Source organism: Henckelia pumila, chromosome 4, assembly GCF_033568475.1.
Source record: "Henckelia pumila isolate YLH828 chromosome 4, ASM3356847v2, whole genome shotgun sequence".
Classification (NCBI taxonomy): domain Eukaryota; kingdom Viridiplantae; phylum Streptophyta; class Magnoliopsida; order Lamiales; family Gesneriaceae; genus Henckelia; species Henckelia pumila.
In genome coordinates, this window is record NC_133123.1 from 124,787,907 (window position 1) to 124,859,995 (window position 72,089).

General features: G+C 34.4%; 4 protein-coding genes and 1 long non-coding RNA gene across 6 annotated transcripts; 2 read left to right on the plus strand and 3 right to left on the minus strand.

Annotated features, from left to right (window-relative positions):
- The first annotated feature begins 6,529 nt into the window (after positions 1-6,529).
- LOC140861686 (uncharacterized) lies at positions 6,530-7,273 on the plus strand. Its single transcript, XM_073264704.1, has one exon. It carries the CDS (start codon positions 6,530-6,532, stop codon positions 7,271-7,273), a length of 744 nt encoding a protein of 247 aa, XP_073120805.1.
- Positions 7,274-7,622: 349 nt separating this feature from the next.
- LOC140860277 (uncharacterized) lies at positions 7,623-11,255 on the plus strand. 2 transcript variants are annotated; one of them, XR_012143663.1, is made up of 3 exons: positions 7,623-8,166; positions 8,644-8,823; positions 11,116-11,255. XR_012143663.1 is itself a non-coding variant. In XM_073263216.1 (2 exons), the coding sequence occupies exons 1-2, from the start codon at positions 7,784-7,786 to the stop codon at positions 8,747-8,749; spliced, it is 489 nt and encodes a 162-aa protein (XP_073119317.1). In that variant the 5' UTR covers positions 7,624-7,783; the 3' UTR covers positions 8,750-8,928. The 2 variants fall into 2 exon arrangements, 1 of the variants encoding a protein (XP_073119317.1); XM_073263216.1 differs by lacking the exon at positions 11,116-11,255 and having other exon boundaries at positions 7,624-8,166; positions 8,644-8,928.
- LOC140860276 (ABC transporter C family member 10-like) lies at positions 8,697-16,257 on the minus strand. Its single transcript, XM_073263215.1, has 11 exons — positions 14,215-16,257; positions 13,647-13,967; positions 13,424-13,510; positions 12,099-12,692; positions 11,837-12,001; positions 11,399-11,693; positions 11,110-11,324; positions 10,736-11,041; positions 10,501-10,564; positions 9,933-10,172; positions 8,697-9,852 (listed from the first exon to the last, which is right to left on the minus strand). The coding sequence occupies exons 1-11, from the start codon at positions 16,207-16,209 to the stop codon at positions 9,746-9,748; spliced, it is 4,389 nt and encodes a 1,462-aa protein (XP_073119316.1). The 5' UTR covers positions 16,210-16,257; the 3' UTR covers positions 8,697-9,745.
- Positions 16,258-25,403: 9,146 nt separating this feature from the next.
- On the minus strand, positions 25,404-26,429 carry LOC140861687 (ABC transporter C family member 10-like). Its single transcript, XM_073264705.1, has one exon. It carries the CDS (start codon positions 26,427-26,429, stop codon positions 25,404-25,406), a length of 1,026 nt encoding a protein of 341 aa, XP_073120806.1.
- Positions 26,430-34,629: 8,200 nt separating this feature from the next.
- LOC140864444 (uncharacterized) lies at positions 34,630-36,334 on the minus strand. The gene is made up of 3 exons (XR_012144223.1): positions 36,216-36,334; positions 35,545-35,633; positions 34,630-35,364 (listed from the first exon to the last, which is right to left on the minus strand). It is a non-coding gene; the product is annotated as an uncharacterized lncRNA (long non-coding RNA).
- Positions 36,335-72,089: the final 35,755 nt, after the last annotated feature.

Sequence of the window (72,089 nt, forward strand, 5' to 3'; positions counted from 1 at the left end):
TTAGGGATCCAAAGTTATACATGCATCCGTCGTCAGCCTGCTAATGGCGATAGCCCCAAAACTTGGGCACAACTCCGTTACTATCCCCGTAGCGCTCCGCCACTCCCGGCCCTCCAGTAGGATGCCTATAAACCCCTATACTGAATAGAAGAAGCTAGGAACGAGAGAGAGAAGAGGAAAGTGAGCGAGTGAAAATGAGCCTTGGCACCCCTATTTATAGACAGCGGTCCCTTGCTTCCGAACTCTCTCCGCCAACCACGTGTATTCTTCTAAAAGCTGGCTACCGACAGTAGATCAGAGTTTTCGATCCCACTTTGGAGTTTTCGATCTCATTGACATCACTACTTACATAATATTTCGGACAACTGGCATTGGGACGTTCGGAGCTTTCGATCCCACTTTGGACCTTCTGAACTCGCCAGAGCTTCTGAACTGGAACTATGGCTCTGATCTGTTCGGACCTTGCGAACCCTGTTTGGAGCTTCCGATCTACTCAAAGCTCAAAGCTCTAACCGGACCATTTTGATTGTTCTGGGACCATTTTTTAACTCCTTAAAATTATTTGGAGCTTCCCTAATCGTGTTTTTAGCCAATTAATCATTATTAAGCACTTGATTAACTTAATTTGGATACGAGCTATTACAGATTCACACAACTCGTGCTCTCGAAATTCAAAACTTTAAAGATCATCAAGCCTTCATAAGCAAACTTCAAGATTATAAAGACTGAAAAGAATCAGATCAAAGATAAAACTCAGAATTCAAGCTTATTGTGTTAAGATCAATTGATTGAGATCATTATTTGATAATTAAACGAGTTTGTTGAAGCATATCCCTTACCGAAGTCAAGTTGTAACTCAATCAGAATTTGATCTCATTTGAAAAGTTGATACTAGGAGTTTCTTTCAAAGGCTGATTGGATTGAATTTGTACAAGCTGTTATGTAAATCAAATTGTTCTAGTGAAATCCTTATGAAAACAGAAGAAGGGGAGATATAGAAGTTTTAGCTTCAAACTTCCATAAAAAAAAAATTATCTTGTTCTCTTATATTTACTTACTGCACTTACTCACTTGATCTGTCTTATCTATCTAGTTCAATTTTGCATAGAAAAAATATTCCGCTTGACCAGATCAGTTTTTTCAAGCAAAATCTAAGCAAAATACTTTTGATTCGAGCTAATAAACCAGCTCAGGTTTTCAGAATTATTTTTAAACTTCATACTTACATACTAAACATAGCTTTCATGAGGTAAAGTATAGCATATAAGGCAATACTAGCTAAACCGATCCACGTGAGTCGTTTCGTACGTCCCGAACATCCGAATTTAAAACTTCTTCCGATAGAACATCTTAAAAACACTTAAAATATCTTAAAAGTTCATAAACATGAATTTTGAACTTCAAATGTAAGTTTTAAAAAAAATTGACAGAACGCTGGGCGCTCGAGCGAAAGAAATTCCCGCTCGAGCGCGGGCAGCCCATAGCACAGGGCGCGGGTGCGCCTGACTGCTGTCTGCACATGCAGGCAACGGAACAGGTGCAAAAATAGACTTTTCTAGCTCTTTTCTGATATTTTTCGACATCAAATCAACATACACACTCACCCGTTGAAACCTATGCTTAAACACGCGAATAACATCAAATGTTACATACCAAAAGACCCAACTTTCAAAGATTTGAATCAAAACTTCACATCCAACATATACCCACACCAAAATTCTGACTTTTGCCCATCTAAATCCATAAACCTCAATACATCTACATCAAGGACATCCAAAATGCATCACGCTTCACAATCATACATCATACTTAACAATCTCTTCATGAATTATGCATAAAAACGACATAAACATCTAGGGTTTAGACTAAAATACCTATACTCTTGAATGACGGTTTCAAAACGTTAAAAAAAACTTGTCTGGACTCTGACGTTTGTATTAACATGAACTGGAGAACGATTTAGCCTCGAAAATCTGAATAACTCTTACGCTAGCTTGATGCAGTTTTGAACGTGTAACAAGGGGAAGAGAAGAAAAGAGATAGGCGGCGTTCCAAAAAGTGAGAAAATAATGAAAGTTTTTTGAACGCTTACTCAGTTTGTGACTAATGGGCTTAGTGGTCGGCCCATTAGTTGCAAACAAAACTTTTAAAAATTACTCTACTCAACTTATAAAATACACTGCATCAACTTATAACTTTAAATTAAACATATAACATTTTTTTTAAATCATTCGAGAGCTAGTCTCGTTCCTTCGGTCCAGACTAAATTCCAAACCTGAAAATTTCAAAATAACTTGCAACACATTAAGTACCAGGCCTGAACATAACACCATAATATCACATAGCTAGCATTTAAACTCATAACTTAAAATGCATAAAAAAATCATATAATAATTAAACATAACAATTAAATATCATGAAAAACATGTATATAATCATATAACTCATTTAGAATTATCGTGATCGAGTTAGTGGACTTTTGGACTTTACATTTATCTTTTCATATACATAAAAAATCTGCCCCTTAGACACCATTTTTTAATTGCCCTTATGTGGATATAGATATTACACTTTTTTTTTATTTTTTTTATTTATATTTTTATATTTTAAATTACAGTTTAGTCTCTCGATAATTTTTACAATTATGATATTACTCTTATTTGAATATAAATTAAATTAATTACAAAAATATTATACAAACACGCATTGCGTGCATCAATACACTAGTTATTATAATAGATAAACCATTAGAGAAACTAGAATTGGTAATTTTAATAGATTTTCAAATTTATCCGTATTATTTTTTCAACATATTTAATAATTAAGAGACAAAAACGTAACTTATCATTAATTAATTTCTCGAATTATTTGCACCAAACACCCCTGTAAAATATTGAAAATGCACACTTCCCTTGTGAAATTTTAATAGGCATCTTTAACCCCGACCTTTTAAAAAATTAGCATACTCGTCCCTTCAGATGAGTTATTATTGCGCACGCGCCCCTCATGCGACTGTGCAAAGATTTTGATATTTTTTTTTGCACCAAATACCCTTGTAAAATATTAAAAATGCATATTTGTCCCCTGCTAAAATAATTTTTAAATCTATTCAACCCATAATACACAATTTTTATTAAAATCTAATTATAAAATATTTAGAAAACACTTTTCATTTTATTAATTTTATTTTTAATTTTTAATTTATTATGATTATATAATTGTTTTTTAAAAAATATTATTACTTTATCTTGTTATCATTATCGTATTAAAATTTCTTCTTTTTTCCAACTTCTCCATTAAAAATGAATTTATAAATGAGATTTAAATACCTAAAAGTACCAAAATATTAAATCAAAATAATAAGTTCATGCATATTACATTTCAATTTAGGATTATAGATTTTAACCACAATCTAAATTTTTTAAAATGCATTACAGAATTTGCATTAAATAATAATACACAATATTTATTAAGATCTAATTATAAAATATTTTTCAAACATTTTTAATTTATTAATTTTTAATTTTTAATTTTTTATTTTAAATTTATAATTTATAATTAATTTATTTCTAAAAAAATTTATTACTTTATCTCGTTATCATTATTTTATCAAATCACTTCGTGTTTTCAACTTCTCAATTAAACATTATTCATAAATAAAGATTTAAATATCTAAAAATACCAAAATATTGAACCAAATGATAAGTTCATGAATGTTACTTTTTCTATTTAGAATTATATAAGCATTTTATTTTTTATTATTTATTACAAATTGTGCAATGCATATTCTCCGAAAAATTTAAATTTTGGTTCAATAATATATAGTCATAAATCAAAAAAGCAATATGCTTGAACTTATCAGTTTAGTTCAATATTTTGGTACTTGAAATTATTTAAATACTTGTTTATGAATGCATGTTTAATGAAAAAGTTGGAAATACGAATTGAATTTAATAAAATAATGATAACAAGATAAAGTAATAATATTTTTTAGAAAATAATTAATTAATGATAATACATTTAAAATAAAAAATAAAAAATAATAATACCAAAAATGTTTGTTAAATATTTATAATTGAATTTTATTAAAAATTGTGTATTATGGCTTGAATAGATTTAAAAATTATTTTCACAGGGGTTAAATATGCATTTTTAATATTTCACAGAGGTATTTGGGGCAAAAAAATATCAAAATCTTTGCCCAGTGGCATGAGGGGCGCGTGCACAACAAACACTCATCTGAGGGGGCGAGTGTGCTAATTTTTTAAAAGGCCAGGGTTGAAGATGCCTATTAAAATTTCACAGAAAATAAGTGTGCATTTTCAATATTTCACAGGGGTGTTTGGTGCAAATAACTCTTAATTTCTCACATCCTTTTACGACCATCCCATTATCCCAATTTTTAATTATCACTATTTCATTATCCTAAAAAGAAAAAAATATAAATAAATTCAAATTTATAAAAATATATTTTATGCAAATACATGTACTAGTATCAATCAAAGAATGAGTAATCCAGACAAAGCTCCTGGCCCAGATGGTATGTCTGCTTTTTTTTTTTCAAAAATACTGGAATGTGGTTGGTCGTGATATTTCTGGAGTTGTGCTAAAAATTTTAAATGAAGGAGCTTCTTCTGAAGATTGGAATGAGACTATTGTTACTTTGATTCCAAAGATCAAAGTACCTCAAACCATTAAAGATTACAGGCCTATTAGTTTATGCAATGTATGTCATAAGATTGTTGCAAGAACTCTGACTAATCTATTAAGGCCTGTCCTCAAGAAAACCATGAATGAATTCCAGAGTGCTTTTATCCCAGGAAGATTGATATTTGATAATATTATCTTGGGCTTTGAAACTCTTCATTGGATTCGAAGCAGAAAAACGGGGAGAAAAAGCTTTGCAGCTTTGAAACTAGATATGAGTAAGGCATATGACAGAGTGGAATGGAATTTCCTTGAGATAATAATGCTTAAAATGGGTTTCTCTAATATCTGGGTTGAAAAAATTATGCAATGCGTGAGATCAGTAAAGTATGTGTTTTCTCTAAATGGTGATTTAGTTGGTAATTTGATTCCAAGTAGAGGTTTGAGACAGGGAGATCCATTATCCCCGTACTTGTTTGTTCTCTGCGCTCATGGGCTTTCCAATCTTTTTATCAAACACGAAGCTAGAAATCTATTCTCTGGTGTGCGCATTGCTCGAACCTGCCCGTCAATTTCTCACCTATTTTTTGCAGATGACAACCTTGTTTTCTTTAATGCCACGGTTGAAGGATGTTTGGGCATTCAAAATTGTCTTTCATTGTATGAACGAGCTTCTGGTCAGTTGATTAATTTCGCTAAATCCTCTCTATCTTTCAGTCCTAACGTGAATGCAGATCTTGCGAATCAGATCAAATCAATTCTTTCAATCCCGATTGTGCAAGGTCATGATGTATATTTGGGTCTACCAACATTCTTGGTTAGAGGTAAGAAACTTCAATTTCGATATCTTGTGGAGAGGGTTATCAAAAAGTTGCAAGGGTGGGGTACAAAAGCTTATTCTTTGGGTGGAAAGGAAATTCTTATCAAGTCTGTGTTGCAATCAATCCCAAACTATGCTATGTCGTGTTTCCGTATTCCGACTTCGGTCTGCAAGGAGATTGAACGTGAGTGTGCTAATTTTTGGTGGGGCACTAACGATGGAAAAAAGAAAATTCACTGGCAGTCTTGGAAAAAATTAAGCACACCAAAATGTTTGGGTGGAATGGGGTTTCGTAGAATGGTGCCTTTTAATAAAGCTCTTTTAGCCAAGCAGATATGGAGGATTATTGAAGAGCCACAATCGCTGGTAAGTCAAGTCTTGAAAGGAAGATATTTTAGACACCAAGATATAATGGATGCACAACTCGGTAGTAATCCTTCCTTTATTTGGCGCTCTATGATATGGAGTTGATCCCTACTTGAGAAAGGAATTAGATGGCGTGTTGGAAAAGGCGAGAGTATTAGAATCTACCAGGATCGTTGGGTTCCTGGATTGAGAGATCGAATTCCAGAACCAAGTGGTCAAGATCGTCTTGCCACTGTTAATCAACTCATGTTAGATGGAAATTGGAATAGATCGCTGATAACATCTTTATTTGATACTAATACTGCTCAGGAAATTATCAATATCCCACTGATTTATTCTTTACAGGTGGATTTGCGGTATTGGAACTCGGATATCAAAGGTAAATTCTCGGTTCGTGAAGGTTACAAAGTTGAGATTGAAGCTTCTGAACCCCCACGAAATTGCTCTGATTATTTCTTGAGAAAGTGGTGGAATTTCATTTGGAGTTTGTCTATACCTCCTAAAGCTAGAATTTTCTGGTGGAGAACAATGCAAAATATTATTCCAACTTCTAAGAATTTAATATCACATCATGTGCCTATGGTTGAATTTTGTCCTCTTTGTAAATCTGGGAATGATTCTACTGAACACGCATTGCTATGGTGTTAAAAAATTAAGAGTTGTTGGAAAGAGACTCCATTCTGGCCTGTTTTGAAGATGATAAGGCATTTAGGGATTATAGACATTTTTATGTGCTTGAAAGAATCAGTGGACAGAGCAGATTTGGAGGTATTTATTATGAGAGCTTGGGCTATTTGGCTTGATAGAAACAGGATCGCTCATGACAAGGAGAGATCGAATGATATTGTTTCGGCTTATAAGGGAGGGATCTTACTTGAAGAACATCGTAAAGCATCTGCGGCAATGCTCAATTTCCGCAACGATAGTGTTCTGGGAAATAATTCTCGCTGGACTACGCCACCTCCCCTATGGCTAAGACTCGATGTGGATGCGGTTTATAATATTGATTCAAATAACTTTGCAATTGGTGGGCTGTTTCGTGATACTGAGGGTAAGATTGTTGTTGCTTTTGGAAAGAAAATTAAAAAACCCCAATCAGTGGTGTATGCTGAATTGATTGCAATAAGGGAGGGGTTGCTTCTGGCTAAGGATCGAAGATTTGGGCTTCTTCAAGTTTATTCTGATTCTCTTCTGGCGGTGCGAGCAGTCACTTGTCCGGAGGATGATCGTAGCTATATTGGAGCTATCGCTACAGATATTTCTTCTTTGCTCGGGTGTTTTCAAGATGCGAGAGTTTTTCATGTTCGTCGATCATTGAACATGGTTGCTCATTCTATTGCGCATTTTTCTTTTCCTTCCCAAAATCTTACGATTTGGGAGTATGGAACTTTTCCGGTTTGGTTGGTAGATCTTGTAATTAAACAACTTCATCGTGATTAATAATATTACAAGTTTTTACCCGTAAAAAAAAAAAAGAATGAGTAAAATTATTACTGAAAAAAAGAGAGAATAAAATGCTCTGCACTCCCTAGCCATTTTTTTTTACTACATTTTTTGTTAATTTGTACTACATCTTGTATGGTTTTGTACAACATCTTGTATTGTTTTGTATTACATTTTATGACTAGGGATCCCAAAACAAAACATGTTTGCATTTGAGGATTTTTGAGCAAATTGCCCATAAAAAATCGAGTCGAAGCAAAATAACCAAAAGAAATCTATAAAAAATTGTTAGGTCTATGATCTATCAGCTGCCCGCCCCACATGCGTACTTGAAATCTATAAAAAATTGTTAGGCCTTCATCTTCTCCAGTTTTCTATTCCGGACTTGAATACTATCCGTAAATATCCCTCTCACCTTCACTCTCAATTTCCCCGAATCCGAAGAAAAATTGTATTTAAAATTTCACAAACCTGAAAAATAATCAACCAAAGGTGAAAATTCAAGAAATGCCTGTGTCTATCTTCAACTTTTCAGTTCTTTCAACACCACCATACTCCTTTCCAAGTGTAGTTTCCCACAATAGCCTTTCAATTTCAACGCGATTTCCGAATCCCCCTCGTAATTTCTACTCCTTTTCAGCATCAAGAAAGACCCTTTTTCGTACCAAGTCATCTGAAGAAGGGGCAGAAGTTTCAGGAGAAGAAGATGAGTGGTTGCAGAAATTACCTGATAGGAAGAAACCCTTCTACTCCCATAGCTTGCCGTGTGTTGAAGCATGGTTGAAAAGTCTAGGATTTTATCAGAGTAGAGATGATAGAGCTGTTTGGTTTGTGGAGAATCCTGATTGGCATGCACAGCTCAATCTTGATGTCACTGATTTGTACATAAGGTCTGGAATTGTTTAAGTTTTGCTCTTTTCTTGAGAATTGAGATATCTACATGTATAGTTTCTTTGGTTCAATGAGCTTGTGCTCTCTTAAAGATATATATATTTTTTCAACTTCGGTCAAATTTTTTTAAAAATTTTAAAATGACCTCCTCAATGTATTGCCCCTCTGATATGAAGAATCAATGTTAGGATTTTGTTGCTCAAGATTTTTTTTTTAGTTTTCGATTATTGAATTTGGTGATTCACGTGTTGTATTGTCACGTTTCTTTTGTTTATTATTAGAATTAACCAGCTTTCGTTGCCTGTAGTACACAAGTATTATGTAGTTCACCTTGTCTAAGTTCACTCGTTGAAGTTCTTAGCTTCATATTCTTATATTAAAATTGTTGTGTGTTCTTGCCTTCTGTCACATGTGCTGTAAGTTCAAGTTTTGGTTGAAGTCTTGAAGTTTTTAACGTAAATGGGACTGGAATGCAGGTATCTGAAGAATGGACCTGGAAATCTTGAGAAAGATATCGAAAGAAGATTCAGTTACGCGCTGAGTAGAGAAGATATCGAGAATGCGGTCCTTGGAGGGCCATGATCCTTAGAGTCTATCATCATCCACAATTTTTCCTAGATAATCAACCAAAAAAACGACCATTGCTCGGTGACATTGTAAGCATGACTTATCTAAGAGAAATACTCACGTTGAAATCTTCCTTTTCTATGTTGTGTCTTTGTTAGTGGGTAACCACAATCTTATAATTGAAAATTACATTAGTTTCGTGCTCAGAATTAATTATAATACACTTGATTTTACAAGTGTTTTGAAAATTGGGATCCCACATTTTCTACTCTCCCAGAGCATGATTATCGTTCATACTCGTGTTTAAATGGATATAAGGAATAACCGAATAAGTATGCGGATGAAAAGTATCTTAGTTGGAAGTGGCATTTACAGAACAAAAGCAGAGACCTGAATAGCTATTTTAAAACTATCGCGAGTATATTATGCCTCTCTGCAGCGACTTATGTAGAATGGAATTGACTTAAGTTGACTTGCTGCTACAGGCCCAAAACATGCATCAGACTGTTAGGCTTAAATCGTCTTTAGGAACTAATTAACTTACGGAAACTGATTCTGCAGATATGGTGCATGTGTATGTCACTGAGAGATTGAGAGTTATTGTCGAAGATGGTGCACGTAGTTCTTTTTGTTTGTCCTTACTATTTCTTGTCTATACCGAAAGCATTCTTCCGTTGGCTGGAAGTCTACGTGCTAGATCGCATATAGTGATTTAGTTATCCTCATATCCTGCCTCTTACATTCTCTCCAGATCATCACGTTACTGTCGGCTTACTGCTTCTTCTGCTTAACTCATCTCCCGTGTTTATCTTAATACTTTAGATTGACATGGTGTGCTTAAAATTTTTTTTTCATGGTTTTGAAACATTTCCTACAAGCCCTTTAGTTTTCATTCACGAAGTCGAGTTAGCTGTTACAGGTTACATGTAAAGAACATTATGAACACATGTAGAATAAACACGAACTTACTACCACACAAACATACACCTTCTTGCAGTAGATGTTTCGCTCCTATTCTGCAGAGTCATGGTGAGACCAATATTCCTGAACAAGCTTCCCAAACAAGGAATCCTCTCTTTTCATTAGATTCATTGGTTCATCATATTCAACCAGTTTTCCTGTATTACACGGATATGAGTTAAATTTATTTCTAAAATGTTGTGTGGTAAGTAGGAAAGGATGAATTACAAATACTCACCTTCGCTGATGGCAAGAATCATATTACAGTCCATCACAGTTGGTATTCTATGTGCTACTGTGATAACAGTGCAGTCTGTAAATTCTGTCCTAATAATCTTCTGCAAGATCATGTCGGTAGCATTATCAATAGATGCAGTTGCTTCGTCGAGTACCAAGATCTTGCTTCTTCTTAGTAAAGCACGCCCCAAACAGAACAATTGGCGTTGCCCCATACTCCAATTTGATCCATCTTCTACCACTGTAGTGTCACATTTTTTGGTTTGTTTTGTAACGTCACATAAACATGATGGTTTCTTTTTTACTATTAGGAATAACTTTAATTTAGCAGTAGTTACTCGATATCATAAATGGTATCAAGACATTGTCACACATTTGATTCCTATAAGTTGCAGGAACAATTGTCCGGAGGACGATTTTCCTGTTTTTCTTATGTACCAAATGATCAAGACACAGCACCTTGACTCTGTACAGTTCAAATGATTTGAATTGTATTGCTATAATCACTTATTGGTTTTGTTATAATCATAGATTTGTTATAATCATAGATGTTTGGTAACATAACATACCTAGAGAGTCTAATCCATTTTTCTTCTCCTGAATGGCTTCCTTGAGCTGACACTTCCCAAGAACCTTTAGTTTCAACCAACCAAAGGCATAAAAAGAGGAGAAAAAGAAAAAAGAAAAAAAAAGGAGGCGTTATTATCTAATTTATCACAAGAACATACTCAGAAACAAACATCTTTTTTAAATCTGTTGAAAATTTAGGGAATTAAACTATAAAAAAATCAACAATTATTTTACCTCCAAGAGTTCTTGTTCTGTATGTTCACCCAAGGGATCCAGATTGTACCTAACAGTTCCATTAAAAAGTGTAGGGTCTTGAGGTATAATCCCCAGACGAGATCTCAGATCATGAAGCCCGATTCCTAATATATCAACTCCATCCACCAAAATCTTTCCTCCTGCAGGCTCTACTAGTCGAAACAAGGCACTAATAAGAGTAGTCTTCCCACTGCCGGTTCGGCCAACGATGCCAACTTTGTGTCCCCCTTCAAATATGCAATTAATGCCGCGTAAAACAAGTGGCGAATTGGGTCTATATCTGATCTGTTTTCCAATGAAAATAACTATGAGCATTTGATATTGGAAATCAGAACTGATTAATGAATTGTTACCTTTAGGTCTTGAATCTCTACTCTTCCCTCAGTTGGCCAGTTGATAGGGGCGCGATTCTCTTCTATCACTTCGAGTGCCTCACTCGGTATATGCATATATTGATCAAGCCTTTCTATAGAAACAATATAGTTTGATAACGAGCACTGAGTGTTAATGGAATAAGTGAGGATCGAGTTTAACGCGAGACCGTAGGACAAAGACATCCCAACAAATCCTGCAACAGAAAATGGAAATGAGGAAAGCTTAATCCAAGATTTGAGTATCCGAAACGAGATAGATACTGCATACCAGAGCTCACAGTTCCGGGTGGAAGTAAAACCATGCACAATGCTGCAAATGAAAGAACAGTTGCACAAAGTATATCCAGGCGCTGGATCAACCACTCGTTTGCTGAAAAATAGTGGAAATATGGGCTTCCATTGGTGTCTATAAACTGAAGATTCATGGCAAAAAAACGTTCTTCCTCTTCAAAAGCTCGTATTGTGGTGACTCCAGCCATAGATTCAGCAAGATGATTTGCTACCAAAGATTTTGTAGTTCCATTAATCCGCATCAACTCTCTGGCTGAGGAAAAGTAGTACCTCTACACAGGAAAAATTCAAATCAGATGTCTTTTTGAAAGGGATAGAGAATAAGACAAGGGACACATCTGAATAAGGTATTAAAGACATCTCCATCCCTTAAAATCTCTATAGTTCATATTCTTCTGACCTCGATGACAATTACCTGCAAGCGCATGACGAAAAAGATCATCGGTAAGGCGATCAACACCACTTGCCACGTGATGACAGCCAACACCACCATGTAGGAATAACAGTTTGAGGTCATCGCAGCCGCGGACAACAAGTTGAAAGGAACATCGAGATCAACTACACTCAAATCAGAAGAGACCTGCATGAACGACAATACACAAGAAGAGCGTAGATTTCATAGGTACATTCGCGCAACAAAAGGAGAGGGAATGAGTCAAAATCTACTAAATCTGTACCCGGCTCAGTATTCTTCCCAAAGGCGTAGAGTCATAAAAAGAAACCGGAGCACGAAATAGAGCCATCAACAGCTGCGAAAATATCCCTCTAGACATCTTCATGTTCAAAACAACTGTTGATATGCTTCTACAAATTATGAATAGCGATGAAACGAGTCCGATCAGCAAGTACACGACGATCAATCTAAATGTGGTGACGTTTCGGTCATCAACATTTGCAGCCATCCAGGCATTCTGCATAATCTGGCCTGCAAGAGATATAAGATGACTGAGAGCAGCCACAGAGAAGAAGAAAACTCCTTTGTCCTGGTTCAAGTATAGAATATATGGCTTCAGTCCAGAGTCCCCCACTTCTCTTTCTTCTTTTTTTATCAGTTGATACTCATTTTCAGATGTTTTAGCTTCCATTTCTGCATGATGTTTTCGAATTTCTCCGGAAGAAGATCCACAATTCTGGGAAGAAGTAAACTCTGAAAGCACCTCGGAAGAACCAGGAGTTTCTTTGTGTGCATTGACAAGGTCCCAAAATCCTTGGCTTGTGGCTAGCAGCTGAGAATAAGGAGCAGCATGCAAGATTTTCCCATCTGACATGAACTGGTCAAACAACACAAAATATATTTTTAGCATCAATTATTTCGAATTATTATTAAATTTGAGATGGATTTCACTTAGTTGTGCAACTAAGGATGTATGATGAAAGATATAAGGTTGTAATTTGGTTCGAAATAGATATATTTGAGATCGAGTTCGATTTGAAGTTTGATATTTTTTCATTTTTTTTAAAAATCGAATTCAGTTTACATTAAGGCTGGGGTTCGAGTTCTGTTTTATTCTTGGAAAATAATAATAATAATAATAATAATAAAGCTACGGCCTATGGGGCTTTTGTTCATGTGATGTGACATAGAGTTCTTGTTGACATCGAGGTGCAAGCTGAACCTCCTCGTTCATCACTTAAAAAAGAAAAACAAAACAAAGCGAAAGCAAAAAAAATATAGAACTCGTGGACTAACAAGATTCATATTTCATCCGTATTTACTCATTTAGGCTTGTGTGTGTTTTCACACATATTCTCAAACACTATCTATGATAGTGTTGGAAAAGTAATTTTATAAAACAATTTCTCATTTTGCTGTCATTTGATGAATATTTAGTAAGATATTAATTTAAATTTTTTTGAAACAATGGTAAAAGTGAGATAACACTAAATACGGAAATTGTACCATATACTTGAAACATATGAAATGAAATGCAACCTAAATAAGTAGGATGGGAGTACAAGCCAATAACTAAAAAAAAAAAAAAATCATATAAGACAAACTCACCAAAACAGAATCAAATGTACGAAGAAAATCAACTTGATGAGTCACCAACACGACTGTCTTCGTTGAGAGAGCTCCCAAAACATAATCCTGTCAAAACTAAAATGACTTGTACCATGCCAAAGCTAATATTAAATAGTGTAATTAAAAAATTTTAGATGTCACGTTTTGATTACTATATCGTACACAAGAAGAAAAGATTACTTGGCAACGAGAATATACTAACGTTAAACAGGCTCGAGGCCGTGTGCGCATCGACAGCACTAAAAGGATCATCCAAGAGATATATATCGGCATCCTTGTACATAGCACGAGCGAGTTGAATCCGTTGCTTTTGGCCGCCGCTGAGAGTAACTCCTCTTTCGCCTATCTCCGTGAGATCACCGAAAGGTAGCAGCTCTAGATCTTTAACCAACGAACACCTATTTAGTGTGTCTTGATATTTGTTGCCATCGAAGGTAGACCCAAAGAGAATGTTTTCTCGGATGCTTCCTGTCTGAATCCAAGCTGATTGAGGCGCATAGGCAATTGTCCCATGCACTTGAACCTAAACGAACATATTAGGGAAAAATCTATCACTTTTGAAAAGATTTTGTTTGATCAGCAGTAGTAACTTCAAACTATACAAAATTATAGAAACATTTAAAAAGACCCTTTTTTAAAAACGGGTCGGGGATCAATGAGGACAACCGGGTTTTTTATTTAGAATTCTAACTTGACCAATAGCATTGATCAAATGCCACATTCCTCCACACCACCTTAAGAAACTGATGAAAAGAAAGGAAAGTACTCACAGTTCCAGCGGTTATTGGAACCTCTCCAAGAATAGCAGCAAGAAGAGTCGACTTCCCCGAACCCACCTCGCCACAGATGGCAATCTTGTCGCCATGTTTAACGCCCAAACTTATGTTCCGAAGAGTTAACCTCGACGGATTCTCATCCCACGACAGATCAGCCGATTGAAATATAACTGTTGCATCACATAGACTGGACTTAACTCTAACACTCGCGGTTTCCAGTTCAGGCTCTGCCAAGAACTTCGCAATCCTTGAAAACGCAACTTTGGCCTGAATAAACACTGCAATAACATCAGGAATAAACCTGACCGGTTCCTGGACCAGCTGTAAAGTCGCGACAAAGGTGAAAACATTCGTAGAAGATAACGGAAAACCAAGAAAATAGCAGGTACCAAACGTGGCAGAAGAGACTAAAAAAGAAGATGACCAAAAAATGACAATGTAGTTAGCTTGACACAGCTGAACTGCCCACAGGCATTTTTCTTCAATGGCCCTCAATTTTTCAATCACTTCCCTAAAATGAGTTTCCCATGCAAATAATTTCAACACCTTCATGTTCAAAACAGCCTCGGACATCTTCTTCAGCCTCTCGTCCTGCGCCTTCGTAAGCTTAGATTGAAACTTGTGTTGCAACTTCCCAATCGGCGAATTGCAAAGAACGGTGAGAATTATGACAGCCATGGACGCGATCGTCGCAATTCCTACAGCTTGGAAGAGGATGAGGATTGCAAGACAGAGTTGTAGGCTTGTAGTCCATATCTGGTGGAGCCAAAACGGGAATTCTCCGATACGGTATGAATCAACCGTGACATAGTTCATTATCTGGCCAGTCGAGTGGTTCAGTTTAGCCGAATTCGATAGCCTCAGTTGCTTTTGGTAAATGACTGCCGTGAGTAGGGATCTAACTCTAAGACCAACTAGTTTAGACCTGAAATACCAGTGTCTTTGTGACGTCGATTCGAGGATCTTTGTCAAGAAAAGTGTTGCAACCAATATGTATCCCTCGTTCTTGAAACTTTGTTTTCCTTCAGCAACTTTTATGAAGGCTTTGAGCAGTAAAGGCCCAGCAGAGGCAGTCATCACTTTCAGTAGTGCAAAGAATCCGGATATCATTATATCTCTCCAATGACACAACAAAATGGTCTTCAAGATTTCACATTCAGATAATCTATCTGACTGTTTTCTTCTACTCAATATCTCCGAATATGATACATAGCACGACTCGGCTCGATCAACCGCATCTAAACCAGGTATATCGTCGTCCGAAAGAGTTTTCTCAGTCCCCCTTTTCATCAATGGATTCAACCACCAAAACGTCAATTTACTAAAAAAACCAGCTTTGGTGAATGGATTCAAACCGCTGTCATCATTGGCGGAACTAAGTAACGGATCGCGAATATCTTTGTCGTCGCGACACCCTTCATGCCTATAACCTTTGTAAGTGCATAATAGCAGAAGACAAGATCCTATCAAGGAAATAATATCCAAGAATTTCTTGATCGACATCTCTCTTTGAAGGATAGCAATGTAAAACGAAAACCCGCAAGTAATACCGGAGAAGAGGAATGCAAGAGAAGCTAGAAGCCTCAAGGAGGCTCTTCGAAAACGCCTTCCTTGCAGACTAACTGTTAATCCGGTTAACAACCAAACCAATCCATGAAACATGCACGTTATCCACGAATGGAGAGGTGCAATATCGCGAGTTTTTCTCAGTTTTTCTTCCAAAATCCAGATGCCAAAAGATAAATAGATCAATCCAAGTGAACCATTAAAAATGGCTGATACTATATGCAGCAAACTGGATAAACGGCAGACAGAACCAGTCACGTTTGAAGATTTCAATGAGTTCTTGAAGACTATAGCGGAGAAGTTGACGATCAAGAGCAGGACATCGAAACAGAGAATCAACACATGTTCTGTGCAAGAAGAAGGGATCTCGTTGCTGTCTGAAAGGTTGGATTCTCCACAAAATACAGTTTTTAGATTCTCCATCGATCTCTGAACTTAATACAAAACCACCAATTTACAATATTAGCTTGTAAATTTAGTAAATAATAAATAGTTAACAAGTTTTAAGAATGTGGAAGAGGGAGAATGATTAGCATGTATTATAAATCCATTAATCATGCTCTGTTAGATGAAACCTTGCATCAACATTAATGACAGTAGGTGGCGGCAAGCTGCAAATTGTGGAATAATCAATTAATTGGCACGTTGCAATTGAGGGAGGAAAAGTTTATGGTATCATCCATGCTCAATTAATTGGCACGTTGCAATTGACGGAGGAAAAGTTTAGAGGCAAAAAATTCAATGAAAAAATATCTACAAATTCATAGTTCATCAACATTCTTCATCGAACCACATTTTCTATCGCAATCAATGTCGAGCGAACAAACTATACATTCAAATTTCTTGTATATTTTTTTGTACACTAGAATATTGAAATTTGGAGCATGCCTAAATGGCTTAAATTGAAACAAAAATAAAATACTGAAGTTTTAAAAAAGATATTCCATGCTGACGGATTTTTAGCTGAAAGCTGGAAGCATAAAATTTTATTTTGTTTTTTCAAAAAAGGTCTTCATTAAAATAAACAGAACTGAGATAAACGGGAAACGATTTTAACAATATCTTTCATAGTAGAACAATTGTTTTTTATTTTTCATTTTTTTTTAAAAAAAGAAAGGTAACATAAACCCTCCATCAACACTAATACCTTTTATTCTTATATTAATAGCGTAATAAAAAAATTAATTAGAATGATTGCTAAAATCTACCATTAACCATATACAAAGACAAAATAAAAATTCTAGAGAGTTGAATAGATGTGAGATTTGGTTGGTGGATGAGATTTTAAATTTTATTTAATTACCAAAAATTGAACTAAATGAAATTCGGACTCAATGAATAAAGATTAAAAAAGTTATGCAGCGTCCACATTCCATACCCTGTGACACGTTAAAAATTTTCCCGTCACAACTTTGTACTATATCTTATTTAATATTAGACGTCTTCCTATGCATGTTTTACGTGCAATATATAAATAATTAGGCATTTTTGTTGAAATCTAAATAGTTCTGATATCGACGAAATTACATAAGAAAAACTGAAGAAGAAAATTGAATAAGTTTTTGACCAAAACTACATAAGTAAATTAAGTTGCTTTTGACCGAAGCCAAAATGAAATAGGCAAAACTTAGTAATTGACTCTTGACCAGAGCCAAACTAAAACCATCAATCGGATCAAAGCAATCAAACTAAGTTCACTTGCTAAACTGCATTTAGTTTATCGAGCTAAATTGAAGTAGTCTCTCAGTGCTAAACCGCTTCAACAAAGCTAAACCGAATTACCAAGACTAAAAGATAGCAAAACTGAAACCATCTGAAGACTGCGTGATCAAAACAAAACATACTTCATCAATCTTGCGCTTACAGATAAGATCTTTCGTACATATATGACGTCACGAAAAACCAATAAAATAGCAGGTACCAAACTAGAGGTGCAAACGAATCGAGCCGATTCGTGAGCTTTACGAGCTCGCTAGATAAATATTTGATTCGTATTCGAGCTTTATCAAACTCGAGCCGAATTCAAACATGTTCGAACTTTTTTTCGAGCCGAGCTCGAGCCAAAATTATTTTGTTCGGTAGTTCCTAATAGTTTGCGAGCCTTAATATTTAATAAATATAATATAATCTATATCCTTCTAAATATATGAGTTTATTTGTGATTTTACACTAATGTCCCTTCATTTATTTGCTTGTGTATCTATCATTAAATACTCATTTAAGATCACTATACGTCTTCTCAATCTTTGTTTTGCATTTTCCACTAATTTTTCTTCATTTATTTGCATATCTTGGTTTTTCTCAATGATTAATATCTATCATTAAATACTCATTTAAGATGACTATACGTATTCTCAATCTTTGTTTTACATTTAAAATATCTTTGAATATTGACGATGGTCTATGGGCATTTGGAAACATCATTTAAGATCACTATACGTCTTTTCAATCTTTGTTTTGCATTTTACACTAATTTTTCTTGATTTATTTGCATATCTTGGTTTTCCTCAATGATTAATATCTATCATTATATTAAATACTTGTTTAAAATGACTATACGTCTTCTCAAAATCTTTGTTTTACCTTTAAAATATCTTTGAATATTGACTATGGGCATTTGGAAACATCGGGGAAGAGGATAAACCATGGGCATGAAACATTCTTCAGAAGTCCACTGCCATTTATTTTCCACATGAATCTGTCTACCTACCTACCATCATAGATACCCGATTAATTTAGTCGACCATATTTTAGAGGGGGCTTCCTTTGCTCTTTGTTTAATGATAATTCGTTTTCAATTTCTGTTCGTTGCTTCACTTTAATTTAGTTTAAATTTTTCTTGTTTTATTTGGAGCTTTGTTTTATAACTTTTGATGAGAAAAATACTCGTTTCTTTAATTCAGTGAAGATTGGAGATGGAACAACAGCCAGTGAAGCGCACACTGCAAGTAGAGGATGAGTGGTCGTGTGGATCTATTAATTATTGCATGCGATTGTGCTCGCATAGGTATTTCCAAGAATTCGTTTACATGGTTTTCATTTGATTAAAAAAAACATTTAGTGAATCGATTCACAATATTTGCGTGAGCACACCAATCAACATGAAAATATTTGATGGGTTGGCGTATCGTAATTTGTAATGGTAAATAATTCACCATCCTTAATTCATCGATATCTGTCGGTATTCTCTTACCCATGCCGATTGAGTTGCATTTAAAGTCACTCATATGAAGTAATCCCCGGTTGATTGAGAGTGCTTGAGCAAAAGAAGTACCGATATATGTGACATTCTCGGAAGCTCTCGTATATCGAGCTTCTAAGTTGCTATATGATTTGGTTGGTTGGGTGAACCATGAAAGAGGAACGTTAAGTAAGACCGATCTTAGGTGGAAACACCACCAATAGTAAGATACAAGGTGACACCTCTCATGTCTTTTTGTCGTTTAATATGCAGTTCTACTTTATCATAAATAAAAGAACATAAAGTCATGTCTCTTCTAACAATTATAGTTTGGGAAATGCTATATCTACATAGAAGGTTACATGTTGGCTTACACACTCCACATGAAATTATAAAATTATCCCTCTATTTTATTTGAAAAAATTCTTTCCAAAATACATCAAGGATATTTATGTAATGTCAAGTATAACGTGTAACCGAATGTGTAACCTTCCGTGTACATGTAGCATCACTCTTATAGTTTTTGGTGTAATGATAAACATTTGATCCTAATTAATACTAACTATGATTTGAAGATATTTGGCTTTTCTGGGGAAAAAGTTAATTAATGTACTTTGATTTTTCTTAATTTGTTATTTTTAATATGTTGAATTGTATTATTATTATTATTATTATTATTATTATTATTATTATTATTATTATTATTATTATTATTATTATTATTATTATTATTATTATTATTATTATTATACGTGAATATGCAGTAGCACATCAAAATTGGATAGGTCACGAATAATATTTTTTGAACATATTATATTGAAATGGAGACATTGCTTTATAAATTTCAAGAAAAAATTAATAACGTTTATGACTTTTTTAAATAAATAAATATTTTAATTATTAATGTTAAGAATAGCCATTATCAAAGATAGAAACTTTTCTTCTGGAAATGTTAATTAAATACTATTTTTGGAGCGATCTACATCCATTTTTTAACTTTAGAACTAGAATTTCACTCTCTCTTAAAAAAAGAAAAGAAAAAGGGGGACTAGAATTTCATTATGGAATAATTTTTAATTTTGATTTTTTGCTTCGCTTGATACTTGATAGCTTGTTTATAAACTGGTTTTCTACGCAGTTCTGGAAGAGCTCTGATGAATTATTAACTTGATGAGATTTTATGCACAAACTACTTGACAAATATATATAGTATAAGAGTTATACCAAAAAGTAAGACACAAAAGACCCAAAAAAATAATATTTGATATTTGAAATAAATAATACAGCCTAAAAATCTTATCATAAAAGTCCCAAATTTAAATAAATAATACATCCTAAGAATCTTATCATAAGAGTCCCAAATCGAATGATAAAATCTTGAGCACGTGAATTGAACTTGATGAGTCTAATGTACCACCATATTATGGAGAACATGATAATTAAAAAGGTCCCTTAGAATGTAGGAGTCGAAATAAACATTCTAATAAGAGCAACACAAATATATTAACCTGTTTTACAGGTTTTTAATTTTTTTATTTTTATTTCTTACTTCTTGAAGTCTATCCATAGACAAAGTAGGAGAAAACTTTGTAACTCTTTATTAAGGGACCAAAACTAATAAATTTTCCTTCTTCATAACCCTCGAAGGTTTAGGAAAACTCAAACTCAATTAAGAAACATGCATCTTAATAATTGCAGCGCCCAACCAACTTCATCACTACATTATTTAATTAATTATTAATTATGAGACAAAAGGCTCCAGTAATTTCATATTTAAATGATTTGGCTAAAATAAATTTATTTTCTAATATGATTCTTAATTATTTCTAGGATAGAGTTTATTCGAATCAAAAGGATTGATATCACGTACAATATATATGATTTGGTTGGTTGGGTGAGCCGTGAAAGAGGAACACCTGATCTTAATATTTGTGTGTGTGTGTGATTTAGCTTTTAGGTGAGTGAGTGAGTTAGTGCATATCTTATATTTACCATCATTATTCCTTTATCAACCATGAAGACAAAGTTTATAAAATAATACACATGATATAATGAACAACATAAAAATTTATTGTCGTGTTTACTAAAATTATTTTCTTCGAAAAATTTTTTTAATCAAGGAAATAAAAAGATTAATTGTATAAGAAGATAGACTCTAGGCATCTTTGATGATTAATTTCACTTCCTAATGATGATAATTTTATAAACATGTTTTTAATCAATATGTTCTTACGTGCGTTTCTTACGTGCAACGCACGTGCAACCCATCTAGTTATATAATAAATATATATACATTTCGAACCTTTTTGAACATTTCAAGCTTTTCGAACCATAATATCCGAGAAATAGTTCACAAATATGTTCGAATGTTTCGAGCCGAGCTCGAGCCAAAATATTTGAAATTATCGAGCTTTGAATCGAGTTCGAACTCAAATATAATCTTATCTAGCCGAATTCAAGCTTTAAAATTTTACCTTTATTCGGTTCGATTCAGTTTGTTTGATCCCCTATACCAAACGTGGCAGAAGAGACTAAAAAAGAAGATGACCAAACAATGACAATGTAGTTCGCTTGACACAGCTGAACTGCCCACATACAGTTTTCTTCAATGACCCTCAATTTTTCAATCACTTCCCTAAAATGAGTTTCCCATGTAGATAATTTCAACACCTTCATGTTCAAAACAGCCTCTGACATCTTCTTCAGCCTCTCGTCCCGCGCCTTCATAAGCTTAGATTGAAACTTGTGTTGAAAATTCCCAATGGTGAATTGCAAAGAACGATGAGAATTATGACGTCTGATGCGTTCAAAAATTTCCACATCACACAAATTACTTTGAACTGGTAATCACGAACCAATTTCTTCAATAGACCGAACAAAATGCTTCCAAAATATTTTGTGTATCAAAGAAAACATGTGAGATGGCTCGCCCAAAGGCGAAGCCACTACGACGCTCAAGTCAGTATATGATTCAATAAAAAAAAATGAAAAAGATGTATGGAAAGTGCGTAAAAGCATATAAAAGAGCATATAGAAGTATATCAAAGAGCGTATAAAAGACATAGGTGAGATTTGTATGAAAATATTTGGAAGACATTATGAAAAAAATACAACCTACCGTAATAAGGGTTAGAGATCCCTTATTTATAGGAACAGAGTCCTAGTCCGTATAGAATTTTAATATATAAGTCAACTAGAATTATGGATATCTATGCAATATTCTGATATATATCTAAAATATAAATAAAGATATGATAAGATTTTTATCATATCATCAATACTACCTCCCAGAGAGAAGTGACGGCGAGTGAAACGAGGAGGAACTTTGAAGTGGTTGAATTTTTATTTTAGAGCATGTAAACAATATTCTAACTTTTGCAGTTTCCTTTAAGCGTTCACAACAGAGTGAGATTACTGAGATGCACAAAATAATATGGCCAATAATAAGTCAGGCCAAACCGTAACCAACATATAACTGAGCATAAGACGGAATCCAAGAAAATACTGATTGCCGCAAGAAGACCATAGAGATCCAAAGTAACTATCCAAACAGAAATATAGTCTGATATAACGATGATATGAACCATTTGAAAGTATATCTCAAATAAATATCTGTAGATGAAGATCTGCTTAGAGCCAAACTCAAATAAAGAGCAATAGAAAATACTCTGCTGAACACCGAGCCCAAATAAAGGGCATTAAAAAATAACTGTTGTTGCCAAGCGTGTGATTGGGCTTATATATGTGCCAAGTTAATGGGCTTACATTGTGTTAAGCTAGTCGGGCTTTTAAGATAACCACGAATTGCGTGGGATGTGCCGAGCTTGGTCGGGATTTTGAGTTTAACCATGAATTGCGTGGTATATGCCGAGCTTGGTCGGACTTTTGAGTTTGACCACAAATTGCGTGGTATGTGCCGAGCTTGGTTGAACTTTAGAGTTTGACCACGAATTGCGTGGTATGTGCCGAACTTGGTCGGACTTTCTGAGCTGACAACGAATTGCGTGGTATTACATCATAATTGTCAAGCTATATGTTGGGCTTATAAAGTATCGAGCCATAAATTGAGACCTTAGTGCTAGATTACATGCCCAATGACATAAAATAGAGCCTTGTAGAGAGATTGCACACCCGATGACGTAAAATAGGGCCTTACAACGAGATTGCATGCCCGATGTGATATAATTAGGCCTTACTGCAAGATTGCATGCCCAATATAATAGAATTGGGTCTTACTGCAAGATTGCATGTCCGATATCTGTAAAATAACCCCAAAAAAAATACAAGACAATAAAAGTACACTATAATATTGAGTTAATTAAACGTATGAATTCACATAAAAAATTTATTATGAGATATCCCAAGATTTGTCACAACAAGAATTGTTTGTAAAAATAAAAATAATATAAGACTTATCTATATTTCTCGAGTTGCTGAGTAGGCTTGACTAGGTTGTCACAAGGTGCCAAACTAAGATGTTTGATGGTAAAAGTGTTCAGGCAAGGTCCAATTAAGAGGCCGAAAAACACTGAATTGGACGAAGACAAATGCACTCTTTTGCAACCCACGAAGCTATGGATATATGATAATAAAAAAGAAGCTATGGATATATGATAATCGAAACTACATCAGCAATGGTTTGCATAGAAATTGGGAATTTTTCTCAAACTTTATATATTTGTATTATTAATCAAGGAGTGATCGTGCATACCTTGTTCCTTTTTGAATGAATAATTTACTACTCAAATCTGGTTCATGAATTTTATAGGCACCGTGACTACACGAGGTGATGGTTTCAGAATAATTTTGGCCTTGGAGTTGAGTTGTCCATGGAGCAGCGTTTTCCAGAATATCCAAGGGAAAGTGCAGAAGAGTCCCAAAGTCTTACTTGTAGTTCAAATAAAATACTGAAAACTAAGTTTCATGGTATGGAAGTCCGACAAGCGACGAAACATAAGAGAATGGTACAACCCATGAGAAAATCGTTGTTGTCTTCATTCCTTTATGTTTTTCGGCTGTTGCATGGTGGTTTCTGGTGTGTGTTCGGCCTTGACACGCAGGGGGTGAGTTATAAATCAGAACTTATGCGAGCGCACAAGGCAGAGACAATGGCTTGGACCATGTCCCTTCATGGTAAGTAGGGATGTAAACGAGCCGAGCCGAGCTTTTGAATGTTCAAGCTCGGTTCATTTATAAACGAGCCGAGCCCGAGCTTATTTAACGAATATATTCATGGCTCACGAGCTTATCCGAGCTTTTATCGAGCCTAAATGAGCTTAATATATTTAAATTATAAATTTAAATATTCATTAAATTAATTAAAAACTAAATTATATATTTGAAAAAATATAATATTATTATTAAAATTTGTAATTTTATTCCAATAAATTAATTTTTATAGATTTTTCAATATTTTTCATAAGTAAAGTGTAAATTTATAAATTAAATATCAATACTATTATTTTTTCGTCTGAGAGATGACTTACGAGCTTGTTAACGAGCCTGTTAACAAGCATGTTCACGAGCTAACGAGCCGAATATTGTAAAGCTCGAGCTTGGTTCGTTTGCCTTAACGAGCCTCATTAAACGAGCTCGAACGAGCTTTTAACGAGCCGAGACCCGAACTGTTCGTCTCATTTACATCCCTAATGGTAAACAACAGTGAAGGTGGCCAATTGATAAGTAGCGGGGATTCCAGATAAATTCATGAGGAAGCAAGACGTGGGATTGGTGGCAAACGAGAGTTTAATGAAATTCTACAAAGGTAGAATTTCGCTAGGATTTTGTAGCTAGAGATTTTCGTTTTTGGTTATTTTGTGGAAGGTACTATAGGTGATGAGTGCTGCGGCGGACGAGAAATAACCGTGGAGGATTGAAGGCAGTGTTGATGATTGAATATTGTTCTCATGATAATGTTTTTCTCCACTGTAGATCAACAAAAAATTTGTTGCAAAATTTTTATTGGAAGCCTCCTTTTTTTTTTTTTTTTTTTTTTCAACCGTAGAGAACATGAGAATATATTTCGTTCCCACAGAAGGCGTCAATTGAAGCGTTCAAAAATTTTCGCACCACACAAATTACCTTGAACCGGTAATAACGAACTAATTTCTTCAATAAAACGAACCAAATGCTTCCAAAATATTTTTGTGTATCAAATAAAACATGTGAGATGGCTCGCCCGAAGCGAAGACACTCCGATGCTCAAGTCAGTATAGTATTCAATAGAAAAGATAGGAAAAATATGTATGAAAATTGCGTAAAAGCATATAAAAGAGCATATATAAGTATATAAAAGAGCGTTTAAAAGACACAGGTGAGATGTGTATGAAAAGAGTTGAGAGACGTTATGAAAAAATACAACCTACCGTAATAAGGGTTAGAAATCCCTTATTTATAGGAACAAAGTCCTAGTCCGTATAGAATTTTAATGTATAAGTCAACTAGAATTATGTATATCTATGCAATATTCTGGTACATCTATAAAATATAAATAAAGATATGCTAGGATTTTTATCATATCATTAAGACCCATGGACACGATCATTGCAATTCCTATAGCTTGGAAGAGGATGAGGATTGCAAGACAGAGTTGTAGGCTTGTAGTCCATATTTGGTGGAGCCAAAACAGGAATTCTCCGATACGGTATGAATCAACTGTGACATAGTTCATTATCTGGCCAGTCGAGTGGTTCAGTTTAGCCGAATTCGATAACCTCAGTTGCTTTTGGTAAATGACTGCCGTGAGTAGGGATCTAACTCTAAGACCAACTAGTTTAGACCTGAAATACCAGTGTCTTTGTAACGTCGATTCGAGGATCTTTGTCGAGAAAAGTGTTGCAACCAATATGTATCCCTCATTCTTGAAACTTTGTTTTCCTTCAGAAACTTTTATGAAGGCTTTGAGCAGTAAAGGCCCAGCAGAGGCAGTCATCACTTTCAGTAGTGCAAAGAATCCGGATATGATTATTTCTCTCCAATGACACAACAAAATGGTCTTCAAGATTTCACATTCAGATAATCTATCGGACTGTTTTCTTTTACTCAATATCTCCGAATATGATACATAGCACGACTCCTCTCGATCAACCGCATCTAAACCAGGTATATCGTAGTCCAAAAGCGTTTTCTCAGTTCCCCTTTTCATCAATGGATTCAACCAAAAAAACGTCAATTTACTAAAAAAACCAGCTTTGGTGAATGGATTCAAACCGCTATCATCATTGGCGGAACTAAGTAATGGATCGCGAATATCTTTGTAGTTGCGACACCCTTCATGACTATAACCTTTGTAAGTGCATAATAGCAAAAGACAAGATCCTATCAAGGAAATAATATCCAAAAATTTTTTGATCGACATCTCTCTTTGAAGGATAACAATGTAAAGCAAAAACCCGCAAGTAATACCAGAGAAGAGGGATGCAAGAGAAGCTAGCAGCCTCAAGGAGGCTCTTCGAAAACGCATTTCTTGCAGATAACTGTTAATCCGGTTAACAACCAAACCAATCCATGAAACATGCACGTTATCCAAGAATGCAGAGGTGCAATATCTCGAGTTTTTCTTCCAAAATCCAGATGCCAAAATATAAATAGATCAATCCAAGTGAACCATTAAAAATGGTTAATATTATATGCAGCAAACTAGATACGTGGCAGACAGAACCAGTCATATTTGAAGATTTCAATGACTTCTTGAAAACTATAGCGGAGAAGTTGACGATCAAGAGCAGGACATCGAAACAAAAAATCAACACATGTTCTGTGCAAGAAGAAGGGACCTCGTTGCTGTCTGAACAGTTGGATTCTCCACAAAACACAGTCCTTAGATTCTCCATCGATCTCTGAACTTAATACAAAACCATCAATTTACAATATTAGCTAGTAAATTTAATAAATAAATAGTTAACAATTTTTAAGAACGTAGAAGAGCTCTATGCATGAGGGAGAATGAGCATGTATTATAAATCCATCCATGTCTGTTAGATGAAACCTTGCATCAGCATTAATGACAGTAGGTGGTGGCAAGATGAAAATTGTGGAATTATTAATTGGCACATTGCAATTGACGGAGGTAAAGATTATTGTTCCATCCATGCTCAATCATCTGTCCCAAACTGAAGTAGAAATAAATTGAAAAAAAAAATCAGTTTTGAAGAGAAACTGAAGTGAGAGGAACTCCAGTCTTACAAATTTTGCCGATGAATGCATAAATCTTAGGGATAGAAACTGAATCATACAATACTAAGTCTTCTTGTACTTAATTTTTAAATTCAAGCATTAATTATCTTCATTAATTTCGTTTTATTTGCAACTACTGATATGATTTTGCAATATCTGTTTCGATTATTTGTAAACAATATATTGCATGAATTGAAATAAAGGGAATAACATAGCAAATAAGAAATAGATTTTATTCATAGATGATGTTTTAAAATATATATTTCTCATTCCATTACCATTATCCAGTATCTCATCAAGGTGCCAAGTTCACCTGCGAAAGCCTCTAGAAACTTGATAGTAGATGAGATTTTGACTAGAGTCTGAAGCTCCTTCATGAGCATTAGGAGGAAGACACATTCGGTGCTGAAGATATTTTCGGACTTGGAAGTACCAAGTTGTTATTTATGTTTCTCCAGCCTTCAGTCTTCAACTTGCGAAAGAGAAGCAGTAACGAACTGCAACTCCTTCATCTTAGTCTTCACAGACTCCTTCATAGAGACAAAACTCTCTTACTTCTGCTTTTGAGATTCCATAAGCTGAGCTGATAGCATAATATTTATTTTACTAATGTCTTAGTTATACTATAAGACTTTAGCATCTCTTTTATAGACATGCTTGAGCATATGAAGAGTCGTGTACACATGGTCACATTTTCTCATATAAATTTCATATACTTTTGAGAATACGAAGAGACAATACATTTTCCAATATAACTCTTACGATGATATTATTATTTGAGGAGGAACGAAGAAGTGTTGGAGAAGTCAATTGATAAAGGCGAAAGTAATAGGTCAAACTCCTACAAGTAATCGAGATTCATCTTAGGAAAAGATGATGAGTCAAATTGATCCCATAAGTCCAACGCTCCTAACTGAAGCTTTGGGGGACATCATTAATTAAGGGAGAATGTCATATTCACAAAGAAAATTGTAGCAGAAGAACTTATAAAAAGAATAACCATATTGAAATGTACACTTTTTTCTGAAGGAAGAATAGAAGAGCATTTTGGTGCTACATTGATTAATACACTTGAAGAAATTTCAATGCTCGAAAATGAAAGATACATGACAAGATTTTCAAAAATATCAAAAAGAGAAAAATTGTTGGAACCTAAGTAGTTTTGATATTGAGAAAACTACATGAGCAAAACTGAAGAAGAAGACTGAACAAGTTTTCGAACAAAACTACATAAGTAAACTAAGTTGACTTTGACCAGAGCTAAACTAAATTAGGCAAAAATGAGTTGACTCTTGACCACAGTCAAACTGAAACCATCAATCGGTCAAAGAATTCAAACTGAGTTCACTTGGTAAACAGCATTCAGTTTAGCTCGCTAAACTGAATCAGTCTCTTAGAGCCAAACTCATTCAACAAAGCTAGAACGAATTACCAAGAATGACCAATAGCAAGATTGAAACAGACTGCGTGATCAAAACAAAACTACTTCATCAGTCTTCCGCTTACGGATATAATCTTCCGTACATATGAATTTGAAAGAGTTGTTGCCTGCTAAATATAAATACATATCAAAGAGTGCTTGAAGAAGCATCCGGATCCTTAGAAAAGAACTTGCGGGTACATACAAGCTATCAAGAGGTAAACAAAAACCTTCAGTTTGTCAATATATATTCAGTTAGGGACTTCAATGCGGACTTCAAAGAATACATCAAGAAACCGAAAAACAGAAGAATACATATCATTACAGCAAATCATTGAGGATCACATTGTGCTAAGTGTTGAGTTGTCATACAAGTGTTGAATTAAGTTTATCAGTTGAGCCACGACAAACCTCGTTGTAAAAAAAAACAGTTGAGGACTGAGTTCTTAAGTCTAAGAGTTCTAGGATAGGCCGTGTGTATGCCCTTGTCTTGGAGTGGGCTATTACAAAGTGTTGTAATAGTCAAAGTCTTCTAGAGTAAATTATTAAAGGAGGAAGAGGGGGTTACGTAGGAGATTTAGCTCCGAACATCCATAAACAAATTCTTGTGATGTTTAGTTTCTGTCAAACACTCACACAATCATTCAAACAATTTTATAACTTCAATCTGTTAGTTGACTTCATTCCGCACTTAATTAGATAAAGTAGGTTGATTAACATAGACACGCGATAAAAAAAATCGTTCAGTTGATTAACCTCAACCGAACTTAACTTAGTAAAGTCAAGGGTCAACTGCTACACCAATTTGAGCTTGAGAAGTTAGCATTCACCTATTGAGCACTTTGAGAGCAGTTAGAGACACCCAAAACCGATCCTATCAACTTTGTATATATATATAATTTTTTGAAAATTTTTATAACAAAATATTGTTTAAACTAAGAACTTATAATAAGTAGCGAGCCAACCCGGATTCACTACCTAATCAGAGATAGAGCATAATTAAGCATGCAATAAAATAATTCGCTGCGGAAGACTTAAAATAAGTGCTGACCAGCAGAATACAACCGGTTAAATAAATCAAATATACAACCCAATAGAATTTATTAAATCCTAAAGACAAAATAAACCTATGGCTAATCTTGCTGTCTTCATGGTCACTGGCCTCTCTGAGCCTCTGGTACATCACCTGTACCTGCCCCGTCGAATGGGGTGTCCAGACATACATAAAATATTGGACGTGAGCTACTATGCTCAGTACATAAGCAATGATATACATATAATATATGAAGCACACAAATGTATTTAAAACCAAGGTAAAGCAGTACTCAGAGGCACCATGAATATACTCGGTTTTGCTGGATAGATAGTCCGTGGTGCCGCTCCTATATTCACCTATCAACCATAGCGTCTCCTCCACCGTCGTGTTTCCTTCTAGTGATAGAAAAACATGGGGCTGAGTATCCCCAATTCCCAACCCGAATCCAAAATAGGATACAAGTCTCATATGGAAACTTTCGTACCTGACTCGACTCCAAAAGGAGATACATGTTCCTTTATGGAGATTGTCAGTGACTCACATCTCTCAGGATGCGGTGCAGTGAAGAGTATGCGTGTGCTAAAGCAGTAAAACCATGCTAAAAATATAGCACATACTCATGCAACACATAAAATATATATATCATGCTGGCCATCTCAGTCAGTACTTACATACCTTTAGGTTCCAAGCCTACCAAAAGCCTACCAAAAGCTCTACAATGTAAATACCCATGCATCATTTATTATACTCTAAAAACCTTAACTAAGCTATTACATACTCCCAAATAATTTAAGGAGACGCTCCGCTACTTCCGGATTCTCATTAGGATGCCTAAAAAGTCTAATACTAGCTAAAGGAAGAGAGGAGAGGAGAGGAGGAAGAGGTGCAAGGAGAAATGATCTTGGTTTCCCCTTATATAGACAACGTTCGAACCGTCCGAACCCACGTTCGGATCCTCCAAACCAGTTCGGAGAATCCGAACCCTTCATCCGAACTCCCTCAGCCAACCACGTGTCTACCTTTCAGAGGATGCCTGCCGACACGAGTTCGGATCCTCCGATCCATCTTCGGACCATCCGAAGTCCTCCTTGTGATGTCACCAGTGACGTATTAATCTCGGACAGCTGGCCCTGCACGATCGGAGCCTCCGATCTGAGTTCGGACCATCCGAACTCTTCAGACCCTCCGATCCTTGGCACCGTTCCTAGTTCGGATCCTCCGAACCTGCATCAGATCGTCCGATCCCTCGGAGCTTTCTTGGCTATTTCGAATGTTCTGGATCCATTTCCGGACTCTGCTAATCCATTTGAAGTTTTCTTAATCATGTTTAACTTATTCTAACATGATTATTGGATTAATTACCCATTACTCACTAATCCTGGATACGGGTCAGTACATAATAAATTATAAATCATTCCATATAGATATATATATATATAAAGTGATAGAGGATGTGTAGCTAAAGAACAAAACAGCCGTATTATTACTCAGTTTGTTTTTGTATAAAAGGTTTTTTTTTAATTAAAAAAAATTAATTTCAAAAATACAACACGATATGAAACGGTGCACAAATACTGCAAAACGCTGTCAGTAACAGCGTATTTCCAACGTCTGCTGTAGTATTTTTAGCGTTCGCTGTTATTGAGAGCGGTATTTCGTGCCACAGGCTCCGTCCTCTGTCATAGACAGCAGACATAAGAATATTTGCACCGTGCCCATTCTTCTTTGTTTGTTTTTTGTTTTTTTGTTTGTGTTTTTGTTTGTTTTATTAATTATATAATTAGTAAATAATTTTGTCTATTGTTTATTTGTATTCAAAATTTGTATTTTTTTAAATTGAAATTTAATTTTTAATTTTAATTTTTGATTTGGTGATCAACTAAAACATTATTAGGTAACAAAAATAAAAAAAAATGTAACATAATTATTTTTGTAAAAAATATAATTACAGTTGACACAAAAATAATATTTTTTTTCTATATGTTGGATATATATTTTAAATCAAATTCATGAATTATCAATTATATTCTAACAAATATATCTGTTGTTATTGTTTGTTCTTGCACTCAACGACGTGAATAACTTATAAAATGATGAAACGATCATTACTAAAATATATGATAATTTTAAAAGTTTATTTAATTTTGATTAAACTTAAATAGGTCTACTCATTTTTTTAATTAGACCGATTTGTGTTTGTCCATAGAACTGAGTGGCCTCCACTGGCTCCACATACCCAAACGAATTAAAATAAATTGGTAACCGCCCTACCAAGATTTTTAACTAAAAAATAGAACTTGTATTAAAAAAATATAATATAAATTAAATTAAATTTAAATTATATATATTTAAAAAATATAATATAAATTTAAAAAAAAACATAGTGGAGACCCCTCAGTTCTATGGACAAACACAAATCAGTCTAATTCAAAAATCGAGTAGACTTATTTAAGTTTAATCAAAATTAAATAAACTTGTTTAATTATAAAATATTTTAGTAATGATCGTTTCATCGTTTTATAAGTAATTCACGTCGTTGAGTGCAAGAACAAATACTAACAACAAATATATTTGTTAGAATATAATTGATAATTCATGAATTTGATTTAAAATTTATATCCAACACTTAGAAAAATATTATTAATTTTGTGTCAATTGTAATTATATTTTCTGCAAAAATAATTGTGTTACATTTTTTTTTGGTTACCTAATAATGTTTTAGTAGATCACAAGTCGAAAATTAAAATTACAAATTAAATTTCAATTTAAAAAAATTACAAATGTTGAATACGTATAAATAATAGACAAAATTATTTACTAATTATATAATTAATAAAATAAACAAATAACAAAAAAACAAACAAATTAATTTCCAACGTCTGCTGCTACTGACAGTGTTTTGCAGTATTTGTTATCGTGGTGTATTTTTGAAATTATTTTTAAAAAAATTAAAAAAAAGTCGTCGTATGAAGAACTTATACAAATACATCGAGAGTTCTACTCGGTCTGATATAGAACTCGCACTAAAGAGAGGAGAAATAAAATAGAGATATTTTTTTAGGAAAAATAAATTAAGTCATGGAACAAAAGAAGATTAGACGAAGCACAGAAGAAAAGGATAGGCTGTATCCAAGTAATTGCATTTTTTAAGTTCTGTTTTGACTTATAAATAACACAATTTTTGAGTCATAAGTTTTCTATAACCTATCAATATATTATTTTATTAAAAAGCAATTATTTTATTCCATAAATTATTTATTTATAAAATTATTAAGTAAAAGAAAAATTTATGCTTAATATTATTAAAATTTATTTTTATTCTTAGAAACAAGGAACTCAAGTAACTCTAATAACATAATTAGTTAAATTAAATAATATGTGTATGTTACGTATTCTGATTTTAAAATATACTAAATTTTTGCCCTTTTTATTTTTATTTTAAAAAAGGATAATTCAAGTACCGATAAATTGTTCTATTTATTAAATGAAACTGTAGCATCCACCCTCTGCGTATCTCGCTTGACATTATTTATTGAATTGTAGCATGCACGCTCAAATTTTTGTATTTTTTTAATTTTTTTTCGTGAAAAGGGGAAAACCGCGGAGAATAATTTTAAAAGTGGATTTTTTAAATTGTAAATAAATCAATTAATTTTATAAGACATTTTCGTAAATTAATATTTATCCGTAGACAAAAGAAAACTAACATTTTATTAAATAATAATCTACATTAAGGATAAAATAATATGATTTTTTTTACAGTAGAACAATTGGTGTATTTTTTTTTAATTTTTAAATGGGTAATATAATCCCCAATCAAAACCTTTTAATATATTAATAACGTTTTAAAAAAAAAGTTAATTAGAATGATTTCTAAATTCTACAAAATAAAATTTAAAAATAAAAATCTATAACGGATTAATAGATAAATCAACCCTAAATAGAATGGATAAAAGCTAGCATTGGAAACTTCTCGGTTTCGAATGAGTTGTGCGATTGACAAACAGAAAGCATCAAGAATGGAGTATGGAGTCAAGGTGTTGATGCTCGAGATGATTGCCATTCGAGACGGGCTTCGGCTTTCAAAGAGTTTAGGATTCATGGCGGTAGAGGTGCGATCCGACTCCAAGACCGCAATCGCCATCTTGATCGGGCAAGCCCCATGCCCCGACGACTGCCGGGAAATTGTATCTCAGATCATGTTGGAGTTGCGTTTGTTTCCCGTTCTTGGCTTCATCTTCGTGTACAGAGAATGCAACAGAGCAGCAGATTTCCTATCTAAATCCATAGGACCGCATTCCGCCCATTTCCATCCAATCCGAATTCCGAAGCTCATCAAATATAATTTTTCCGCAACTTGTAAAGAGCTAGCTAGCTACCATCTCAACTCAAAATCCAGTTCATGTGAATATTCGGCACGTGTTAATACCCCGTAACATCGCAATTATATATATTTAAAAAAAACATCGCAATTATGAGTTTAGTCTTAGTTTGTCTTTATCCTTAAAAGGCTCAAACATATGCAACAGAGCAGCAGATTTCCTATCTAAATTCGTCACGGGAGACGGAGAAAAGTGCATGGATTGGTCGGAACTGCCTCAAGCTTTACACCAAATAGTATTAGAGGATGCTTTAGGCTTGTTGATTGAAAGACTACCAAAATAATCAATCAAATCAAATATTATTGTAAAATTTCTAAATTCTAGCTAGTACGTAGTTACAATTTTTTACTTTGTATCTAGTTCATGTGCTTTCTTCATTTGTTACATTAATGCAAGTAGCAAAATATTCTCAGAATTAATATATATTTTCAAGGATCGATGCATGTTTTCTTTGTTGTTCCCCATTCTAATCTTAATGAATATTTGGATTCTTTCTTGATTAAAAAATTATGTGATTTCTAACTTAAATTATATATTTAATTATTTGATCTATTTTTTTGAATATTATATCCATGATAAAAAAAAAATATCATTATTATATATGAAACGTAGAATTATTATACAAATTATGTGCCACTATAAAGATATATAATAAATGGGTCCAAATTTATTTTATTCAATAAAATTCAGTTTCTATACTATACATACAAAATCGCTTGGAGTCAGTAGTCTCGCATGGAAATAGCCCTTGTTTCATCTGTAGATCTTTCCCCAACCCATATTCTTCAGGGAATTGTTCCTCCAGAAAATGATCAAACTCCAAGCATACTTCTGGAATGTCACTTGGAAGTGGATGTTGACAAACTTCACACATGAGGATAATGCAACATTTACAAAATACTAAAAATATGATGTGGTTTAGCCATTAGAGGAACCGTATCAATTTTAAGGATGAACATAAATTTTTTTAATTTTTCCCATAAAAGATCAGGATGCATGGCATCAACAAATCATATCGCGACCACAGTTAGGTCGGAACAGCACATGCTTACAGGAACCACACAATACTTCATCGGCTGAAACCGGCTTCCAAGTTCTAAGATTTCCAAGATTCATATTTTTATATTTGATATTGCTAGCATTAGTACTTGTCAAAGTATCTTCTTTGTGAGCCGGTAAGTTTTGAGATGCCAGTCTCTGGATGAACTGGAACAGGTCCAACCTGCTCCATCCTCCCCGGAATCTCCTCCTTGCCTATAGATCACGGATTGAGTGATGAATCAGCTCGAGATATATATGCATGGTTGTAAAGAATCAGGGGACTGGATGACTACTAGTCTTCCAATAACTTGTGGCGATAAATAGCTCATTAACTTCTCATCTTCTGCAGCATGAAAAATTATCAAATTGCATAAACCACTGGCTGAGCTTGCATCAGTTATCATCAACCAAGTACCAAAAGAACTATAATACAGTAAAGCTAAACTAAAATTTGGTTTCCTCTTTTCTCAAAGGCAAGAGGATACATTTTCAAGAGCATCATATTGAAGGAAAATGATAATACCCGTTCCTACATATCGGACAACCAACGGGACTTGTGCAGACCACTCATGGACTTATGAATACACCAGAAACATGAGATATGACCACAAGCTGTGACAAATGAGAGGGAAGAATTAGTCACAAGCTAATAGACCAGGAGGTTGTGTATATGTATTATGCATGGAACAAAACTTTAACTAGCTAAAACAACAGGCTTGTATAGAACATTCTGCAGAAGAACATTAAAAAAAAAACAAGAGAGTTTAATTGCCTTGAGATATTTCTAAAGAAAACAAGTGATCAAACAGGTGGTAGGCATGAACATGCACTATAACAGCAATTTGAACATGTCAACGAAACTTCAAAGACTACATGATTAATTAATATACACGCCAAGCTGGTTTCTACCCATTCACAGCAATAACAACTAGAAAGCACAAACTGGAAATCAAACAAAACCAGGAAAATATACATTCGTGCATTACTGAAAAATCATAGATAATACACAAACAACCGTCTTCCAAGAACACGCATATTGCGCATCAATTATTGGGTCCTTTTTCCTCTCAAATTCAGATCAATGGAAAACCAACGTACGACAATTGCATCGGACCAATTGACGTCAAATTGACATTAAAAACAAACAAACATATTGGCAAACGAATGCAGGAAAAACAAACAATGAAATGGCACCGGCAAATAAATTATATGCTTCGTGAATCATCCCCGATCCATCATAATCGGATTCATTTGCCATTTCTTTAAATTTTTCCGATCAGCCCTGTGTGACACTGACATAGAGGAGGGCTGGGTAGGGTTGGATAACGAACTAAAATATATATCTATTTTTAAGGATGCTGGATTAAATTTTTTCGATTTTTTTTGGGTATATCGAATTTTTTTCCATGTCTATATTGTATTAGTATGGACTTTTTGCATACCAAAATTTCATAATTTCGATATCAGTACCGATATGAATATTTTTCATACCAATATTTTTGATACGATATATCGAAAAGTAAATCCAAAAGACCAAAAGATTATGGAAGAAAGTCGAACATATATAACCATTCCGGTTCATGTTTCATTCGAGCCGGCCTTGGTTTAATTTGGTCTTCCATTTTACAAATTTAATTTCTAATTTTAAAAACAATCATAGTTGTATTAAAAATATATATATAAATCAGCAGAAAAATTTATTATTATCATGACTTTAAAATTTTGGACATAGTGTTGTTATATTTATATAATTTCTAAGATGATGCTATATGTACGTCATTAATATTTTTATATCACAAAAATTTAATAAAAAAAATGTCAATTGTATCAATACAATAGCAAAATGTCATAATATGTAAATATCTATGTACATAATATTGAATGTATCTTTATAGTGTGCTTGGATTATTAATAAAAAAAATTGAGATTTCGAATTGGATTTGGTTTTTAAATTTATGTAAATATCGATGTACATCATATTTTGGATGTACATTTAACATTGTTATATATAAATATAAATATTTAATGAATTTTTGAAAGTAGATAGATACATGATAATTTTTATATAACTTGTATAAGTTGTATTTCACTCGTGTAGCATGGAAAATTAGTATTTGACAAATTATTTAAAATTTTTGATTTGATATAATTTATTTGAAACATATATTGGTTGCAATTCTATTGAGACACACACAAAATATGAAAAGCCAAGCGAACGAATGTACAATTTATATATATATATATATATATATATATATATATATATATATATATATACTAATGTAATATATACATCAATTTTACAAAGGTTGATGTCATTTTCATAAATAAAAAATGTACGAATTAGGGTTCGGAACTTTCGAACTTCGTTTATAAATATTTTATTTCTTAGTTTTCTTTATCATGGCTAACCACGCTGCACATGGGTACTACCCCCTTGTGCAGCATCGACTCAACCCGTAGCGTGCACATTCCATATTAAGTGACACAAGTTAAAAATTTTACCCGTCACAGATTTGTAATATATCTTATTTAATATTAGAAGTCTTCGCAAGTGTTACGTGAAATATATAAACAATTAAGAACTTTTGTCGGAACATAAATAATTTTGATATTGATGAAATTATCTGAGAAAAATTGAGGAAGAAAACTCGACAAGTTTTTGAGCAAAACTGCATAAGTAAACTAAGTTGACTTTGACTAAAGCCAAACTGAAATATGCAAAACTTAGTTGACGTACTCTTGACCAGAGCCAAACTGAAACCAAAAATCGGATCAAAGCAATCAAACTGAGTTCACTTGGTAAACTGCATTCAGTTTATCTATCTAAACTGAATCAGTCTCTCAGAGGTAAACTGCTACAACAAAGCTAAACCGAATTACCAAAACTGAACGATATCAAGACTGAAACCATCCGAAGATTGTGTGATCAAAACATAACATACTTCATCAGTCTTGCTCTTACGGATAAGATCTTTCCTACATAGTCGACGTCGCAAGCCAGAGCACAATCAGTCTTGCTCTTACGGATAAGATCTTTCCTACATAGCCGACGTCGCAAGCCAGAGCACAATAATTTACTATAATGTCATAAGATGTACGAGGAAAAAACACATTAATGACTTCAAATTGAATTTAAAATAGTCGTTGCCCGCCAATTATAATACATATCAAAGGGTGCTTGAAGAAGCAATCTGTCTCCTTAGAAAAGAACTTGCAAATACATTGAAGCTATCAAGAGGTAGCTAAAGAACACAAGCACACATATCATTACAGCAAATTAGTGAGGATCACATTGTGCTAAGTGTTGAGTAGTAATACAAGTGTTGAATAAGTTTATCAGTTGAAGTACTGCAAATCTCGTTGTAACAAGAATCAGTCAATGACTGAGTTCTTGAGTTTAGGAGTTATAGGATAGGCAGTGAGTAAGTCCTAGTCTTGGAGTGGGCTGTTGCAAACTATTGTAACAGTCAAATTTTTCTAATGTGAATCCTTATAAGGAGTAAGAATGGATGACGTAGGAGATTTAGCTCCGAATATCCATAAACAAATTCTTGTATTGTTTAGTTTCTGTCAAACACTCTCACACAATCATTCGTAACTTCAATCTGTTAGCTGACTCATTCCGCACTTAGTTAAAGTTGGTTGATTAACATGGATATGCGAGGAAGAAAGCAGTTCAGTTTAGGGGTGCAAACGAACCGAATCGAGCCGAATAATGATAAAATTTTAAGGCTCAAATTTGGCTCGATAAGAGTGTATCCGAGTTCGATCGAGCCGAATTCGATTCAAAGCTCGATAATTTCAAATATTTTGGCTCGAGCTCGGCTCAAAATAAATTTCGAGTTCGAGTTTGGCTCGAAACATTCGAACCTAATCGTGAACTATTGCTCAGATATTATAGTTTGAAAATCCCGAAATGTTCGAAAAAATTTTGAAATGTATATATATTTACTATATAATTATATTATATTAATTAAATATTAAGGTTCGTGAACTATCGAACAAAATAATTTTGGCTCGTGCTCGGATCGAAAAAATGTTCGAACATGTTCGAATTCGGCTCGAGTTAGATAAGCTCAAATACAAATCAAATATTTATCGAGCGGGCTCGTAAAGCTCACGAACTGGCTTGGTTCGTTTGCACCCCTAGTTCAGTTGACTAACTAAACCGAACTCAACTTAGTAAATTGAAGGGTCAACTGCTACACCAATTTGAGCTTGGAAATTAGCATTCACTTGTTGAGAAGTTTCAGAGCACTTGAGACACCCAAAACCCATCCTATCAAGTGGTATCAGAGCGATGTTCATTATCGTCTCTGGACTTATTTCTTATGGCTATTTTCAGTGAGTTAGCCAAGAGATTCTGGTACACCAGTTTGGACAACTACACGACCAATACTATTGAGACTTGCTCTATGGCTAAAAATCTTTGGCGGCAATTGATCAAGCTAGGCGATGGGGAAATGAATACTGAAGAGAACAAGAGTTCATTAATCGAGTCTATTGAATAATCATATTGCTCAGATAAAACCTTGAATATAAATGAAGATATTTGCTTCATGGCTCATGATGAGCAACCAACCGTCAACGAGCAAGCACCAGAGCAAAATTTCATGAGTGGACATGTATTTGACTTCAACTCCAATAAATTTACACGAGAGAAGTTAGATGAAGAAATGCATGACATGTATAATGAGTACCAAAGATTGTGCTTAGTATTTGAGGAAGTTAAAGCAATGAAAAATGATTTTCCAGACTGCACAACCGAATCCGTCTAGGAGATGTTAGTTGAAAAGATCTAGAGGTAGAGATTATTAAGCTCAAGACTGAAAATGATAAGCTACAAGTTGAGAGTCAGCTGTTAAAATCAGAGAATTTGTGGATGACTGAACAATTCAAAATTAGAAAAAGTCATCAGTTAGAGTCACAAAAGCCTATTGGAGACAAAAATAATATTGGATTTAATGACAAGGATTGCAGACCAACTGAGACAAGTACTAAACCAAAACTGAATATACGCAAAGGAATGCAAGTACATTCACTATGTCAAGTCCAATTTGGTACAAGAACAGAGTAGTCGTGCCTCATAGAATGATGAATCTGTTGAAACTTAGAACTATGTCCGGAATTTTACAATTGGATATGTGCCACAGAGTTTCTATGTAAGGCAAAATTAGATATCCAGTCAAGTCAACCACATCCTGATGACTGGACAATGCAACCGTAGACCCTTCAAAAATCTTGTTTAAAAAAGATATAGGTGAACTTATGACGTGGAAAAGATGAAGTCACACAATACATCACAAGCACAAACACTTCACCCCGCAACACAATGTTCATCATACAAAACATTTACAGTTCAGTGTATATTATTTACTTCACAAGCAGACAAGAACACAAGATACAAACTTTATGGGATACTTTCAATGATCGAACAATTAAGTTGATCCAAGTATGGATTCGTATAGGACTAATTAATCAAGGACCCACATAGACTTGGAAACCATAGTCCAATTTGGTTTTGTGCTTACGAAAATGACTCAAGAATCAGTTTGGGCATGATGAAATTGACAAACTGAAAGAGCTAAACTGATATTGTATCCCAAACTGAAGTAGAAATAAATTGAAAAAAAAATCAGTTTTGAAGAGAAACTGAAGTGAGAGGAACTCCAGTCTTACAAATTTTGCCGATGAATCCATAAATCTTAGGGATAGAAACTGAATCATACAATACTAAGTCTTCTTGTACTTAATTTTTAAATTCAAGCATTAATTATCTTCATTAATTCCGTTTTCTTTGCAACTAATGATATGATTTTGCAATATCTGTTTCGATTATTTGTAAACAATATATTGCATGAATTGAAATAAAGGGAATAACATAGCAAATAAGAAATAGATTTTATTCATAGATGATGTTTTAAAATATATATTTCTCATTCCATTACCATCATCCAGTATCTCATCAAGGTGCCAAGTTCACCTGCGAAAGCCTCTAGAAACTTGATAGTAGATGAGATTTTGACTAGAGTCTGAAGCTCCTTCATGAGCATTAGGAGGAAGACACATTCGGTGCTGAAGATATTTTCGGACTTGGAAGTACCAAGTTGTTATTTATGTTTCTCCAGCCTTCTGTCTTCAACGTGCGAAAGAGAAGCAGTAACGAACTGCAACTCCTTCATCTTAGTCTTCACAGACTCCTTCATAGAGACAAAACTCTCATACTTCTGCTTTTGAGATTCCATAAGCTGAGCTGATAGCATAATATTTATTTTACTAATGTCTTAGTTATACTATAAGACTTTAGCATCTCTTTTATAGACATGCTCGAGCATATGAAGAGTCGTGTACACATGGTCACATTTTCTCATAAAAATTTCATATACTTTTAAGAATACGAAGAGACAACACATTTCCCAATATAACTCTTACAATGATATTATTATTTGAGGAGGAACGAAGAAGTGTTGGAGAAGTCAATTGATAAAGGCGAAAGTAATAGGTCAAACTCCTACAAGTAATCGAGATTCATCTTAGAAAAAGATGATGAGTCAAATTGATCCCATAAGTCCAACGCTCCTAACTGAAGCTTTGGGGGACATCATTAATTAAGGGAGAATGTCATATTCACAAAGAAAATTGTAGAAGAAGAACTTATGAAAAGATTAACCAAATTGAAATGTAGACACTTTTTTCAGAAGGAAGAATAGAAGAGCATTTTGGTGCTACATTGATTAATACACTTGAAGAAATTTCAATGCTCGAAAATGAAAGATACAGGACAAGATTTTCGAAAATATCAAAAAGAGAAAAATTGTTGGAACCTAAGTAGTTTTGATATTGAGAAAACTACCTGAGCAAAACTGAAGAAGAAGACTGAAAAAGTTTTCGAACAAAACTACATAAGTAAACTAAGTTGACTTTGACCAGAGCTAAACTAAATTAGGCAAAAATGAGTTGACTCTTGACCACAGTCAAACAGAAACCATCGGTCATAGAATTCAAACTGAGTTCACTTGGTAAACTGCATTCAGTTTAGTGAGCTAAAGTGAATCAGTCTCTTAGAGCCAAACTGATTCAACAAAGCTAGAACGAATTACCAAGACTGACCAATAGCAAGATTGAAACAGACTGCGTGATCAAAACAAAACTACTTCATCAGTCTTCCGCTTACGGATATAATCTTCCGTACATATGAATTTGAAAGAGTTGTTGCCTGCTAAATATAAATGCATATCAAAGAGTGCTTGAAGAAGCATCCGGCTCATTAGAAAAGAACTTGCGGGTACATACAAGCTATCAAGAGGTAAACAAAAATCTTCAGTTTGTCAATATATATTCAGTTAGGGACTTCAAAGCGGACTTCAAAGAATACATCAAGAAACCGAAAAACAAAAGAACATATATCATTACAGCAAATTATTGAGGATCACATTGTGCTAAGTGTTGAGTGTCATACAAGTGTTGAATTAAGTTTATCAGTTGAGCCACGACAAACCTCGTTGTAACAAAAAACAGTTGAGGACTGAGTTCTTGAGTCTAAGAGTTCTAGGATAGACCGTGTGTAAGCCCTTGTCTTGGAGTGGACTGTTACAAAGGGTTGTAATAGTCAAAGTCTTCTAGAGTAAATTATTAAAGGAGGAAGAGGGGGTGATGTAGGAGATTTAGCTCCGAACATCCATAAACAAATTCTTGTGATGTTTAGTTTCTGTCAAACACTCACACAATCATTCGAACAATTTTATAACTTCAATCTGTTAGTTGACTTCATTCCACACTTAATTAGATAAAGTAGGTTGATTAACATAGACACGCGATAAAAAAAAACCGTTTAGTTGATTAACCTCAACCGAACTTAACTTAGTAAAGTCAAGGGTCAACTGCTACACCAAATTGAGCTTGAGAAGTTAGCATTCACCAATTGAGCACTTTGAGAGCAGTTAGAGATACCCAAAACCGATCCTATCAACTTTGTATATATATAATTTTTTGAAACTTTTTATAACAAAATATTGTTTAAACTAAGAACTTATAATAAGTAGCGAGCCAACCCGGATCCACTACCTAATCAGAGATAGAACATAATTAAGAATGCAATAAAATAATTTGCTGCGGAAGAATTAAAATAAGTGCTGACCAGCAGAATACAACTGGTTAAATAAATCAAATATACAACCCAATAGAATTTATTAAATCCTAAAGACAAAATAAACCTATGGCTAATCCTGCTGTCTTCATGGTCACTGGCCTCTCTGAGCCTCTGGTACATCACCTGTACCTGTACTTGCCCCATCGAATGGGGTGTCCAGACATACAGAAAATATTGGACGTGAGCTACTATGCTCAGTACATAAGCAATGATATACATATAATATATGCAGCACACAAATGTATATAAAACCAAGGTAAAGAAGTACTCAGAGGCGCCATGAATATACTCGGCTGTGCTGGATAGATAGTCTGCGGTGCCGCTCCTATATTCACCTATCAACTATAGCGTCTCCTCCATCGTCGTGGTTGCTCCTAGTGATAGAGAAACATGGGGCTGAGTATCCCCAATTCCCGACCCGAATCCAAAACAGGATACAAGTCTCATATGGAAACTTTCGTACCTGACTCGACTCCAAAATGAGATACATGTTCCTTTATGGAGATTGTCAGTGACTCACATCTCTCAGGATGCGGTCAAGTGAAGAGTATTCATGTGCTAAAACAGTAAAACCATGCAAAACATATAGCACATACTCATGCAACACATAAAATATATATATCATGCTTGCCATCTCAGTCAGTACTTACATACCTTTAGGTTCCAAGCCTACCAAAAGCCTACCAAAAGCTCTACAATGTAAATACCCATGCATCATTTATTATACTCTAAAAACCTTAACTAAGCTATTACATACTCCCAAATAATTTAAGGAGACCATAGCTATACATGCGTCTGTCGTCAGCCCGCTAATGGCGGCAGCCTCAAAACATAGGCACAGCTTCGCTATGACGCCGGGATCGCTCCGCTAATTCCGGATTCTCATTAGGACGCCTAAAAAGTCTAATACTAGCTAAAGGAAGAGAGGAGAGGAGGAAGAGGTGCAAGGAGAAATGATCTCGGCTTCCCCTTATATAGACAATGTTCGAACCGTCCGAACCCACGTTCGGATCCTCCAAACCAGTTCGGAGAATCCGAACCCTTCATCTGAACTCCCTCAGCCAACCACGTGTCTACCTTTCAGAGGATGCCTGCCGACATGAGTTCGGATCCTCCGATCCATCTTCGGACCGTTCAAAGTCCTCCTTGTGATGTCACCACTGATGTATTAATCTCGGACAGCTGGCCCTACACGATCGGAGCCTCCGATCTGAGTTCAGACCATCCGAACTCTTCAGACCCTCCGATCCTTGGCACCATTCCTAGTTCGGATCCTCCGAACCTGCATCGGATCGTCCGATCCCTCGGAGCTTTCTTGGCTATTTCGAATGTTTTGGATCCATTTCCGGACTCTGCTAATCCATTTGAAGTTTCCTTAATCATGCTTAATTTATTCTAACATGATTATTGGATTAATTACCCATTACTCACTAATCCTGGATACGGGTCACTACATAATAAATTATAAATCATTCCATATAGATATATATATATATATATATAAAGTGATAGAGGATGTGTAGCTAAAGAACAAAACAGAGGTGGGTATATGCCGTATTATTACTCAATTTGTTTTTGTATAAAATGTTTTTTTTAATTAAAAAAAATTAATTTCAAAAATACAACACGATATGAAACGGTGCACAAATACTGCAAAACGCTGTCAGTAACAGCGTATTTCCAACGTCTGCTGCAGTATTTTTAGCGTTCGCTGTTATTGAGAGCGGTATTTCGTGCCACAGGCTCCGTCCTCTGTCATAGACAGCGGACATAAGAATATTTGCACCGTGCCCATTCTTCTTTGTTTTTTTTTGTTTTTTTCTTTGTCTTTTTGTTTGTTTTATTAATTATATAATTAGTAAATAATTTTGTCTATTGTTTATTTGTATTTAAAATTTGTATTTTTTTAAATTGAAATTTAATTTGTAATTTTAATTTTTGATTTGGTGATCAACTAAAACATTATTAGGTAACAAAAATAAAAAAAATGTAACATAATTATTTTTGTAAAAAATATAATTACAGTTGACACAAAAATAATATTTTTTTTCTATATGTTGGATATATATTTTATATCAAATTCATGAATTATCGATTATATTCTAACAAATATATCTGTTGTTAGTGTTTGTTCTTGCACTCAACGACGAGAATAACATATAAAATGATGAAACGACCATTACTAAAATATATGTTAATTTGAAAAGTTTATTTAATTTTGATTAAACTTAAATAGGTCTACGTACTCATTTTTTTAATTAGACCGATTTGTGTTTGTCCATAGAACTGAGTGGCCTCCAATGGCTCCACATACCGAAACGAATTAAAATAAATTTGTAACCGCCCTACCAAGATTTTTAACTAAAAAATCGAACTTGTATTAAAAAAATATAATATAAATTTAATTAAATTTAAATTATATATATTTAAAAAATATAATATAAATTTTAAAAAAACATAGTGGAGACCCCTCAGTTCTATGGACAAACACAAATCAGTCTAATTAAAAAATCGAGTAGACTTATTTAAGTTTAATAAAAATTAAATAAACTTGTTTAATTATCAAATATTTTAGTAATGATCGTTTCATCGTTTTATAAGTTATTCACGTCGTTGAGTGCAAGAACAAATACTTGTTGGAGAACGACGGTCAGATCAATTAGGATTGATACCCGGTGCAGCGGAAGTTTAAAAATTTTATATGGAACGATTCCATAATGGGTATCAACCTTACGATTAAATTGTGTGTGTAAAAATTAAATAACGATTATAAAATTTTTACCTTTAATCTCGAATCGAGATTTTGGACACCAACAGATTTCTCTGCTCTTGTTGTATATCCCTGGAACTGATGGACGAACTGTTCTTCAATCAGGTCCACGAACGGATATTTAATCCCTCTGATAGATTGCACTAGAAAATCTATCAGAAGTTTCTACGAAGAGATTAACGAATTTGATCCGTTAAACCAGACTGTAATTCAAAATCATAGGCTGGATTTTTCTCGAGCAGAGGGAGAGGGGGGGGGGGGGGGGCGGCCACCTTTTAGAAAAATCACTAGGGTTTTCGAAAATTTGTGATCTTGTTGTGTGTAATTTCTGTACTGCAATAACTTATTTATAATGTAGGCCACTAACAGCTTAGGGCCCATTAGTCATAAGTTCAAGCCCGACAAGCAAAGCCCGCATGTTCAGAAATTAATATAAAATTCATCGTGACTCCGATTGATAAACCGATTTCACCAATGTGCACAGAAACCATTTCTGCACCTTTTAAAGTCAAGATAAATTTTTCTGAATCCGAATTCAGTGGTTTCCAAAAATGTCCATCCCTATGTCATTTTAGGAAATCTTACTCCTCTACTCATAATTAAGAAGTCCAACTTCTTTGTTCATTAAATTTAACTCTTTAAATTTAACTATCTCAACGGGGATTAAAAATCCATTACACTGTGTGACCCTCAATGGTTCAGGGATACATCTAGCCGTGGGCTCACAACTCCTTGTGACTCGGAACAACAATTCAATTTCCGACTTGCCCATCGAATCATGGTAAGAGCGCCTAGCAACATCGCCCCATGATTCCCTAGGTATCACTGATAGTGCCTACAAGAACCAGTAGATTTTGGTTAGCGTACAGTACGGTCCCTTCATCCATATATCCCGATCGAATCAACAACCATTGGTATATCGAGAGTCGCTCGAGATTCGATAACTATGCAATGCATCTTGAAGATCAAATAGTGACATCGCATGTGCTACTAAGAAACCATTTCTTAAATCACATCATGTACTCTGGCCAGAGATTCGTCACACTAATATCTCCTCAGATCGCATAGGATATCCACACTCGCAAGTATGTGGTGAATCCTTGACAACAAAGCATCGACTCCTATATGTGTTGTAACTGTACCCAATCCCGACACCTGATGACCCCAATAGAGTCGGTAAACGAGTCAAAGCACAGTACTAGAATATAGAGTCTCAATGATGTTTCAAGTAGTAAGGACTAATGATGTACAACCAAAACCGCGGACTATATCCACTCGATAAGTGATAACCACTTGGAAAGTCCGGATAGGGTAGTTCGATCATTCATCATATGAATATCCATTTGCATGCTTTGAACATCTCTATGTTCCTTACCAATGAAACGTGGTACTCCGCATCGCAAATGCTAGTCTCAAACTCGAGCGATCCTTATCCTTATTATCGGACGGCTCAATCGACTAGGAACAGTTTAGAATATACAGTGACTATAAGATGTGTTTCATGATAGACATCCCCATGTCCTACCACATCTTATATACACTATAGTATATTCAAGGTCTTTATCAAAACAACAATAGTATATCACAATATAACATTATGAAGAAAGATAAAGTCATTGCCATTAATAAAAGTGTAAATTATATTAAACAAAAGATTGTTTATACAAAGAGTCAACAAAGCCCTTAGCCACAAGTTGGCTCACCGGGCACCCACTCTTTCAATCTCCCACTTGCCCTAAAGCCAACTAGTCATACTACGTAGACCCATTGCTTCGCGATGTTTGTCAAACAATGGTCCTGGCAAGGGCTTAGTAAGTGGATCAGCGATATTGTCTGCAGAGGCCACTCTTTCGACAGTGATGTCTCCTCTTTCCACAATCTCCCGGATGATGTGGTATTTCCTCAGTACGTGTTTGGATCTTTGATGAGACCTTGGTTCCTTTGCCTGAGCAACGGCACCCGTGTTGTCACAGTACACCGGGACTGGACCAACAACTTCAGGAATAACGCCCAACTCTTGGACGAAATTCCTCATCCAAACGGCCTCTTTAGCAGCAGCTGATGTTGCAATGTATTCTGCCTCAGTGGTGGAATCCGCTGTGGTGTCCTGCTTGGAACGCTTCCAAGAGACAGCACCGCCATTGAGCATGAACACAAATCCAGAGGTTGACTTCGAGTCATCCACATCACTTTGGAAGCTAGAGTCGGTATAGCCTTCCAATTTTAGTTCTCTTCCTCCATATACCATGAACATATTCTTAGTCCTTCGTAAGTACTTAAGAATGTCCTTCACGGCTTTCCAATGCATTTGACCGGGATTAGCTTGATATCTGCTCGTGACACTCAGAGCAAATGCTACATCCGGTCTGGTAGATATCATCCCATACATGATACTACCTATGGCTAACGCATATGGTACATGTGTCATTTTCTCTATCTCTTCATTAGTCTTGGGACACATAGACTTGGATAGAGAAACTCCATGACAAATGGGTAGATGTCCTTTCTTGGACCCATCCATTGAAAACCGTTTTAATATGGTGTCGATGTAGGTTGATTGAGTGAGTACTATCATTCTCTTAGATCTATCTCTATAGATCTGTATCCCTAGAATATAGGATGCCTCACCCAAATCCTTCATCGAGAATCTACCTGATAACCATATCTTTGTTGACTGCAACATCCCTACGTCATTCCCAATGAGTAGGATGTCATCAACATAAAGTACTAAGAATGTCACAGCATCCTTAACTACTTTCTTGTACACGCATGGTTCCTCCGGGTTCTTGATGAAACCAAAATCCTTTATTGTTTCATCAAATTTCTGGTTCCAACTTCTTGATGCTTGTTTTAGACCATAATTTGATCTCTGAAGCTTGCATACCTTATGCTCGCTTCCCATGGATGTGTACCCCTCAGGCTGCTTCATATAGATTTTTTCCTTAATATCTCCATTAAGAAAAGCAGTCTTCACATCCATTTGCCATATCTCATAGTCATACCAAGCAGCTATGGCAATAAGGATTCTTATGGATTTGAACATTGCAACTGGTGAAAAGGTTTCATCATAGTCAACTCCTTGTCTTTGAGTATAACCTTTCGCCACCAATCGCGCCTTGTAGGTCAATACCTTACCATCAGGCCCAAGCTTTCTCTTGTAGATCCATTTACACCCTATTGGAACAATTCCATCGGAAGGATCTACTAAAGACCAAACTTGGTTTGTATGCATCGAATCTATTTCCGACTGCATAGCTTCAAGCCATAATTTTGAATCCGCATCAGAAATTGCTTCCTTGAAGTTTCTTGGATCACATCCAACATCGGGTTCATCTTGATCCCCTTCAAGAAGAAGACCATATCGAATGGGAGGTCTAGAAGTCCTCTCGGATCTTTTAGGTATAGGCGTGTCCAGCAATGGTTCCTGAGGTGTAGGATCGTTATTTTGTATTTCGGGTTCTTCTCGAATTTCTTCGAGTTCCATCATCTCGCCTTTCTTATCCAATAAGAACTCCTTCTCCAAGAAGGTGGCATTCCTTGAAACAAACACCTTTGTTTCAGCAGGATAATAGAAATAATATCCGATTGAATTCTTCAGATACCCTACAAAATAACATAAGCTGGATCGACTATCCAACTTATCTCCCACTGTCCGCTTCACGTAAGCAGGACATCCCCAAATCCTCAAGTACGAATACTTAGGAGCTTTGCCATTCCATAACTCGTATGGTGTTTTGTCCACTGCTTTAGTGTGGACGTTGTTCAACAACAATACCGCCGTTTCAAGCGCATAGCCCCAAAACGAAGGTGGAAGCTCAGTGAAGCTCATCATGGACCAAACCATGTCCAACAAAGTTCGATTACGACGCTCCGATACACCATTAAGCTGTGGTGTCATAGGAGGAGTCCACTGAGAGAGAATCCCATTCTCTTTTAGATAGTCCAAAAACTCGGTACTTAAGTATTCTCCACCTCGATCCGATCGAAGTGCTTTAATACTTTTACCTAGCTTGTTTTCTACTTCAGCCTTGAATTCTTTGAACTTTTCAAATGCTTCAGACTTATATTTCATTAAATATAAATACCCATACCTCGAATAATCATCAGTAAAGGTAATGAAGTAGGTGTGGCCATATTGAGTACCAACTCTAAATGGACCACAAACATCTATATGGATCAAATCCAACAGATTTTGACTACGCTCAGGTTTCCCCTTAAAAGGAGATTTAGTCATTTTTCCTTTTAGGCAGGATTCACAAGTAGGTAGAGAGTTAATATCAGACATATCAAACATGCCCTCTCCCACTAGCTTGTTCATCCTCCTTGAGGAAATATGACCTAGCCTAGCGTGCCAAAGGTTTGCCGGGTTTTGGCCATCGATTTTCCTTTTGTTTGTTGTTGCCGGTTTATCAACATAATTTATTGGAACGTCTTTTAGTTTTAAGTTGTATAGATCGTTTTCAAGTTGTCCATTTCCAATCAAACATTCATTCTTGTAAATATTGCAAATCCCATTCACAAAATTGCAAGAATAACCATCTCTATCTAGCATAGAAACAGAAATAATGTTTTTAATCAAATCCGGAACAAATAAAACATCTCTTAAAAGTAACTTAAAACCGTTCTGCAAAATTAAATAAACATCTCCCACGGCTTTAGCTTCAACTCTGGAACCATTTCCGAGCCTCAGCTGGGTCTCACCCATTCTAAGTCTGCGACTTCTTGTCATCACCTGCAAATCATTGCAAATGTGAGATCCACATCCGGTATCCAATACCCAAGAAGTAGTATTAAGTGAAACATTTATTTCAATATAGAACATACCCTTTGCAGTTCGCAACTGCTCTAGATATTCCTTGCAGTTACGCTTCCAATGACCGGGCTTCTTGCAGTAATGGCAAACATCCTTGGATTTTTCCATGTTTGAAGCCTTTGTCTTGTACTTCTTCTCGGGTTCGATTTTCTTGGGTGGGGCAGAACGTTTCTTGCCCTTTGTACTTGGCCCCTTCTTAGCAGAAGAAGAGGAGCCCACCAAGAAAGCCGGTTTATCCTTCTTTAATGTGGATTCATATGTCACAAGCATATTGACCATCTCTTCAAGGGTGGCCTCTATCTTGTTCATATTGAAATTCACCACAAATCCGTCAAACGAAGAAGGAAGAGACAGAAGTAGTAAATCCACGTTGAGTTCATGCTCCAACACCAAATCAAGGGTTGCCAACTTCTGTATGAGCCAAATCACTCGTACCCCATGATCACGGACCGAAGTCCCTTCACGCATGCGACACGTCATTAGCTCCTTTACAGTAGCGAACCTTTCAGCCCTCGATTGAGCCCCAAAAAGTTCCTTGAGTTGAACGTGAATGTCAGCAGCATTCACGGTGTCCTCAAATCGCCTCTGGAGTTCATCAGACATCGAGGCTTGCATATAGCATTTGGTCTTGATATCATGGTCCCACCATTTATCAAGTTTGGCTAACTCTTCCGGACTTACGTCAGCTGGTGCTTCCTTCGGAGGAGATTTTTCTAACACGTAGAGCATCTTCTCCGAAGTCAAGACAATCTTCAACTTACGGAACCATTCCGTATAGTTTGCGCCAGTCAACTTATTTTGTTCGAGGATCGAGAAAAGTGGATTACGCGAATTCATCGTATGAAATACTGAAAAGAAACAGACAAATATCAGTGATTGTTTAAGCAATTTACTAAGACATAAAATAGGCGATATTTATTTTATGAATCTCACTCCCACTATTTTAACGATTTCACTACCCTCTAGTGAAAACGGGAAACTGTTTTCCTTAGTGAGAACATGGAGTCCAATTGACAAACTATGGTCCCGAATAATATCAGCCAACCATAATTTTCAAAAGGTAGAACCCAATTGCTTCCAAAGCAACCTCCATGTTTTTACCTCATGTCCAATAAGGGCCCAATAATATGACGCCGTTTATTGTGACATGTCAAGATGACCCATCAATATTAAGTTGTGATGGACGGTCGCCATGTGGATCCCCCAATAATATGAGCCGATCCCATGGGAGTTCCACCCAACTTACAACATGTGTCGATCCAATGTACAGCTTTCCGACGAACGGACCCCCCCAATAATATGAGCCGGACCGTATCCGCGGGTAGCATCTCATACATTGATCGTTGATGGAAGGTAGGAACATTTAAACAAATTTAAATTTCCTTTATTTATCTTGATATCAATTTTAAATCATATTTAAAATGAGGGATTTTAATTATAAAAATTTGTCTCATCATTTTTAAAATTTTTGTATGCTTGCCGGATTCACACAATTATGTCTAAAACATGCATACAACTATAATATCACATATTATATAGGATGATCGATTCCATTTCTAATCGACCCGTGGTTGCCAATCACGAGTCTTAGTCCAATCCTAGGTAATATGCAGTATGCAATGCAATCCTATTACATTTGCTTCCAATTTACATTTCTTCTGTCTTTATTGTCTGCTGGGCCCACCTCCATCTTCAAATCTTGATCTCCCACTAAATCTAATGTATTTACAATAAATAACAATGACAAGTAGGGGATACATTTTTAAGGGGTGGGAACGGGCCATAAACCAAGCCCACTTTTATTACATATGACATTCATATTGGGCCATAAACCAGGCCCATTAATAAAACCAACAACAATAAAAACAAATGTAAATTCCTAACATACACCTAAAAAATTGGTCATGGCAATCGATCATCCTTATCCAATAACATTTAATTCAAAATTAATTTATTGGATAACATGCAATGGCAATTTAAATTTAAAAGGATAAAATCATATTTCATACATAAAATCTTATTTTACATACAAAATCATATTTTATCTTTTTATCAAATAAAATCATATTTTATCTATAAAATCCAATTTTATACATAAAATCATATTTTACTCAATATATCCATAAGATCATATCTTATCATCAATTGTACCAAAAATAATTAATTTCAAAATTCAATTTAACGGATAAAATATTTAAATTTTCAAAAAATTCAAATTTATCCTAAAATCAATTTTAAAATTTTCGGACTCGAACAATTCGATCCGATGCCTCGTGGACCAATCAAAAACAATTTTCGATCGGACCAAAAATAGAATTTTAACATATTAAAATTTAATTTAAAAAATTAAAAAATTAATTTTTCCCGCGGGCCGCCCGGGACATTCCCGGGCTGCCCGCGCCCTAATTGGGTCGGGCCGGGCAGCCCAGCTGCCCCTAGGGCAGCGACGATCGCTGCCCTGGGCAGCGATCACATCGCTGCCCATGGGCAGCGCCGAGCGCTGCCCCTGCCCCGGGCAGCGATCCAATCGCTGCCCGGGTTTTTGCCCGAAAAATAAATTTTATTTTTAAATATTTATTTTGTTTCAAAAACCGAGGCTTAAAAATTTTTGTACAATCGATTAATTTAATCGCTTGATCTGAGCAACCTGGCTCTGATACCACTGTTGGAGAACGGCGGTCAGATCAATTAGGATTGATACCCGGTGCAGCGGATGTTTAAAAATTTTATATGGAACGATTCCATAATGGGTATCAACCTTACGATTAAATTGTGTGTGTAAAAATTAAATAACGATTATAAAATTTTTACCTTTAATCTCGAATCGAGATTTTGGACACCAACAGATTTCTCTGCTCTTGTTGTATATCCCTGGAACTGATGGACGAACTGTTCTTCAATCAGGTCCACGAACGGATATTTAATCCCTCTGATAGATTGCACTAGAAAATCTATCAGAAGTTTCTACGAAGAGATTAACGAATTTGATCCGTTAAACCAGACTGTAATTCAAAATCACAGGCTGAATTTTTCTTGAGCAGAGGGAGGGGGGGGGGGGGGGGCGGCCACCTTTTAGAAAAATCACTAGGGTTTTCGAAAATTTGTGACCTTGTTGTGTGTAATTTCTGTACTGCAATAACTTATTTATAATGTAGGCCACTAACAGCTTAGGGCCCATTAGTCATAAGTTCAAGCCCGACAAGCAAAGCCCGCATGTTCAGAAATTAATATAAAATTCATCGTGACTCCGATTGATAAACCGATTTCACCAATGTGCACAGAAACCATTTCTGCACCTTTTAAAGTCAAGATAAATTTTTCTGAATCCGAATTCAGTGGTTTCCAAAAATGTCCATCCCTATGTCATTTTAGGAAATCTTACTCCTCTACTCATAATTAAGAAGTCCAACTTCTTTGTTCATTAAATTTAACTCTTTAAATTTAACTATCTCAACGGGGATTAAAAATCCATTACACTGTGTGACCCTCAATGGTTCAGGGATACATCTAGCCGTGGGCTCACAACTCCTTGTGACTCGGAACAACAATTTCCGACTTGCCCATCGAATCATGGTAAGAGCGCCTAGCAACATCGCCCCATGATTCCCTAGGTATCACTGATAGTGCCTACAAGAACCAGTAGATTTTGGTTAGCGTACAGTACGGTCCCTTCATCCATATATCCCGATCGAATCAACAACCATTGGTATATCGAGAGTCGCTCGAGATTCGATAACTATGCAATGCATCTTGAAGATCAAATAGTGACATCGCATGTGCTACTAAGAAACCATTTCTTAAATCACATCATGTACTCTGGCCAGAGATTCGTCACACTAATATCTCCTCAGATCGCATAGGATATCCACACTCGCAAGTATGTGGTGAATCCTTGACAACAAAGCATCGACTCCTATATGTGTTGTAACTGTACCCAATCCCGACACCTGATGACCCCAATAGAGTCGGTAAATGAGTCAAAGCACAGTACTAGCATATAGAGTCTCAATGATGTTTCAAGTAGTAAGGACTAAAGGTGTACAACCAAAACCGCGGACTATATCCACTCGATAAGTGATAACCACTTGGAAAGTCCGGATAGGGTAGTTCGATCATTCATCATATGAATATCCATTTGCATGCTTCGAACATCTCTATGTTCCTTACCAATGAAACGTGGTACTCCGCATCGCAAATGCTAGTCTCAAACTCGAGCGATCCTTATCCTTATTATCGGACGGCTCAATCGACTAGGAACAGTTTAGAATATACAGTGACTATAAGATGTGTTTCATGATAGACATCCCCATGTCCTACCACATCTTACATACACTATAGTATATTCAAGGTCTTTATCAAAACAACAATAGTATATCACAATATAACATTATGAAGAAAGATAAAGTCATTGCCATTAATAAAAGTGTAAATTATATTAAACAAAAGATTGTTTATACAAAGAGTCATCAAAGCCCTTAGCCACAAGTTGGCTCACCGGGCACCCACTCTTTCAATACTAACAACAAATATATTTGATAGAATATAATTGATAATTCATGAATTTGATTTAAAATTTATATCCAACACTTAGAAAAAAATTATTACTTTTGTGTCAATTGTAATTATATTTTCTACAAAAATAATTGTGTTACATTTTGTTTTTGTTACATAATAATGTTTTAGTAGATCACAAGTCGTAAATTAAAATTACAAATTAAATTTCAATTTAAAAAAAAAATTACAAATGTTGAATACGTATAAATAATAGACAAAATTATTTACTTATTATATAATTAATAAAACAAACAAATAACAAAAAACAAACAAATTAATTTCCAACGTCCATTGCTACTAACAGTATTTTGCAGTATTTATTATCGTGGTGTATTTTTGAAATTATTTTAAAAAAAAAATTAAAAAAAGCCGTCATACGAAGAACTTATACAAATACATCGAGAGTTCTACTCGGTCTGATGTAGAACTCGTACTAAAAAGAGGAGAAGTAAAATAGAGATATTTTTTTAGGAAAAAGAAATTAAGTCATGGAACAAAAGAAGATTAGACAAAACACAGAAGAAAAGGATAGGTTGTATCCAAGTAATTGCAGTTTTTAAGTTCTGTTTTGACTTATAAATAACACAATTTTTGAGTCATGTGTTTTCTATAACCTATCAATATATTATTTTATTAAAAAGTAATTATTTTATTCCATAAATTATTCATTTATAAAATTATTAAGTAAAAGAAAAACTTATGCTTAATATTATTAAAATTTAATTTTATGCTTAGAAACAAGGAACTCAAGTAATTCTAATAACATAATTAGTTAAATTAAATAATATGTGTATGTTACGTATTCTGCTTTTAAAAAATACTAAATTTTTGCCCTTTTTATTTTTATTTTAAAAAAAGATAATTCAAGTACCGATAAATTGTTCTATTTATTAAATGAAACTGTAGCATCCACCCTCTATATATCTCGCTTGACATTAATTATTGAATTTTAGCATGCACGCTCAAATTTTTGTATTTTTTGTATTTTTTTTTGTGAAAAGGGGAAAAACACGGAGAATAATTTTAAAAGTGGATTTTTTATATTGTAAATAAATCAATTAATTTTATAAGACATTTTCGTAAATTAATAGTTATCCATAGACAAAAGGAAACTAACATTTTATTAAATAATAATCTATATTAAGGATAAAATAATATGGTTTTTTTACAGTAGAATAATTGGTGTATTTTTTTTTAATTTTAAAATGGGTAATATAATCCCCAATCAAAACCTTTTAATATATTAATAACGTTTAAAAAAAATTTAATTAGAATGATTTCTAAATTCTACAAAATAAAATTTTAAAAAAAAATCTATAACGGATTAATAGATAAATCAACCCTAAATAGAATGGATAAAAGCTAGCATTGGAAACTTACTAGGATTCATGATACATTGATATTACGACTGCTCTATATATAATAAGGACAATGCTATATGTACATAGAGGTATACACGCCCTATTAAATTAGGAAAGAATTTCAAATTCTTTTAAAATTTCATAGAGGTATACACGCCCTATTAAATTAGGAAAGAATTTCAAATTCTTTTAAAATTTCTTTTTTTTTCAACCTACAATTTTTTGTCTTACTCAAAGAAATATATTAAATTTTTTTAAAATATTTTTATTTTCAACCTACAATTTTTTTATCTTTTTCAAAAAAACTCTTAACGAAAATATTATTATTATTAATTTAATTATTTATTGTGAAATTTTAGGGGTGTCAAAACTGAACCCGACCCAAGTTGATCAATTACTATCAGATTAAGGTTGATTTTTGGGGTTCAGGTTAGACCCGAAATATTTAATTTTTTTTAAAATTTTAACAAAATAATTAAATACACATAATAATAATTAATATATTTTGATTTAAATACATAATAACAAAATCTCACTTATATAGTTCTATATAACTTAAATTTGAAAGTCCAAGTATACAAAATTTATAATAAACTTACTACACATAATAAAAATTATTTTTAAAAATCAATTTTTTACAAAATAATTATTACATGTTTAAAATCTATGATACAATATACAATATTTTTTTTTCAAACATACAATATATAAAAATATAGTAATTATTTATTAATTCTACAAATAAGTACAATTTTTTTTTTATAAATTTCTCAAACCAAATCCGAATAAATCAATAGCGATCGACTCAAACTCGACTAACACGGTCAACATAAACCTATATTATTTGATTTTTTATTTTGTTTTTAACAAAATAATTAATTATTACACATAATAATATTAAATATATTTTAGTTTAAATATATATTTTATCCATAATAAATGTAAATATATAATAATAAATCTCGCTTATATATGATTTAAATTTGAAATTTTAATTTTAAAAATTTTAAAATATATTTTCTATAAGAAAATAAACAATTATTATTTTTTAACTCAATTAATAATTATATTTTCATAATTATATTTTAAAATTTTATAAAATAATTATTTTTGTGGAACTAAGTAAAATTAATTCTACAAGTAAGTAATAAAAAATAATAATATTTTCTTAAAAAGTTTTTTGAGTAAGACAAAAAATTGTAGGTTGAAAAAAAAAAGAAATTTTAAAAGAATTTGAAATTCTTTCCTAATTTAACAGGGTGTGTACGACTTTATGTAAGAGTCTATGTACATATAGCATTGTCCATATAATAAACCATACATCGTTCATTTACATAATAAACGGAAATTCAACAGCCTATATATATATATAAATCTAGAAGCCAGAAGAGTATCGACAAAGTATTTGGAAAATTTATCATTGTCTACAACATATATTCAATGGAGCTCGATCGGATGATTGAGTTCAATATCATTAGGTTCCCGCATCCACGTCGATCTTGTTCAGGAGAAGGAGACGAGAGAGCGCAACCAATTTTGTGCCAATGGAGACATCCACCTGTCGGACTTGTGGCAGTAAACTGTGACGCATCGTATCGTGTCTCAAATGATACTTGAGGCTATGGTATAATTATCAGAGATCATATGGGAAGAGTGAAGATGACGAAAGCTTCTCGGTTTCGAATGAGTTGTGCGATTGACAAACAGAAAGCATCAAGAATGGAGTATGGAGTCAAGGTGTTGATGCTCGAGATGATTGCCATTCGAGACGGGCTTCGGCTTTCAAAGAGTTTAGGATTCATGGCGGTATAGGTGCGATACGCTCCAAGACCGCAATCGCCATCTTGATCGGGCAAGCCCCATGCCCCGACGACTGTCGGGAAATTGTATCTCAGATCATGTTGGAGTTGCGTTTGTTTCCCGTTCTTGGCTTCATCTTCGTGTACTGAGAATGCAGCATTTACAAAATACTAAAAATATGATGTGGTTTAGCCTTTAAAGGAACCGTATCAATTCTAAGGTTGAACATAAATTTTTCAAATTTTTCCCATAAAAGATCAGGATGCATGGCGTCAACAAATCATATCGCGACCACAGTTAGGCCGGAACAGCACATGCTTACAGAAACCATGTTCTAAGATTTCCAGGATTCATATTTTTATCTTTGATACTGCTAGCATTAGTACTTGCCAAAGTATCTTCTTTGTGAGCCGGTAAGTTTGAGATGCCAGTCTCTGGATGAACTGGAACAGGTCCAACCTGCTCCATCCTCCCCGGAATCTCCTTCTTGCCTATAGATCACGGATTGAGTGATGAATCAGCTCGAGATATATATGCATGGTTGTAAAGAATCAGGGGACTGGATGACTACTAGTCTTCCAATAACTTGTGGCGATAAATAGCTCATTAACTTCTCATCTTCTGCAGCATGAAAAATTATCAAATTGCATAAACCACTGGCTGAGCTTGCATCAGTTATCATTAACCAAGTACCAAAAGAACTATAATACAGTAAAGCTGAACTAAAATTTGGTTTCCTCTTTTCTCAAAGGCAAGAGGATACATTTTCAAGAACATCATATTGAAGGAAAATGATAATACCCGTTCCTACATATCGGACAACCAACGGGACTTGTGCAGACCACTCATGGACTTATGAATACACCAGAAACAGGAGATATGACCACAAGCTGTGACAAATGAGAGGGAAGAATTAGTCACAAGCTAATAGACCAGGGGGTTGTGTATATGTATTATGCATGGAACAAAACTTTAACTAGCTAAAACAACAGGCTTGTATAGAATATCTCTGCAGAAGAACATTAAAAAAAAAAAACAAGAGAGTTTAATTGCCTTGAGATATTTCTAAAGAAAACAAGTGATCAAACAGGTGGTAGGCATGAACATGCACTATAACAGCAATTTGAACATGTCAACGAAACTTCAAAGACTACATGATTAATTAATATACACACCAAGCGGGTTTCTACCCATTCAAAGCAATAACAACTAGAAAGCACAAACTGGAAATCAAACAAAGCCAGGAAAATATACATTCGTGCATTACTGAAAAATCATAGATAATACACAAACAACCGTCTTTCAAGAACACGCATATTGCGCATCAATTATTGGGACCTTTTTCCTCTCAAATTCAGATCAATGGAAAACCAACGTACGACAATTGCATCGGACCAATTGACCTCAAATTGACATTAAAAACAAACAAACATATTGGCAAACGAATGCAGGAAAAACAAACAATAAAATGACACCGGCGAATAAATTATATGCTTCGTGAATCATCCCCGATCCATCATAATCCGATTCATTCTCCATTTCTTTAAATTTTTCCGATCAGCCTTGTGTGACACTGACAGAGAGGAGGGCTGGGTAGGGTTGGAGTCGTTGGACAACAAACTAAAATATATTTCTATTTTTCAGGATGCTGGATTAAATTTTTTCGTTTTTTTTTTGTATATCTAATTTTTTTTCGATGTACATCATATTTTGGATGTACATTTAACATTGTTATATATAAATATAAATATTTAATGAATTTTTGAAAGTAGATAGATACATGATAATTTTTATATAACTTGTATAAGTTGTATTTCACTCGTGTAGCACGGAAAATTAGTATTTGACAAATTATTTAAAATTTTTGATTTGATATAATTTATTTGAAACATATATTGGTTGCAATTCTATTGAGACACACACAAAATATGAAAATCCAAGCGAACGAATGTACGATTTCTATATATATATATATATACATCAATTTTGCAAAGGTTGATGTAATTTTCATAAATAAAAAATGTACGAATTAGGGTTCGGAACTTTCAAACTTCGTTTATAAATATTTGATTTCTTAGTTTTCTTAATCAATGTAAGGCCCGAAAATATTAAGTTATTAATTACGGGATTTAAGATTTAAATTCCGAATAAGAGAGAAAATATGAATTTAAGAATTTATGGAAATTAGAGATTTCAATTTCGGGTCAGAAATATTTAATTTGAGTATTTTCGGATTTTAAGATTTTGATATCCGAAATTCTTAAATTAAAAGTTTAAAAATATTTGAAATTGATATTTATGGAATTTAAGATGTGAATTTCAAGATGATAAATATCAAGAATTTAATTTGAGGATGACATCCGAGCAAGGGCCAATTTGCAAATATTGAGTAGTTCAAGGACTAAAATGCGATAAGGTCCGAAATGATTTAATTTTAATTCGAGAATATTTAATTTGAGAATATTTAGCGTTTAGAATGAAATTCTATTCTTCTTAAATTATTTAGGATTGAAATTGAATTAAATCGTTTGTCCGGTGACTGAATTGCAATTAGGCTAAAGTTCAGGGACCAAAATGCAATTCCCTTGCAACTTGGTCATTAAAACGTGAACAGGGATCAGATTCCCAGCCAAGAACGAGAGAAGAGGACAGAAAGGGTTCCAAGCCAATTTTGCTCTTTCAAGTCCCGATAAAAATCGATCCGCCTGGTAGAATTTTCGATTGATCATATATTCGCGATCACAGCTCCGAGTGCTACGTTTTGACGTAAGTTTTATGAAGTTCTACCATGTTTGAATTTTATGATGTTGTTAGAATTAATATTTGATTGTATAAAGATGTTCTAGCATATACGACGATAGCATATCTAAAACGGATTGAGAAAAGATCGTCGTTTGGACATGTTTTGGAATATTGAAAGAATTTTCGAAAATCTGATTTTTTAGGGGTTGCATATTTCGAAAATTCAGCTGAAGAATTGATGATGTTATATTGTTAAGATGGTGATGATATTGATGTTAATGTATTCGGAATTACCGATTTCGAACCATTACGCCGCCGGGTTGCAATTCAATCCGATATCAACTATAGATTGAACTTAGCACTAAATATCAGATTTGATAATGATATTGAGCATGGTTTATACTTCATTTCAGTTGGGAATGGAAGTTATCGAAGTCGAATCGACGAGTTTGAGTTCTAATGACTTGAAGTGTTTAAGATTGAATCAAGAACACCTTCAATTAGCACTGATTGAAATGAGCAGAATTGTATGACCGATTTGGCTAGCTTTGAGATGATCAGCATTGGCAACAGATTCAAGATGTTTGAATCCAGATCACAGGTATGAATAGACATTAATAAGATGGGCAGAATAACTCGAGATTGTTTTTGATTATCGAGTTGCCTAAATTCACATACCTGCATATTTTAATATATGTTATTGTTTACGTTTACATAAATGGGATAGATTATTCAAGATAGCTATCTTCTTGAATTCCCAGAATATTTATGTAAATGTTTACTTGTCTTCTTTGATTTATATTATGTTCTGTATTGAACATGTTTTACATATATTATGTGATGCTTACAGATATGTCGGCATCTTTGAGTGATTATATGATCATATGATTATTTGATTGATGTGTTCAAGATGTTGTTTTAGCTTATGTATATTTGATGCATTCAGATTGTGTTGCATTCATCTTGAACTCCAGCCTAAATAGCACAGAGGGCAGAATGGCCTAGAGTGCAGATGACGTTTGGAGAACTGTAGTTGAGTGACATGGAATGTAGATTTACTTCCAGAGTCAGATGACTCATGGCACGGAATATAGATTTATTTCCAGAGATAGATGACTCACTATAGTTGCACCAAAGTCAGGGGAATTAAGATATTTAACACCACCTCGATTGGGAGAGTCGGTGGTCGGTTAAAGATTTTATTTCCCCGGGATCCCAGAACTACGATTTTCTTGATACCAGATTTGATAGCCTATTCCTTGGAACATGCATTGCATTTATGCATTAACCTAGAGATTTCTATGGTTTAGAATATGCGTTTATAAATGCTAGCATGTTATGTTATGACATTCAAGATTTGAATGAGTTTATATGCTTGGTATTAGAGATGAACAAATATACTATCATGTTTTACTTGTTATTACATGATTGGAGATTTATGAATCATTTGGCATATAGATATCATATGTTTAACTGATGTATATGCATGTTGTTCATACTGAGAGTTATTCTCACCGGAGTTATCCGGCTGTTTCTTTGTTTGTATGTGTGCATTGCATCAGGTTGGGGCATGAGAAAGTCAGTCATAGCTTGGATAGCTCGAGAGAAGAGTAATAGCACGTGGTGACTTCGGGTCTTAGCAGCTGTCGTATGATATGGTGAACTTAGATAAGATAACATCTCTTTTGTATTTATGAGTTGTTGTAAACAATTGAGATGTAGATCTATATATCATCAATGTTTCGTGTAAGTCTTCATTATATATCATATTTGGTATTTGTAGATGGATAGACTTAAATAAACCAACCTAGAACAGCTCAAGAGCAGATTTTCAGCAGGCCGGGCAGAGCACAGCTCACTCGAGCGAGCCATGGGTGTGACAACCCGAGTGGCTCTCGCTCGAGCGAGCCACCATGGGTTTAAAAAAAAAAAAATTTTGTGCTTGTTGATTATCTTGAGGCTTGATTTAATTACCATACTTTGTTGATGATTATTCATTAATTGCCCCTTGAGATGAGATTAGCAACCCGAGGTCCCCACAACAGGTGGTATCAAAGCATAAAGTCTTGGACTAAGATAGAAGTTGAGCGGGGTAGATTGAGTCGCATGCATTGATAGTATTGCATGAGTATGCTTTACTTGCTTTACAGCATTGTATGCGATGATGAGTATTGATTACCACTGCTTGCTTTTCTAATAAAATTACATGCTTATATGCTGATATGTATGTCTGAGTTAGTGAATTCATTAGAACAATTGAATTCGTTTTAAGCATGTAATATGTGAAAAAGCATGAGAATTTGCAAGCATGTGTTCTATTCAGAAGCATGAGAGTATATGTATGTTATTTATAATCTCTGCCATATATATTGCCATATATATTACTTCTGTTATCGAATAAGACAGACTATGCAGATAGCATAAGAACCTAAGACAGAACAGAACCGCAGATAGTACAGAACAGTGTTGAGGTAAGTTTTTGAGCCGATGCACTGAGGAGTATGTGAGTTGAACAACTCCAAAGCTATGAATCATCAACTCAGAAAGATACAGAATATGCTATGTCTAGAAAGGAGTTGATTTGAAGAGCTGGATCAGTTGTTCAAGAGAAGAATATTCAGATGAACATAGAATCAGCGTGATTTTAAATCAACTTCAGGACTTAGCAAGAAGTTGGTGAAGTTGCCAGAAGAAGTACTGAAATTTTTTGGCAGGTAAGTAAACAGAATTGTTTCTTTCCATATATGCTAAAGACGATAGAACAGTAGACTTTGCAGACTAGAAGCATAAGTTGATTTCAAGCCAGTAATAGAAGAACGAAATCATGAACTGGTAGTATGAGGCAGAGTTGAATTTTTTTTTATTCACGCCTCTGTAATTGTGGAAACACTATAATCATCACCTTCACTAAACTTTCATAGCTGTATAGCTATGAAGCAAGCGATAGTGACAATAACAGCAAAGATCGAGTCAGTCTAAACGCCAGCAGATGAAGATATATAAGCATAGTTCCCCTAGCTGAAAGGCTCAAGTTGTATCAGATAAGAATATTACAGGTAAGTGAGTTAATTCTAGTTAACCGCTTATATATTGATAGCATAGCATACATTCATAGATCAGTGATTTGTTATGCTATAATCTGTATCTGATGAGCCTATATTCATCGTATTTGCTGAAATTTTGCCTTTGAGTAGATGGAATACATTTGTAAGATTAGTCATTGAAGATGAAATACAGAATTGAGGAAATAAGATTGAATGTGCTGATATCAGGCGTGAGATATTAAGCTAGAATGCATTATAGATATTAATGCAATAACTGAGTACCAGTTACCAGTTGATTGAATCCGTGCACTGATAAAGAAATAGACATGACTAGCAATTTATGATATGAGTTTCAGAAAGTAGATTTTGTTATTTTGGTACTGGTTATATCACGTTTGACCGTGGAAAAATGTCAGTAGAAGTCTAGTCGATATATTGAACTAGTGCAGAATTAACCTAGAATTGACAGCTATGTCAGTGGTTAGAATGTACAGACATTGTTCAATGACATATTTCGACCTTTCTACGACATGAATGCAGTTCTATATAGAGTGGTGTCTAGTACAATGGTATTATGACAACTTGTATAGAAGAGCATTACTTAAACTGAAAAACTTCAGAAACAGCTAGCAGATTGCGTAGAAAAGAGTTATGTATTACCGAAATGATGATTAATTCTATGACAATAAGTTAAGTCGAAAAGAGTATATTCGACTATTGTCAGCTGAGAATTAAGAATTAATAAATGAACTCATATCAATAGAGAATAAGAAAAATCAGTTACAATTGAGTTTTTTCTTCAATTTTGCTGAAGCTATTCCATCATAGAAATCATGATTCTTGAATTTCTTGCTATCGATTCTGAGGTTTTTGTATTCGACCTCAATCGATTTTGATTGACTCTTATTCCTTTGCTAGAGTTTGTTTTGATTCATTTGCATTGAGTTTTGAAATGCAAGTGAGTTGTTTTCACTTAGCAAATTTTGTCATTCAGAATAGTTGATTTTGGATGACTTTGAATTGAGCGAGTTCCTTTGATTTGAAATTTGAGAATTATTGATTATTTGATGTGTTTATTCAGTATATATTGATGTATTTGGCTTGTAACTGATAGAAATTTAGATTCAGATCATCAGTAAGATTTATGGGTTTTAGCTAATTGCTGGATTTATTGAGTACAGATATATACTTGTTGAATGTTTATGCTTGACAGATACTTAAACGATCAGAATTGTTGCGATCCAAGCTAAACTCGATTGGTTTGGAAATATAAAAGAAACATTGATCTAAGATCAAGCAATAGAATATTTATTGAGAATGCTAGATTAAGATAAGAGATAAAACAGCAGAGCAGAACAGATGAATTTTTGCGGTGAATAATCATTTGATTATGCCAGATATTCTAGATATGGAATATCAGATTCTGAAAGAGGCATATGACAACAGATTTAATATCCATTCAGTTGTCTAAACATGTATGACTTACACGTAGTCAGTACTTGGAAATTAGTATTGGAAGAAGAACTGAAAACAGATACAACAGAATTGACAATACCAATACTAAAATTCCAGTAAAAGAAGCAGAAAAGAAGAACGCAAGTGGTTTATGTAACAGATTAGTTACATAAGAGTTGAAAACAGATCAACTTTGTGAACGACTTTAGTTTGAATCTACTCGAATCGTGAATATGTTGTATTAGATATGATACAAACATAAAAGATACTTGTCATGCATTTAGCAAGATGATCAGATTACAGGAATTATGGAAATCTATTGTCAAGATAGAGACTTTAGATTTGTTTTCTAGATTGTGACATTGATTGTCAGATGTTCTAAGTGTTTGGTTGTATGAGATTTCATTATACCATCCTCTAATTAGTGGACTATCAGATGTGATTATCCAGATTTCTGAGGATATGCTCAGAACTATAGTACTAGATTCGGTACTAGTGGATTGATTATTCCTGTGACAGCTATTTGATAGATATAAAGACAATATTGTGATGATTGATTGATCAGAAACACAGAATTGTCTTTATATTGAAACAATCTTACAGAAATATCAGCTATCAGACCAGATATGAGTCAAGAAACAATAGAGAATGTGAAGATTGCTTCGAACAGAATAAGAATAGAGCAGCATTAACAGAGCTAGTAGATGAGTAACAGATAGAGATTTGAAGCCTGAACAAAATGATCAGAAAAGAAATTCTTTCCCAAGCATCATTAGGTTCAGAAAGAGATTTTAGAAGCTATGAGTATTTGATCTAGCTAGTTGATTAATACTCAATCGTGAATTGTCAGATAGATGAATTGTTATCCATATGCATTGGCTGAAGAATATCAGCTAGAATATGTATGTGCATTCAATTCAGATACAACAGAAGTCGATAAGATTGTAAGCAAGATCGACTAACTAATGCAGAGTTAGATCACGAGAAAGAGCAACTTAGATATAAGTTGACTCAGTGATTATATGTATTGCAGAAGCAATCAGAAAGAAGATTAAGATACGATAGAAGAGAAGATATCAGAATAGATATCGAAAGCTCAGAGAATTGAAGTCAGTATTACTTCAGTCAGCTATACAGCTTACGAGAATCCGCAGTCAGATCGAATGCGATTTCGAGGACGAAATCATTCTTTAGAGGGGAGGAAATGTAAGGCCCAAAAATATTAAGTTCTTAATTATGGGATTTAAGATTTAAATTCCGAATAAGAGAGAAAATATGAATTTAAGAATTTATGGAAATTAGAGATTTCAATTTCGGGTCAGAAATATTTAATTTGAGTATTTTCGGATTTTAAGATTTTGATATCCGGAATTCTTAAATTAAAAGTTTAAAAATATTTGCAATTGATATTTATGGAATTTAAGATGTGAATTCCAAGATGATAAATATCAAGAATTTAATTTGAGGATGACATCCGAGCAAGGGCCAATTTGCAAATATTGAGTAGTTCAAGGAATAAAATGCGATAAGGTTCAAAATGATTTAATTTTAATTCAAGAATATTTAATTTGAGAATATTTAGCGTTTATAATGAAATTCTATTCTTCTTAAATTATTTAGAATTGAAATTGAATTAAATTGCTTGTCCGGGGACTGAATTGCAATTAGGCCAAAGTTCAGGGACCAAAATGCAATTCCCTTGCAACTTGGTCATTAAAAACGTGAAAAGTGATCAAATTCCCAGCCAAGAACGAGAGAAGAGGGCAGAAAGGGTTCCAAGCAAATTTTGCTCTTACAAGTCCCGATAAAAATCGATCCGCCCGGTAGAATTTTCGATTGATCGTATATTCGCGATCACAGCTCCGAGTGCTACGTTTTGACGTAAGTTTTATGAAGTTCTACCATGTTTGAATTTTATGATGTTGTTAGAATTAAGATTTTATTGTATAAAGATGTTCTAGCATATACGACGATAGCATATCTAAGACGGATCGAGAAAAGATCGTCGTTTGGACATGTTTTGGAATATTGAAAGAATTTTCGAAAATCTGATTTTTTAGGGGTTGCATATTTCGAAAATTCATCTGAAGAATTGATGATGTTATATTGTTAAGATGGTGATGATATTGATGTTAATGTATTCGCAATTACCGATTTCGAACCGTTACGCCGCCGGGTTGCAATTCAATCCGATATCAACTATAGATTGAACTTAACACTAAATATCAGATTTGATAATGATATTGAGCATGGTTTATACTTCATTTCAGTTGGAAATGGAAGTTATCGAAGTCGAATCGACGAGTTCGAGTTCTAATGACTTGAAGTGTTTAAGATTGAATCAAGAACACCTTCAATTAGCACTGATTGAAATGAGCAGAATTGTATGACCGATTTGGCTAGCTTTGATATGATCAGCATTGGCAACAGATTCAAGATGTTTGAATCCAGATCACAAGTATGAATAGACATTAATAAGATGAGCAGAATAACTCGAGATTGTTTTTGATTATCGAGTTGCCTAAATTCACATACCTGCATGTTTTAATATATGTTATTGTTTACGTTTACATAAATGGGATAGATTATTCAAGATAGCTATCTTCTTGAATTCCCAGAATATTTATGTAAATGTTTACTTGTCTTCTTTGATTTATATTATGTTCTGTATTGAACATGTTTTACATATATTATGTGATGCTTACAGATATGTCGGTATCCTTGAGTGATTATATGATCATATGATTATTTGATTGATGTGTTCAAGATGTTGTTTTAGCTTATGTATATTTGATGCATTCAGATTGTGTTGCATTCATCTTGAACTCCAGCCTAAATAGCACAGAGGGCAGAATGGCCTAGAGTGCAGATGACGTTTGGAGAACTGTAGTTGAGTGACATGGAATGTAGATTTACTTCCAGAGTCAGATGACTCATGGCACGGAATATAGATTTATTTCCATAGCTAGATGACTCACTATAGTTGCACCAAAGTCAGGGGAATTAAGATATTTAACACCACCTCGATTGGGAGAGTCGGTGGTCGGTTAAAGATTTTATTTCCCCGGGATCCCAGAACTACGATTTTCTTGATACCAGATTTGATAGCCTATTCCTTGGAACATGCATTGCATTTATGCATTAACCTAGAGATTTCTATGGTTTAGAATATGCGTTTATAAATGCTAGCATGTTATGTTTTGACATTCAAGATTTGAATGAGTTTATATGCTTGGTATTAGAGATGAACAAATATACTATCATGTTTTACTTGTTATTACATGATTGGAGATTTATGAATCATTTGGCATATAGATATCATATGTTTAACTGATGTATATGCATGTTGTTCATACTGAGAGTTATTCTCACCGAAGTTATCCGGATGTTGCTTTGTTTGTATGTGTGCATTGCATCAGGTTGGGGCATGAGAAAGTCAGTCATAGCTTGGATAGCTCGAGAGAAGAGTAATAGCACGTGGTGACTTCGGGTCTTAGCAGCTGTCGTATGATATGGTGAACTTAGATAAGATAACATCTCTTTTGTATTTATGAGTTGTTGTAAACAATTGAGATGTAGATCTATATATCAGCAATGTTTCGTGTAAGTCTTCATTATATATCATATTTGGTATTTGTAGATGGATAGACTTAAATAAACCAACCTAGAACAGCTCAAGAGCAGATTTTCAGCAGGCCGGGCAAAGCACAGCTCGCTCGAGCAAAGCCTGGGCTCGCTCGAGCGAGCCATGGGTGTGACAACCCGAGTGGCTCTCGCTCGAGCGAGCCACCATGGGTTAAAAAAAAAAAATTTTGTGCTTGTTGATTATCTTGAGGCTTGATTTAATTATCATACTTTTTTTATGATTATTCATTAATTGCCCATTGAGATGAGATTAGCAACCCGAGGTCCCCACAATGGCTAACCACGCTGCACATGGGTACTACCCCATTGTGCAGCATCGACTCAACCCGTAGCGTGCACATTCCATAATAAGTGACACAAGTTAAAAATTTTACCCGTCACAGCTTTGTACCATATCTTATTTAATATTAGAAGTCTTCGCATGTGTTACGTGAAATATATAAACAATTAAGAACTTTTGTCGGAACATAAATAATTTTGATATTGATGAAATTATCTGAGAAAAATTGAGGAAGAAAACTCGACAAGTTTTTGAGCAAAACTGCATAAGTTAACTAAGTTGACTTTGACTAAAGCCAAACTAAAAATATGCAAAACTTAGTTGACGTACTCTTGACCAGAGCCAAACTGAAACCAACAATCGGATCAAAGCAATCAAACTGAGTTCACTTGGTAAACTGCATTTATTTTATCTATCTAAACTGAATCAGTCTCTCAGAGGTAAACTGCTTCAACAAAGCTAAACCGAATTATCAAAATTGAACGATAGCAAGACTGAAACCATCCGAAGACTGTGTGATCAATACATAACATACTTCATCAGTCTTGCTCTTACGGATAAGATCTTTCGTACATAGCCGACGCCGCAAGCCAGAGCACAATAATGTACTATAATTTCATAAGATGTACGAGGAAAAAACACATTAATTGCTTCAAATTGAATTTAAAATAGTCGTTGCCCGCCAATTATAATACATATCAAAGGGTGCATGAAGAAGCATCTGTCTCCTTAGAAAATAACTTGCAAATACATTGAAGCTATCAAGAGGTAGCTAAAGAACACAAGCACACATATCATTACAGCAAATTAGTGAGGATCACATTGTGCTAAGTGTTGAGTAGTAATACAAGTGTTGAATAAGTTTATCAGTTGAAGTACTGAAAATCTCGTTGTAACAAGAATCAGTCAATGACTGTGTTCTTGAGTTTAGGAGTTATAGGATAGGCAGTGAGTAAGTCCTAGTCTTAGAGTGGGCTGTTGCAAACTGTTCTAATAGTCAAAATTTTCTAATGTGAATCCTTATAAGGAGTAAGAATGGATGCCGTAGGAGATTTATCTCCGAATATCCATAAACAAATTCTTGTATTATTTAGTTTCTTTCAAACACTCTCACACGATCATTCGTAACTTCAATCTGTTAGCTGACTCATTCCGCACTTAGTTAAAGTTGGTTGATTAACATGGATATGCGAGGAAGAAAGTAGTCCAGTTTAGGGGTGCAAACGAACCAAATCGAGCAGAATAATGATAAAATTTTAAGGCTCAAATTCGGCTCGATAAGAGTGTATTCGAGCTCGATCGAGCCGAATTCGATTCGAAGCTCGATAATTTCAAATATTTTGGCTCGAGCTCGGCTCAAAATAAATTTTGAGTTCGAGTTTGGCTCGAAACATTCGAACCTAATCGTGCTCAAAAATTATAGTTAAAAAATCCCGAAATGTTCGAAATTTTTTGAAATGTATATATATTTTTTATATAATTATATTATATTAATTAAATATTAAGGTTCGCAAACTATCGAACAAAATAATTTTGGCTCGTGCTCGGATCGAAAAAATGTTCGAACATGTTCGAATTTGGCTCGAGTTCGATAAGCTCGAATACAAATCAAATATTTATCGAGCGGGCTCGTAAAGCTCACGAACTGGCTTGGTTCGTTTGCACCCCTAGTTCAGTTGACTAACTAAACCGAACTAAACTTAGTAAATTGAAGGGTCAACTGCTACACCAATTTGAGCTTGAAAATTAGCATTCACTTGTTGAGAAGTTTCAGAGCACTTAAGACACCCAAAACCCATCCTATCAAGTGGTATCAGAGCGATGTTCTTTATCGTCTCTGGACTTATTTCTTATGGCTATTTTTAGTGAGTTATCCAAGAGATTCTGGTACACCAGTTTGGACAACTACACGACCAAGACTATTGAGACTTGCTCTATGGCTAAAAATCTTTGGCGGCAATTGATCAAGCTAGGCGATGGGGAAATGAATACTTAAGAGAACATGAGTTCATTAATCGAGTCTATTGAATAATCATATTGCTCAGATAAAACCTTGAATATAAATGAAGAAATTTGCTTCATGGCTCATGATGAGCAACCAACTGTCAACGAGCAAGCACCAGAGCAAAATTTCATGACTGGACATGTAATGGACTTCAACTCCAATAAATTTACAAGAGAGAAGTTAGATGAAGAAATGCATGACATGTATAATGAGTACCAAAGATTGTGCTTAGTATTTGAGGAAGTTAAAGCAATGAAAAATGATTTTCCAGACTGCACAACCGAATCCGTCTAGGAAATGTCAGTTGAAAAGATCTAGAGGTAGAGATTATTAAGCTCAAGACTGAAAATGATAAGCTACAAGTTGAGAGTCAGCTGTTAAAATCAAAGAATTTGTGGATGACTGAACATATTCAAAATTAGAATAAGTCATCAGTTTTGTTGACAG

Bases quoted from the DNA above. Each gene is read 5' to 3' on its own strand.
- LOC140861686 (XM_073264704.1), top strand. From the start codon at position 6,530: ATGATAAGGCATTTAGGGATTATAGACATTTTTATGTGCTTGAAAGAA.
- LOC140860277 (XM_073263216.1), top strand. From the start codon at position 7,784: ATGCCTGTGTCTATCTTCAACTTTTCAGTTCTTTCAACACCACCATAC. The intron at 8,167-8,643 runs GTCTGGAATTGT...ACTGGAATGCAG, and splicing joins GTCACTGATTTGTACATAAG to GTATCTGAAGAATGGACCTG.
- LOC140860276 (XM_073263215.1), bottom strand. From the start codon at position 16,209: ATGGAGAATCTAAAAACTGTATTTTGTGGAGAATCCAACCTTTCAGAC. The intron at 11,042-11,109 runs GTAACAATTCAT...ATTGGAAAACAG, and splicing joins TAGAGATTCAAGACCTAAAG to ATCAGATATAGACCCAATTC. The intron at 10,173-10,500 runs GTATGTTATGTT...GTGACACTACAG, and splicing joins AAATGGATTAGACTCTCTAG to TGGTAGAAGATGGATCAAAT.
- LOC140861687 (XM_073264705.1), bottom strand. From the start codon at position 26,429: ATGCGTTTTCGAAGAGCCTCCTTGAGGCTGCTAGCTTCTCTTGCATCC.